The 60,948-nt window shown below is 39.0% G+C and overlaps 2 protein-coding genes across 5 annotated transcripts; one reads left to right on the forward strand and one right to left on the reverse strand.

Moving 5' to 3' along the window:
* Positions 1–3,864: 3,864 nt before the first annotated feature.
* LOC131330288 (MA3 DOMAIN-CONTAINING TRANSLATION REGULATORY FACTOR 2) lies at positions 3,865–8,659 on the reverse strand. 3 transcript variants are annotated; one of them, XM_058363824.1, is made up of 4 exons: positions 8,419–8,659; positions 7,524–7,930; positions 6,955–7,049; positions 3,865–6,008 (listed from the first exon to the last, which is right to left on the reverse strand). In XM_058363824.1, the coding sequence occupies exons 2-4, from the start codon at positions 7,813–7,815 to the stop codon at positions 4,173–4,175; spliced, it is 2,223 nt and encodes a 740-aa protein (XP_058219807.1). In that variant the 5' UTR covers positions 7,816–7,930; positions 8,419–8,659; the 3' UTR covers positions 3,865–4,172. The 3 variants fall into 3 exon arrangements, with proteins under 3 accessions (XP_058219807.1, XP_058219806.1, XP_058219808.1); XM_058363823.1 differs by having other exon boundaries at positions 7,524–7,933; XM_058363825.1 differs by having other exon boundaries at positions 7,524–8,012.
* An 11,887-nt stretch (positions 8,660–20,546) lies between these two features.
* Positions 20,547–36,160, forward strand: LOC131329365 (uncharacterized). 2 transcript variants are annotated; one of them, XM_058362462.1, is made up of 15 exons: positions 20,547–20,755; positions 20,917–20,976; positions 21,124–21,241; positions 21,327–21,399; positions 22,634–22,679; positions 29,342–29,452; positions 30,100–30,187; positions 30,539–30,635; positions 31,596–31,656; positions 31,738–31,868; positions 33,488–33,605; positions 33,969–34,092; positions 35,175–35,282; positions 35,374–35,448; positions 35,804–36,160. In XM_058362462.1, exons 1-15 carry the CDS (start codon positions 20,666–20,668, stop codon positions 35,851–35,853), a joined length of 1,350 nt encoding a protein of 449 aa, XP_058218445.1. In that variant the 5' UTR covers positions 20,547–20,665; the 3' UTR covers positions 35,854–36,160. The 2 variants fall into 2 exon arrangements, with proteins under 2 accessions (XP_058218445.1, XP_058218446.1); XM_058362463.1 differs by lacking the exon at positions 29,342–29,452 and having other exon boundaries at positions 20,553–20,755.
* The last annotated feature ends 24,788 nt before the right edge of the window (positions 36,161–60,948 follow it).

A 60,948-nucleotide genomic window follows, 5' to 3' on the forward strand; every position in this document is an offset into this window, starting at 1 on the left:
GTCGGGGAGGGAAATCGTACCGGCGGCAGCGCCGGGCCGTCTCCGGCCACCGGACGGCCGATCCGAGCCGTCTAAAAATTAAAAAAAAAAAAAACAAGGGGGCTTGCGAGGGAATCAATGGCATCCGAGGTGTGTAGGGTGGTTGATCCGAGCACTCCTTTTCCGTGTAGGGTGCTTGATCATATATACACAGAAAAGGGGTGCTCGAATCAAGCACCCTACACACCTCGGATGCCATTGATTCCCGCGCAAGCCCCCTCCGTTTTTTTTTTAAAATTTTTGGACGGCTTGGATCGGCCGTTCGGTGGCCGGAGCCGGCTCGGTGCGGCCGCCGTACGATTTCCCTCCGCCGGCGCCCATTATCATATCAACAGTCTTATTTTTTGTATAAGGTAATTTCAAGCTTAAAAATCATGTGTTTACGCAAATAATTTTTCTATCACTATGGATCTTGTTTGATAGATCTCATTGAGATCTTTAATACGGTGCAAAAAAAAATTGAATTTTTTTTTTCATTTACATTATTTTTGAGTTTGAAAATGTGAAAGGAACTTTTTATTTGGGTTTTGTGGAATGACCCTTCTTATTTTTTAATGAGAAGTGGCAAAATAAGTACTTATTTTTTAAGAAAATTTCCGGAACGGAGCCTTACTCCAACAAAAAAGGAAAATAAACCCACTTACTCCTGGTGGCGGACTTACTAAGGGGCGTGGAGCCGTGCTATCTACGCACAAGGATGGGATTCGGGGGTCTAGTAACGGCGACCGCCACGACAAAAATTTTAAAAAATGCAATTATTATATGTAAAAAAAAAAATTATGCCCAACTTTTATAGTTTCGTCACCACTAAATTTTTTTAGTATACATTTCACCACTGCTAGGATAAAATCCTGGTTCCGTCTACACAGATTTCTGTGCACATCTCAGATTTCAATATGGGGCCCACTGCAAGTCTCACACAAATAATCTGAGTCATTCATTAAATGTAAAATATTTTTTCAAGGGTCCATGCTAAAAATTGGCTCGATACTTTTAAAGGCTCGATCCAATCATCTAACTTTTCATTCGGATTTTAGGATAATGAAAAGTCAAATGATTGGATTAAGCATCTATATGTATTAGATTGAACTGATTTTTTGCCATTGAAAAAATGTTTTACATTTAATAAACGATTCGGATCGTTTGTGTGGGATCCTTAGTGGCCCCACTTAATGATCTGTGCATAATATGTGTGTGAAATGTCTGTATAAACAGACTTTCTGAGGGGCATGTGGGGTCACGTGCCCGCACACCCTCCCATACTATTTTTTTTCAATTAAGGTTTTCTCTTTTTTGATTTAGGAGTGCAAAGTATAGTTTGCACAATTATGGATCTTTTTCCTATGATCCAAGACATGTATAACGTAGAGATTGTCAAAATAATTTGTCCACACAAAAAATCAAATTGATTGGACACTGATAACAACTTGATAAGAATATTTTATTTATGCAAAAAATGGTTAGACTGTGTATTTTTTGAGTAAAAGTATTTCAATGGAGTTGTTTCAATTTACAGTCTAATAAACATAGATTTTTTAATAGACAATTTATATGACGAGTCCTATCACAAGAACGGTTTGGATTGACGAGGAAAAATTTACTTGTGGATAAATTGCACTTGCAGAAAATCTGGGTCCTTTTATTTAGGAAATAAGAAAAACAGAACATGAAAACAAAATTTTGGAAAACGTATTTCACCGCTTCACCACTCGAATGAAATTTTTTAGCAAATAATACATATGTGTGGATATGTTTAAATTTTTTTGGAATGGTGTATAATTGTTGTTGATGGTGAAATTCTAAGATTATGAATGATTATGTGCCCTTACTATAAATAATTCCTGAGTCCGCCGGCCATTGCTTACTCCTACTTTCTCTCAGAAATACTTTCCATATTTGTCTTTGATATACTCCCGGGTACGGAAGATAAATCCACAAGAAGAATGTAAATAAAAAGCATTAACTAATGGAGACTGAGTCATTGACAATTTAAAACGGATGAATAAGATGTATCTCATTAAGGACAAATATCTCATGGAGATTGCAAGAGTAATTGATATTTGATACAATGAGAGAGAACTTTTATTGCAATTAACGAAATTCCATAAAAAAGTTGATTCTATAAGGAGAGGAGGATCAATTTTAAAAGTGTAACAAGGGCTCTTGTAATTTTGAGTTCAAAGAGAGAGTCTTGAGAGAGAGACAAGGGAATTTGCCAAAATGTCTCTCATCACTCTGCTCATGTTTTTCCTTGTTGCCGGTAGTTATGGTGCACGAGAGTATGAGAGTAAGAGAGAAGTTCCTCAAGTCCCAAATAATCAAACCTCTCCCCCATCTCCTCCTTTGGTGAAAGACTCTCCCTCAGTTGCCTCAGAAGAGAGCATTGAGATCAAGAGGCTTGTTCCCTCCGGCCCAAATAGTCAAACATCTTATTCTCCTCCTCCTCCTCCTCCTCCTCCTTCGGTGAAAGGCAGTCTCTCAATTGGATCGGAGACTATTGGACTAAAGAGGCTTGTTCCCTCCGGCCCAAATAGTCAAACATCTTATTCTCGTCCTCCTCCTCCGGAGAAAGTCAGTCTCTCAATTGGATTGGAGACGATTGGGCTAAAGAGGCTTGTTCCCTCCGGCCCAAATAATCAAACATCTCCTCCATCTCCCCCTCCCCGTAAAGGCGCTCTCTCAAATGAATCAGAGAAGATTGGGTTAAAGAGACTTGTTCCCTCTGACCCAAATAATCAAACATCTCCTCCTTCTCGTAAAGATGTTCTCTCAAATGGATTAGAGACGATTGGGTTAAAGAAGCTTGTTCCTACCGGCCCAAATAACCAAACATCTCCTCCGTCTCCCCCTCTGCATAAAGGTGCTCTCTCAAATGGATCAAAGAAGATTGGGTTAAAGAGACTTGTGGCCTCCGGCCCAAATAATGAAGCATCTCATCCTTCTCCTCCTCCACATAAAGACATTCTCTCAAATGGATTAGAGACGATTGGATTAGAGAGGCTTGTTCGCCCAAATGATGAAACATCTCCTCCTTCTCCGGGTAAAGACTCTCTTGCCCGGAATTAAGAGGCTTGTTTCAAGCAGCCCAAATCACAAAGAGCCTTAAAATGTACAAGCCCAAACCAAACAGAGCTTCTTGTATTTGCTGCAACTGTCATTTGGCATCGTGTTTTAATCTGCTTATTTATAATTAATCCAATGTTTCCTTAAAACTATAAATCAATGTGAGTTACTCTTTTACAATTAAAAACTCACAGTTATTCTAATTTCTGATGAAATTACGATAGATGGCAAGTCATATGAGTAGAATCTATAGCAGCTTCGAAGCCATTCCAACAAATGGAAATAAATATAACAAATAAGGAATAAAGCTTCAACCAGGTCGATTGTGATTTGAATTAAAGGCGTTAATGCGATAAGGGTTTCTAACGTATGCTAGAAATTATTCTATTGTTATTTTTTAATTTAGATGTTCGTTGCAATTTAAGCTTAGGCCCCACACGAAACCAGGACTTGGGGTGCGCTACAAAAGTATAGTACGTGATCTGAGCTATCTGTCTCAACAATTAATGGTCTGAATTTCATCTCGGCTCCTTTAGAGTTGAGTCGTCCATTGCCAAGATGAAATCTAGATCATCATTTATCAAGGCGGACTGCTCGGATCGCGCACTACACCCCTGCACTAGAATCCGGCCCGACACAAAAACATCATTACTGATGATGCTGTTGGTGGCCGAGAAATTCTAATTGTTACTATTAGATGTTGTACATCTCAAACAACATTTCCCAGCCACAACACACAATCCAATCCAATCCAATCCAATCCAATCCAATACAAAACTGAAACAAATTGGTTTCAAATTCTATTGACTAAATTCAGTAAAATAATAGGAAAACGTAAACAGAAAAACTAGACACAAGGTCAAACTATTTATGCCATCGGCGTGTCAGATTTTTTCAGCATGGCAAAATAAGGTCCACGGTTATTTCATCTCCCTTTAAAACACATGAATCTCATCTCATCTAATCTCGCTTCGCCGGGAATTAGAATCTCATCTTATTTCCTCCCGAATTTTATCCCCCACCTCACGGTAGTAGATCAAAACTCCAGCGGATAATGCTTACTATATGCATCATAAACAGAAGCCATTCTCCAGTATATGTCCTGATCTATTGAAGCTAAATGACGGATCCAACCACCCTTCGATTCGAGCCCGTTCAACATAATGTGTGAATTGTTTCTCGGCATCGGGAACATCCAAAGACAAGTCGTCCAGAGATTCTGCTACTCTCCCAAAGCCCTTCATCATCTGATTCGTAGTTATGAGTCCTATGCTAAAACACTCTCCAAGCAAACGCCACAACCTGTCATTCTTCTTCTCCATAAGTGTCACCAACGATTTCTTAACAACCTCGTGGTGGAAAAATGGCATGCCTAGCTCTTTTATGCATCGGCATGCTTCCCTTTTATCCCCTCCTGACTCAAACTCCTCCAAGATTTTGCCAATCTTGTCCTTGACATCCTCAATTGCCCATCCATTCGTACTACTTCCTCCACCACCCCAACACCTAAGTATCCTTTCACCCGAAAGGCGAGCCTTTAGCAATGACTTGGCCATTTGGAGCACTTTGTTCCCGATTGAATCCGGCATCAAAAACAGTGTCCCAATTTCTTCCAAGTGCAGTGGGGCTATGACTTCATCCACCACAGCTCTAGCTAAAAACATCGCCAGATCATCAACAACTATCGGAATATCAAGGGCAGTATCATCTGCAGATTCTACCAACATAACAAAACCATTTACCACATCATCACCAGGGAAGCACAAGGAGGACAACAAAACGGAAGCCATTTCTTTCTCTCTGTTTTTACGATCCATTGCCAATGTTATTAACTTCTTGACAAATATAGCGTTAAGCTCGGATGAAGAAGAGTTGTTCTCTGTTTCTAGACAGCGGCTCACCTCTGAAATATCACCGGACAAAAAGTACTCTTGAATCATGGATTGAGCTTTCACCTTGAAGGCTTTGGCAGCAGTATCTTTTAAAGATTTCTTTTTCAGATCTAATGACAGCGGCCTCAAAGATGAGGCGCAAAGCCATCCCTCTGATGAAGCCTTGGAGATCAAAGACTGCAAAATCTGCCTTGCTTTTGGTATGTCAAGCGACAAGTCATCAATGGTGTCGATAATCCGACCAAATCCCTTTGAAATTTGACTAGAATTGATCAAACCTTCTTCAGCTGCCATTTTCAACAAATCAAGAAGCCGGTCTTCAGCTTGACGGTTTTCCATTGCCATTATAATGGCCCGCTTAACTATCTCATGGTGGAAAAATGGAACTTTCAAATCCTTAATGCATATGCAAGCCTCTTTCCTATCCCCACTGACTACATACTCTACCAGCAGATTGCTTATCTGTCCCTTGACATCTTCAACTGTTTTATTTCTGCTGCCACCCCAACGCCGCAAAATAAAATCTGCATGGAGAGGGGCTGATAGGTAGCTTTTGTCAGCTCTTTTAATGACAACAAACCCTTTTGAGTCCTTTGATAAAGAGGCCATTTCTTTCATCAAAAATGCAGGAGGAAGTATGTCATCAACCACGGCTCTAGCTACGAACAATGCAAGAACATCAACTGTGTCTGGAATATCTACAATCAAATCATCTGCGGATTCTATCAATTTGCAGAAGCCTTTATAAACTTGTGGTGGATCAATAACGTCGGCATACAGGGAGGATAATAAAGTAGCAGCCATTTCTTTCTCTTTGTCGTGCCTATCCATGGACATGGAAACCAGTTTTTTCACGAAATAATAGTTATAGCTTGGCATTCCGAGTTCTCTTAATTCGTTTGCAGTCGAGATAACATCATCTGTGGCAAAATATTCCTCCATAATAACTGCAACCTTTTTTTTGTACTCCTCAAAAGGAGAGCTCGGGAATCTTGCACTTAACTGTTCATTTTCCTGCAACCAAATATTTTCATGTTGGTGACTGTCAACAATAAGAAAATCAAACTATCAACCTACTTTAATAAATTATTTGAATAAGCTGTTCAAATACATTTTTCCACCCCTTGGTGAGATGAATTGTTATGACCATTCACATCAAACTTCCAAAAACATAAGCCAAGGTACCAAATCCGCTTCATTTTCAAAGGCATACGTGAATAGAATCAAGTGCGTTAGCTTATTTTAAGGTCTAACTTGTGGATAAAAAAAAAAGAAAAGGTCCAACTTTCTTTGCAGAGAGGGGTGGGGTCTAAGGACGGCATCCGAAAAGGGTATGAGTAATTCAGATCCTTTGGTCTCGGTCTCCTAATAAACCAACCAACTCTGTTGAGAGACCAACCAACTCTATTGAGCTCTTCCATGGTTCACAAGAAGGAGAAAGGAGTCATCCTTTGTTGCAATTCTTATCCGATACTTACAAACACATTCTAAGAACCAAAAGAGGAATTTTATGAGAGCATCTCCAATGGTTTCAGCCTTTTTCCAAAGCTCATATTTTTTTTTTCATTTTGGGTTGAATTACGTTTGGCCATTTTGTTTCGGTGGAGCACTTGGACCATCTTGTAGAGATTTTAACCACAAATATAGCTACCCACGTGGCTGAGGTAGCAAGAAATTGATCTTTCTAGTTTTGTGCTAGAGATTTGACAAGAAATTGGATTGTTAGTTTTGAGCTCTTGTCCCAAAAATGGCTATAGGAAGAAAAGTGGCAAGCCATTAAAAATGCTCAAAACCCAATCCCTAGAGTTTGGTTTAAATAATGATGTGATAACTAGGAACCAATACCTAATCTTGTTCGATACTAGCAATGGAAGGAACCAATGCCAGGCTTGTTCATTAATATCTTGCTCATTTCTAATTCACTTAAAATGGAAGAACTAAACAAGAAAAAGTACATTACCTCATTGCTTGTGTAGTTTGGGTCATTAAGGTCAATAACATGACTGCCATCAGTATCAAGTAAACCTCCCCAAGTTCCTTTGCCTCCTGCACCACCTGGATCATGGTATTTCCAAAATAGGATGAACTGAAAATCAAATCTGATTCTACAAGGATTTCAGAAAGGGTCTAGTCCACAAAGAATAAGCATGTTATACCAGTAACGCTATTCACCGGGAAAAGTAAAACCATAGAAAACCAGAATTAACCTGCTTCACTAAATTCAACTTTAACTTTAATGACCACAAAACTTGTCTTTTCCCAATGATTTGCAATGTCCTACATTTAGGAGATAAGAAGCCCGGAAATGTCTACCAGCCTGATGTATCATGTGTCATACCTTCTGACAAGTGTGGAACAAAGCCAATCATTTGTTCGATTTCTAATAGTACGTTATTTTTAGTATGACACATTAGCGACATACTATTTGGAGTGGTTTCGTTGTTTTTGTATGTCTGTTTTCTAGTGACCTACGCAGAATATTCTCATGTCATATAGTACATAAGATAAAATACAGATCACCAAATTTACCTTTTTTAGGACGGCCATCGAATGGAGAACGTGACTGCTTGTCCTTCTTGAGTGGACTCCCCTTGCCTGCGCCATGTTTACCAGAATGTGCCTTTGGAGATCCTTTTGGGGAACCCTTTGGGGACCTGGGAGACTTAGGAGATCTCGGTGTCTTTGGGGACATTGAGAGCTCTAATGGAGAAACAGATAATGGATCTGCACTTTCTGAAGCAGATCGAAGTAGCTCCCGATGCTCCGTTGAAATGTACCCATCAGACAAATCCATCGTACTGATTTTGAACAACACTACCATACAACCAATCTATCCAAAACTAGACACAATGGAGCTGCAATCCAATTCTTCCATCGCGAATCTGTCATAAGGCGAGTATGTGCCTTCTGAAGATGTTGTCGATTGCGCTCTGGCGCTTCTAGCCCCGAGAGAGAGAGAGAGAGAGAATCAGAGAATACTGATGTGAAGCATTTTTATGATTAAATTATGAATCTGATCTGTGACACAATTGTGTTCGTGTCTATTTTTAGTCTTGAATGCACATCAGTCAAATCACTATGTTCAAAAATTTATTAAGACAGACAAAATTCCAACTAAAAAGTTTAGCCATACAGCTACAATTTCATGAACACTAGCATAATAAAAACAATAAAACTTAATGTAACCTGTCAGGAGTAATAAAAATCTAACACAGCATCTATGTGATATGAATGCCGAAAATAATGAGTCACCAAAAGCGCAAAATAAACTACGGCAACAGATTTACGCGGTTCGCCAAATGTGGGCCTATGCCGACTGTCAGCAGCTGTTATTGAAACAGAATACAAGAGGTACACGAGGCTCACACACTCCACAACATATACTGCACTTGGAATCATACATACTAAGAAAAAAAAATCTTACCGAAAATCGTTATATTGAAGGCAGGAATGGGTGGAGTGAAGACGAGTTGAACTCGACTCAACTCCAGAAGAAGTCTCTTTTTTCTTTTTCCTTTTTTTTTAATCCCAATTCGATTTTCAGTCAGTTTTGAATTTTGGTTTTGGGATGTTGGGATCGAGTTTCGAATATAGTGTTGGAGAGAGATGAAGGAATTAACTAAGTTTAGCAGCGTTGGTTACGAAATGGTGGTTTTGTTCTGTTGGATGAGAGCGCACATTGGCTACGCCTTTAGAAACGGAAAGCCCGGGAAAGTCGTTGGTTCTCGTAACTGACACCTTTTGTGGTTGCCTATGATTTTGTACGTGGCTTTTGTTCTTGGATTAAGGTCATGTGTCAAGTATGGCTACTATCCGTCCCGTCAAATTTGAATTTTATGGGCACACCCCATGCCGATAACAATAATCGGAATCGTTTATTTTTTAGAATTTGTCAAATACTTCATTGGTCCCAAAAAAAAAAACCCATTGATCGCATACATACAGATGAATATGTTTTTTTCCTCACAATAGAAGTACTTGATGAGCTCTACAAATAGTTTCAATAATTGGTTTGGGGCCTGAGGTGGCCTTACAAAATTCAAACTGGACGGAACTGGACTGTACCATGGTAGACAGGACCTTAATCCTTTGTTCTTCGGTCAATCCCCATGTGCTTCAAATTAAAGAGATCTTGTAGTTTGTAGCTGTTGTTGTTGTGCAGGTTATTTTTGGAAATTGATTTTCACAATTTTTTACTGTTCACATTTTTATTCGTTTTTATACATGTAAATTTACTACATTATTTTTTGGTGTGTAAATAAGTGAACAAATGAAACAGTAAAATAGTAATTTCAAAAGCTACGGATGATAAAAAGGGAGTGCAAAAATCACTAATTTTTTATTTTTTATTGCTAAGTTTGTGCTGATTTTGTTGCAGGGCAATTACAAAATCAAATATTCTATACTGGTTTTTTTCAGTACATTTGTTCCCATGCATGTATTTTTAATTGTCAGATTCCATTATAGTTTCTAAAATTTTAAGACGTGATCTAACGGCTCAGGACACTTGGGTACAGGAACATGGCAAAATTGGTACAGAAGAGAACTGGTGTGAGAAATTACTCCCTTTTCCTTGAAGTTTCAGTATTTTTAGATGGATGGATACGGTGTTTAGATCTTTTTTTTTTTTTTAAAAGTATTGGCATGCGAACTCATCATCCCCCACATTCTGCATGTACAGCGGCTTTAAAGTTTAATCTCTAGAACTGGGCTCATTCCATTGGAAGGATGCATGGTAGATAAAATAATTAAATTGAGATTATCAAACATGGTTTTATGTTGTTTTTCCTTTCTACTGTTTACAGAAATTATATTGCGAGGATGATGCTAGCTCTATTTAGTGACGTTGTACACGAGTTTGAGAGAACTATTTTTGATGATGATGTTGGAATGGTAGATAGTGACAGTTCTAATGAGGGACTAAAAATCTCTGAAAACTCTGATGAGAAAGGTGATTGTAACCAAGAATATCCAGAGATTAGGGCTGGGCTGAATAGTTAATACAGCAAACCTTGAATATATGGTTGGTGGATACCCTATGTTAGGGGTGTGCACGGGTCGGGCGGGTCAGTTTTGACCCGAACCCCGAACCCTGATCCGACCATGTCAGGTAGTCTATTTTTTAAACCGTAACCGATCCGCAGAACTACCAAAACCTTCCGTGAAACCGAATGTTTTTGTCGGGTCGGATCCGCCGGGTTGAGCTAAACGAATCTCAAAAGTTCGAACAAATCAAATCTCAGCCAAACACAACTGCAAAAAATGGAAAAACTCAGAAAAAAATTGAGAGAGAGAGAGAGAGAGAGAGCAAGCCGTTTGTGGGTTGTGGGTTCAAACTTCAGAGCTTCACTGATTCCGTCGTTCCGAGGTCGAACGGTGGACGCCGGACGCAAGGGACGTGAGAGAGAGAGGCTGTGGAGGCGGAGACAACGCCGTGATGGTGTGTGCCTTTCGTCTGGAATGGGACGAAGGCTCGCGGAGGCGGAGATCTGGAAGTGGAAGGGTATGGCCATGGCTTTGGTCCCTGGATAAAAATTGTAGAGGAGAAGAAAGAGTGATGAGAGAGAATGAGTTGTTTGTAGGAGAGAGAGAGAGAGAGAGAGAGAGAGAGAGAGAGAGAGAGAGAGAAAATTTTCCCTTTGATGGCTTCAATCTGAAAATATTGAAGAGAGGAGAGATAGACTTGTCTTTTTTGTATGGGATATCGTGATAAGAAGAGAGAAGAGTAGAGATTCAAAGAAAAAAAGAGAGTGGGTGGGTATTAAATGTATTGATGTGTACAGAAGTTCAGAACTTCTTTTTAGGCACAACAGACGTGTTTTTTCAAACTTACACTAGCAGGAGTTCAGGACATCATATATATGTATACATATATAATCTATATAATAAAACAGAGCTGTGTTTGAATTCAAAAGACAACCAACGTTCTAGATTTATCCTCATTTATATAATAAAACAGAGCTGTGTTTGAATCCAAAAGACAACCAACGTTCTAGATTTATCCTCATCTATATAATAAAACAGAGCTGTGTTTGAATCCAAAAGACAACCAACGCTCTAGATTTATCCTCATGCCTACATAAATCTCTACCTTTCATTCTATAAAATGGTGTTTTGGTAAATACTTTGCTTTTTATCCCGCCTTTATGAAACGAAATCTGCCATAATTACATTCCATATTCTAATCCCATGACTTGCGAGAATTCCAAACTGAAAAGGAAACATAAATCATTAACATGGCAAAGTCATCCCTTAATTATTATCCTTACGGCGGCATTTTTCCAAAGAAAACGGTAGGAGTACTCCCCATTACCATTTAAAGTAGTTTCTAAAGCAATTCTTTGTAAAATTTGGTAATTAAGATTCCGTGATTTTCCTTCCTCGTGATTTTGTGGGTTCAAATTTTAAAAGAATAACCTTCTTTTTTTTTAAGTTTCTCATTCGGTAATCACGGAATTGGTTACCCCCTTTTTTAAAAGTGACTAATTTTTAATAGGATTGGTTACCACATCCCATGATTTTCGAAAGAAAACAAATAATTGGAAGAGCTTATGAAGAAAAAACTCTTTACTAACAAATCTCTTCTTTATTTGAAACATATGTTTGATCTACAAAAATCAAAAGGTCTCTTTTATGCATTAAGTCATTTAGACTTTCTATGTTTTTTCCTTTGTTATTGAAATCTATATCGTCTTTTTTCTACATTAGTCTTTATTTTCACAGAGTTACTAATAATTTTCTTTTTATTTGCTATTTGCAGATTCATAGGAGTGACGACATAAAATGGAAGCTTTGGAGGCATCATAATTTCAAGTGAATTTTCCTGCAAAACTGGAACTTCAAATTGCTGTCAAAGTAATTTCAAGGGATTTTTTTTGGCAAAACTGAAACTTTATATGAAGAACTAGCGTTGTAAGTATTAACAATATTCCTATTCTTATATGATTTTTTTTTATTTCTCCTTCCGTTTGATCTTATTTAGAACTGATTATCCAAACTTCTTATTCTGATTTCTGCCTTTGAAATTTGCAAATGGTTTCTTTGAAAATCTGGACATATGTTTTGTTAACTAATTTAATTTGATAGGCTTCCGAGAAAATGTGTTCATTAATTTTTTGTTTACTAATCTTTGAAAATCCGATAGGCTTCCTAAGGACAACGGATAGCAACAGATAAAAAAATTTCTACCATCTTTTTTTTTTTCATCCATTGTTTTCCATTTCAAATATTTCAATATGCTTCTTAGCATGCATTTCTCCCTTTAAACATTGGTAAAAAGGTGTAGTTGCTTTGATTTAGTTGTTTTGTACTACTATTAGCTCTAATGATCTCATTTTTTTTATTGGGATTCTACTTCGCGTTCAATGATTGGCAATGAGATCAAGACAATAATGCCAATTTTTTCCCTGAAAGTGTGCTTCATGGCTCATGATCAGTCCTTATGCTTCTCCTCTGCTATTTGCAAACACTCCGAACAATTGGTTTACATTAATTACATTATAATTATGGAAGAATTTTGATTAGGTTATTATAATCAGTCTATTTTCTGGCGTGATGATATCGTTAGTATGTATTATGTCTCTAAGTTTTTGGTTGGTGGTGATTGGTGCAGGTATTCCTAGAAAGGGGCTTTGGCGTGGTGTTCTTGCACGTCCTTTGTCCAGGAAAGGAAGGTTAGATGCGTGCCTAAAGGAGCTCCTCGGCCATCTTAATCTTAAGAATATTGAGGGACAAAGGAGCATTGGAGTCTTCATGATGACCGACCGTCTTTGTTAGGTTAAATTCTGATTTATTTTGTTAACTTGAATTTTGTTTTATTTTTTTGTTGTTGAATGATGTATGGTGAATGATGTTGACAATTTAGAATAAGAATTTTTTTGTTTGATATGAATTTAAATTAACTATGTGTACTTTGATTCATCCCGTGCATGGCACATTTCTGGAAAGAGTGTAACTCTTTTTCAACATTTCTGAATGGTTTAGTCATCCTTTTCAAGATGCAAAGGATTCGATCCAATTCTTTCAAGATGCTAGGGAACAAACTATTTGTGCTTCGCTTAGTGGATTCTTTCTCGCCCGATCTACGCTTTGCCACAAGTTTGTAACTATTGTAAGCCTATTTTTTTTTTTTATGTTGCTTCGTTCTTTGTTGTTTCGTGGTTAAAATAGCTTTTGGGGGAAGCTATAGACAACATAAATTAATTTTGTAAAGTCTTCAGTTAACATGTGTTGGTTTGGCTATCTAGGTTTCATTTTGTTTGAATCCACTTAGTTGTAGTACTAGGCATGTATTGTGCAATTGGGAGAGTGGGATTGAAGTTATATTTTCGATCTACAATCTTGGTGATGGATTAAATCCAATTGCACTGCCCTTCGTCTATAACATTGGTTCCTAATTTTTTATGTAAATCCTTTTTCATTTTTTATGCTGGCAAGAGATGGTGGTTATGTGATTGACTAGGTCCTCACAGTTGCTTGAGAAGTATTGCGATGTGATCGTTTGGACTTGGGACTATTGCTTCAAGTAATATTTTCTTATGGCTTTCAATGGAATTTTTTTTGGAGGCAAAATCGAATGATCCTGTATGAAGGTGGTGTTGATGTTGGTATGTACTAAATTTGATAGTCTTTGTGAATGATTATTGGTTCGGGATGTCTTTCATTGAAAGTAACTCATAAAATTTATATTGATATTCATACGCTTTGTGATACTGATTTACAACTGGGGGAAGGATAAGTGGAGATAATCAATCGGGGGAAGAATAGGTTATTTACAATGTGTTTTTAAACATGGATATTTAAGCACAGTCATTGATGAGTGAAGAAAATGATGCTCTATTGATTTTTTTCTGCCATTGTGTTAAAGAGGTTGGAGGGATAAAACTTAATAATTTTTTGGCTATCAATTCGGAGCCGTGCCTTTAGGCACGGGCATGCACTAGTCTATATAATAAAACAGAACTGTGTTTGAATCCAAAAGACAACCAACGCTCCAGATTTATCCCCTCCTTCCACATAAATCTACGCCCTCCATTCTACAAAATGGCATGCCCGCAAATATTTAACATTTTTTGAGCATTCCCAAACACACATTCCTGTGCCTAATTTGGAAATCTAATTTCGAAACCTCCGTTCTTATTAATACTCCGTATTATGGAAACGATTATTCGGTCATCAAATGAAAGCATGGGAATGAAACAATTATAGGACTCAATTGATTGATTGATTGATTTCGGCCATCAGCTAAGGAAACAATTATCGTAAAGGAAACAGATTGATTTCAAAATGAATAATTATATCATTTAAACCCTTAAAATCAAAATTCTTAATTTCAAACTAATTTTGTTTCCTTATTTCCCTAATCGTATAGGACTTTATTTTGAAACCCCACCAGATCCCAATTCCTTCAATCACTATCACTAATTAGTTTCATTCCCTAATCTTAATATGACTCTTAATCTAAATCCAGTGATTTCCAATTTAATAGCATGATTTACGCTTCCCAAAAATATCTTCCCAAATATATGAGTTCCTTCTTCGATCTCTCTCTCTCTCTCTCTCTCTCTCTCTCTCTCTCTCTCTCTCTTTTGAAAAATGAAGAGTTGGCCTTCGGAAAAGCATCCACAAATCCTCCGTAGGGTTTTATCCCCTTCAAACCACGTTTAGGAACTGCCCATTGCAACTCCAAGAGATCTCCAACTGTAACTCCAAATTTTTCATTAGCATTTGTCTTCAACAACCATTACCAGTGAAACCCAATCCAGATGTATATACCGAAAACTTATCTTTGAACAAGGTATGTGATATATGTTTAGGTTTATGTTATGTAATCACTATTATATTGCACTGCATTTTATTGATATAGTTTCTCTTTGTCGCCAACTAATTAAACATTATGTTTTTCATAGCAAGGCCCTGTATAATGGATGCTATATGTAAGGCCATGAATTAATTAGGTACTGCATTAGGAGGATTATTTTGTTGATCATGACTTTGGTGAAATAAACAGATTTGGCAATCTAGCTTTGGAGGATTTGCCAAAGAAACGCTTCCTAATGTAGGTATTGAGACGACTCAATTTGAAGTCATAGTTGGTATTAATTCGAAATTTAATTTTGTTTTGTGCCCACATCTTGCTAAGGATTTTGGAACTCTTTTAAATACAAAGTAATTGGAGTGTACATTAAGACTGAATTGTTTTGGTCTTGCGATTCTATATTTTCTTACATGGCTTTCAGCATTTTGTAGTTTGACCGAAGACTCCATTGTGTTACGGTAAGTTAATTAGGTAGAGATGTTCCTTATTATATTACATTCAGTCATGACTTCGAAGTTTTAATATCACACATGAATTTATTTTACAAATGGTTTATTGGTGTCAGAGAAATCATATGGCTGCGGTTTTGGTGGTCTAATAAGGATTAGCTTTTGGTGGTATGATACCGTTTAGAACCTTTTTTGTTTTGAATTTGCTTGGCCTTCGTATTTTATACATTTAGTTGGAATATAATGGCCAAAATGCTTTGCTAGCTATGTTTTCCATTGCCACACCATAGTACGCCAAAAGTGCCAAAACACCTTTTCATAGGCATCTATGTACATACTGGCTCAAATTCACTTGGCTTGGCTTGGCTTGGCTTAGCTTAATCAATTGTATGTGAGACAAATATATGAAGTGACGAGTTGTGCATGGAGTGAAACTCATTACTTGAAACTAATACTATGGTAAACATAATTTTTTGTCTCATTAGATTCATTACCAACATGATCTCTATTCCAGTTTCTTATGGAAATTCCAATTCTAATTGAAGATTGTGTCTTTTTTGCTTTTTTTATGTTGCGTCGAATTAATATGCGGTAGGACAAATAAAATATTTATTTTGATGATATTCTTAGTTTTGTTAATTTCTTTTTATCAAGTTATGAAGCAGGGGTTCATGTTGCAAATGGGAGAAACTGCATGAGAGAGCTATGGAGGTGGGTGGGTGCATAAGGATCACATGCAATGAGTTTCAGTTTTCATGCAGAAATATTGCAAGACGTGAGGTCTTCCTGCTATTACTAGAGGGAGATGAGAATATAGGATTTGCTTATGGTAAGAAGTGGAAAGAGTTACGAAGGGGTTGAAGTGGGTTAGAATGGGTGAGAATCTAAAGGAGGATTCGGATGTAAGTCATGATAATTGGGGTTTGAAATTTATTACGGTTGAATTTGTTTTCATAGGTTAGAGGACGGAGATGGGTCTCTCAGTGGTGTTGTGTATGGTTTTGTAATTGCTATTGTATGCGATTTGTTGAATATGCAATCACATTACGTTTAGGCCAAGATGACATTGTTTGTAGTTAATTTCATTTCAAGTGTGAGTGTGACTGACTTTCGATGGAGTTGTTGAATTTTAGATTAGTCGAAGTGGTACCCACTAATTAAAAATTGATTTGTGTTGGGGTCAAATTTATGTGGGTGTGTGTCCATAGGCATGACCTTGCTGAAGAGTAACGACACTAAAAGCCAATTCCAATGCCGCATTCTTAGAGCCGTGCCTTAAACACAATTATTATTAGCTTTGGAGGTTCAAATTCGTTATTAGCTTTCCATGGATGATTTTGTTCAAACACAGTTATTTTTTGTTCATTTTGTGTTCTGATTGTTTAACTATAGGATTCAACTAATTGGGTTTGAAATCAATCCTAATCATTTGGCTGGATCGCTTATAGCAATTTATGAAGCTTCCGTTCTCTATCAATTGCTTATCAATCTAGCATTTCTTCCGCTCATTCCATGAAGCTCAGTGTTTGGGTTTTTGTTGGGCATATGGTGTATTTGGAAATTAAGCTTCTATAGTTCTATCCAACCCATTGAAGCTCTACCAGGCCAAGAACATGCAAGGGTGTTGGGAACCCAATTATATTGGCGCCCCCAACCTTTGATTGCCATGCATGAAAAGCTTTGGTTTTCCTCATTCTATGTTCTTCTATTCCTGCCATTTTCTCTTGAAGCTCAATGTGTGGGTGTTCTCTTTTGCAAATGGTATATTTGGGGATTAAGCTTCTACGGGCCGGAAGCTCTAACGAGCCAACTACACCCAATGATGTTGGAACCCAGTAACATTGGGAGCCTCCAACCTCACCCAGTCTCCACTCCCAGGTATCAGTCAAATAAACCAAAGACGAATGAATCCTAGGTTTGATTTGGAAGTTAAGAATAAGGGGATGATGAATCTTAGGTTTGATTTGGAAGTTGATAATAAGATACGGGACAACTTGGCCTAAAATAGCATGATACTTCTTAATCCAGTGCATTTGTTTGGAACAAAGGAGCACAAACGATGTCTGTGGAACTAAGCCTCTTTTTTATTTGTCATTAAGTAAACCAGCTTAGGCGATCACTGATTAGTATACAAATCATAAATTCTTGCCAAAAGACAACTGAGTAGTTCAAAGAACAACTTATGTGTATTAGCTTTTACGGTGCTATTACCATGTTCACGGTGTCTATCATGATCCTAGGAACAAAATTGTTGAAATAGTAAAACTTTATAACGAAAGAGGAAATGGAAAAACTTGCGATGAATCACTAGCCTCAGTAAAGTGGTTTCTCAACATGCTTTCTCAAAGACGTATTGCCCAAATGTTGGATCAGATATTTGTTGTTTTCTATATTTACATGTCTGGATATTTGTCAGCTTTGAATATTAGATTCGCTCTACTCCAGCTATTGCATTGCTACTTATTTGGCTGCGATTCAAGTTGTGTTTTTTTTTATGAGAAGTCAGGTTAAATGAAGAACGTGGTTATTAGTAGAGAAGAGTAATCCTTTTTTTTGGAAAGTCAAGAGTAGTCCTTTATGTACATAATTGAAATAAATGGACCCTGTTTGAAGTTAATTTGAGACACACCCTGAAGGCGGGACAAAACATGTCTAATGGGAGATTGTGTTCATTGGTAAAAAGGGCAATTCAATTTTTGTTTCAAAACATGTTTCGTCGCGCCTTCAGGCACGGGCAATATCAAAACCCTCCAAATCTCATTTGAATTTTCAATACTGTATTGAGAAACTACATTACAGAAATTGTGATGATTCATTGAAAGTTTTCACTCCATGATTTGTGCGACGATCTGAATTTGCGGAAAAAATAAAATCGTGAGTCCAAAATTTATTTACGTGTGTTGATTGTTCGAGCCGTGCCTTTAGGCACGGGCATGCACTAGTATACGTAATATGGTCGGGTGGGTCGGACACGGCGGGTCCGTTTGACAAGAACCCGAACCCCAAACCGAGACCCATTTTTTTACCAAAACCCAACCCGTAACCGTCCAATATACCTATTCGAAACCGACCGAGACCCTTCGGATTGGGTCGGACCTGCGGGTTCACGGGTATTTTGCACAGGCCTACCCTATGTAGTAATGCTGCATAGCCGGGGGGGGGGGGGGGGGGTGTTTGTGGGGTTATGCATTGCATTGAAGGGTGTTTATGATGGCAAGTTCTATGAGAGCAAGACATGGAACTTAGAAGCTAGCTAGATCTAACACGGGTACAGTGGGTTAAGGCCATATGCATCTAGGAGAAATGGGAAGGATACCCTTCAATTGAATGGAATTCATCTTGAACACAATTGTGTTACATCATAAACGATCGAGTAGGCAACTGACTGCAGCATTGTTCGCAAAGAAGTATCTAAAAAAGTTCTAAGACGGCACCAAATTGGAAGACTAGGAACTTAGGAAGACGAGATTATGAATCAAGGCTGCAAACAAGTAGAGCTAGTTTTGAAGGTTCAAGCTCGGCTCGTTCAAAACTAGCCTAGCTCGGGTTTGGCCTAAGTCAAGCCCAAATAATCGAGTTCGAGCTTGGCTCGTTTAGTATTGATTGTGTCATTTCCGTATAAAAAATAATTAATAAAACAGAATAATTATTACTACCTAAAAGACAGCGGTAAGTACTCCGAGTATCGTTAGGAATTACGAAGGCTAAGTTGCGGTTACTTCAACTAATTTCTAAATTAATTCAGAAACAGATTTGATTGTGCGATTCCTAAAACATTAAAAGCTAAACTAAATTATAGCAATTAAAAAGTAGAAAGAGTTTATGAGAGAAAAATTTAGAGTTTCGAATCCACTCAACCCATTGTAACAATTTTCTATGCGATGATAAAGGTTAATTATTCGAATTAATCCGGATATCGTTAGGGTTCACGGGCCCTCACGGTATCGCCAAATGATTTTCATGAATCATCAAATATCATGGGGTATCGCCACCTAGCATGGATCATCTTACTAGTACGATCCGTCTCTGTGGCACAGATCGTCTAATAGCACGATATATATAACCCATCCTACTCAGTTAGTACAAAACAATTAGAAACCGTTATATGAACGTGCATAAGAATCTAGAAAATCATACACAAGACTTAATAGAAAAAATTAATATCGCAAATAAATCCTAAATCAAAACATATACATTGTTACTCAGAGCGTGAGTTTCATATACAACCTAGAAGAGGATTTTAGACGGCCATGGAAGACGGGTGTTCCTTGTCCGAGAGCTGCTGCCCGAAGGTCTCTGGCCGAAACTTTTCTCACGTTCCAAACTGACTGCCGAAGTCAATGGCTAATACTCTTTTTATATGTAGGGTTGCAAGAATTACATAAGAGGTCTATGGGACTTTATGTAATTACTAATCAACAATTCTTCTTCAAAGCTCTTTACACTTTAGCCCCAGCCTTCCATTAAATCATATTTTTATACAATATTTTGAACAACGAGCTCGATCACCCTGTAAATACAAAAAAGGACAAAATAATATAAAGTAACATAGATAAATGATTAACAAATGTAGTCTGGATGGCCATAATATCAATATTTCGGCACTTATCAAGTATTGAGAAGTTCAAGCTCGGTTTTTTTACTACACAAGCCTCTAAAAATGAACCAAGCTGCTTATATACGAGTTGAGTTCGAGCTCGACCTATGTTACCTGGAACGCGGATCATTCCGGTACAAGGAACGGCAATGCGGTACACCGCATGCTTAAATTATGGTATGTTATGGGTAGGTTTTCTATAGATAACAAAACTAAAACTTACTCTTCCAAGCGATAAACATCCAGTGTAACACTCTTATTATGCGATAATCACATGCTAATAACACTCTTATTATGGTTTAAGAGAACCACATACTGTATAACAAATCGGGAAACAAATTTAAGAAGAAATAATACAAATACAACAAGTCGAATATAGACGGCCAAAGAACCTCCTAGCTATACACGGTTCCAATGGCATAATCTTGGAGATATAGATCTTGGTTCTTAATTCGCGCGCATACACAAATGCTTCAATCGCCATAGCTTTGTTTGTTTGTTTGTTTGAATTTTTTCACTTCAAACGTCCGCTGCAGTTGGGGTAGAGAGAGACAATGCTATTGCTGGTGGTCTAAATGCTTATCACGTCACATGTGTGTGAGGATGGGGTTTTTTGTAACGGAGGTGGAAAGATGATTCCAATTGGAAGACGCTTAGAACTCGTACATGGTTTAAGCTGTTCAAATTAAAAACTCTAGGATCTAATTTGGGCAATCAGTGAAACTCTGATGTACTACTCTGCTTTTCCCTTCAGCCAACTACTAGAGTCCCTCCACTTGAAAAACTAGCAGAAGCGGCCATAAGCACCATGGATCAACCAACCGGAGAGATCGCCGAGTCCCTTCACCTAATCACGTCCCTACAATCTCAGCTCGAGTCTCTCCAAATCAGAGTCAAGGTCTCTCTCTCTCTCTCTCTCTCTCTCTCTCTCTCTCTCTCCAGCGTGGTATGTGGTGGGGAAGGGCCCTGTAGCACCACGTGGTGGTAGCACTGAATAATCACACTAACTAGGGTTTCACTTCCATTTCTCACTTCATTTCTGAACTGATAAAACTTCAGGAGTTAGAGTCCGACAATGCCAGACTATCGTCTCTCGTATCCAATTGCTGCTGTCACAAGGTAACTCACATCTCCTAATAAATCATCAAGCATAGTTTGATGTGAAATTGACGTCTTGATTTTTGCCCTTCGGGTAAATTTAGTTATGTAATTTGATGAATATTCAACGGCGCGAGCACTGTAGATTTTTGTTTTCTTTTATTGCAGGCTGAGGAAAATATTCTTGCTCGTGTTTCGGGTAGTTTTGGTTTAGTTGATGAAAGAGGAAGTTCAAATTCCAATGGTGGTAAGAGCAGAAAAAAGAAGGAAAATCAGACAGTGCCAGGTTTCTTCCCACTTAAGCATTTTCTGCTTGAGTTATCTAGCACTAGCATAGAAAGCACTAATGGCTTACCTATGCATTATTGCAGATGATAAGGTGAGGACTGGACATCAGTACTCCAAAAGATATGTTGCTCTTAAAGTAATGTATTTTGGTCAGAGGTATGTCATGAGGCTACTGAAGCTATTAGTTTAAACCATTTACTGTTGCATTCTGTTGTTACTTGTTGCGAGTTCTTGTTGCTCTTCTTGATATTTTTCCTGGGCCATTTAGTTGGAAACTACGTTACTGTTCACATCATAAGTCATTGTAAGCAAAGTTTTCAAAGGCGAAAGCGCAAGGTGCAGTTGTTGACCTCTCATGAGGCGAGGCGTAAGCCTTTGAAGTTAAAATTAATTCAAATTATCATAAAAAGAGGGGATAGTGGTGGCGCCATACAAAGGTGCCTCACAAAAAACGAAAGAAAATGGTGGATTGAATTCACAAAAAATCATGTTAAGGCATACAAACATAGTCAGTTTAAAAGCACACTAACCCTTTGTCTTAGCCCAAACAACTAATAATGAAGTGACTCTACACTTAGAAAAAAAGAGAAAGAAAGAATCGACTCTTTTGATGCATTCACTTTAGTATTCTGGGCAAAAAAGGAGTGAAAAACGTATGCCTCTGCATGCCTCCGACTGATAGCCAAATGCATTTGTGGTTCTCTACCTAAAAATCAATGCCTAGAAGCATTTTTGTTCTGCCTCGCATCCAGTCAAGCCCAGAATCGCCTTTGATAACATTCATTGTAAGTACTGGACCAGCTAGTATCTCATATGACTATTGGGTCGGAAAAATAATTAGCAAATGTGTTTATTGTCCTGATAGATAGAGTTAGCAAATATGAAGGTCAACACAAGGAGACTATTTGTTCATCCAAGCCGTTCATATTTCTCCTCAGAAACCCATGTTTCCTCACACTAGGGCTACTGTAAATTTTTGTCATCTCCTGCAATATGGAGTTGAAGAAGGATGTTTCAGCTTTATGGAATTGAAGACTCTACTGTTCTGGTTTGGGTCTACATGATTTCACCCTACCAGTGACGAGTCCAGAGGAAATTGAAGTTGTCTTTCAAAACTCAAAAAAATGGACTTACTTTTTTCTCTTTCTTTCTTTTGTTTTTGTTTCCCTATAGCCTTTACGATATGGTTTCATTACTTGAAAGAACCTGTGTAGTTAGCCAAAGGTTGCATCTTAAGTCATAATCTGCAAGAAATAACTTTAATCTGGTTTATGTGTTATCACTTTCTTTTACAGTTGATTTTGTCGTTCCCACTTGAAGTTTTTATCTTTGTTGCTCGCTGTAGAGTTCCTGTTTCTTGTTCTGTAAGTCATTATGTTCTGCATTACAGGTTTTTTGGTTTTGCTTCAGAGGCTCAAATGGATCCAACTGTCGAGGTTTGCTTCTTCTTTTTACAGCATTTTGAACATTTATGATGGAAGAACTATATCAGAATGTAACTGTGAATAAAATGTCGGAGGATTTAATTCGAAATATGTTGTTCTTATTAAATTATGTGTTTATCCTACTCAAAAAGAAAAACTGGTCATGTAAGACTGTAAGTCAACAGACTCAAATAAATTTCTAGTCTACACTTGAATCCAGCGTAGAATATGGCATTGTTATTATATGATGGCATGAGATGTCCATCATTTGGCCAATAAGTTAATATTTACTTGCTTCTATTTGCTCTGTTACTAATCCTTCTCTCTGAAGTACGCAGACTGCAATGCCCTACTCCTTGGTTTCGAAAGTTTACTTGTTTCAAAAGTTTTCTTTTCGACGATGTACATTTCTTTTTTCTTTCCAGGTGAACCAAAATTGCTTTATTTTATGAATGGTATCCATTTTTTAGTGGAAAAATACTCAAAAAAAATTAGTTTCTACTCCAAAAATTCTCTAAAAATTTCTGGCATCACATATACCCTTTTCAAACTCAAACCCCTACCGTTTTCACTCAAACCAGCCTTCAAATCACTCAATCAAAGCTTTGAAGGCCTTAATCAAGTCTAAAAAAGGTGTAAGAATGCTACATTTCCTATTTCTGGCATTCTGAGGAAGCCTAGGGGCATAAGGAAGTACTATGTACTAGCTAGTGTACCCATAGGCCTTGGTTGCAAAGATGTAACCTGTGCAAGCCCAGCGCTGGACATTTCTTCCCCAGTGCTGGGGTTCTTCTCCTAGACTTACTGATTATCTCAATATCAGTAGAGTTCAGGGGCTCTACTGTTTACTTTTGGCTTTCAGTTGTTCATTTCCAGCATTGTTTCTTTCTGTTTTACTTTAAAAATGCATTAAAAAGTAATAAAAATCCTGAAAACCTTTTTCATGCATGTGTACTGATTGGTCGACTGTTTGGATAGTCAAGAACATGTTTTCACAACTGCTCTCTGAACGGAAGCCCAGCTCTGGGCACCTGAAGCGCTGGTCTTCTGTCTGTATTTTCAGTATGTGCTGTTTATTGCACAGTCCTTTCATATTAAACTGTACACTCCACACAAGCCTACACCGTACATGTTATGTGTTTAAAAGTTAAGCATATGAGCATTTCTAAAATCCCACAAGCATTTAGTAGAGACCGATCCTTGCATCGGGCGAGAGGGGTGCCGAATAAAACCCTTCCTCTCCCGTAACCTGGCTCCCAAATCCAAAATCTCTGGTTCAAACTCAAAATCAAGCTCAATTATCATTTTCAAGTTCAAGGTTTCTCGGGTGACAAACCTTTTTACAAAAACCCGGGTGGCGACTCTCTCTTTCAAAACCTTCCAAAAACCAACCTCGGGCGTAGTAGCCCACACTCCTTTATTGTACTCTGCCTTTTATTTTTGTATTTATGTTTTTCCGATTAAATGAATAATATGTAAGGTTCTGTAGTGCTTTTTTGGATATGGGTGGCATCAAGTTCAAGATTATCCACAAATAAGAGATACTGTTGAGCATGAGGGTATAGCTTTCCCGAATAGAAGCAGACAAAAGTATGATGTTATATAGTGCTTGACTTGACATGGGTGGCATCAAGTTCAAGAGTCACAGCAACTAAAAGAGATTGTTCTAGGGTGGACCCACCTTAATCGCACGAATTAGGGGTAGAGGCGGGAGCAGGTCGGGGAAGGGAAGACGAGGATCATAGAAGCTCCTCATTTAAGAGCATCGGTGGGAGCGTTTTCGGCTAAATTAGTAATATATAAGTTATGTAATTTAGTCTCAAATAGGGGCAGATTTGTGTATGGGATGGGGTGGCCATGACCCCCCCAACTTTGCATTTTTTTTTTTTTTATAGTTTTGCATGTGAATTTTTTTTTCCGACAAAACAAATCCTATTCTACTACTACTAATCTAGGGGAAAGGAGATGGCACTCGGGGGGGTTTGAAACATCACCTGGAGCAAGGAATATAGGATGCCCACCACTTGATTGTCACTCCACATGCAAAGTGAAATTTTACTCTCTATTATAAAAAAAAATGGAATAGCACTCTCATAGTCACTTTAAAATTATTCTTCTTAAAACAAAAAAATAAAAATAAAATCATATTTTGTGATTTTTATAGTCTGGACTTTTTTTTTAGTATACTTAATTAAATTCTCAGGTTTTCTTTTAATATACTTGCCTCGTTCTTTTGAACTTAACTTAAATCTGAAAATTTTGTCCTTATTTGAATTTTTTCCGCATTTGTTAGTTTTGTGCCATACTTTTGTGGGTTATTGATTCGTCTCGACGAGAGGAATCGGCAAAGTAAAAATTTGGCACTTTTACCCAAGTATTTTGAGAAATAACTACTTTTTTTAGGAAAAAAATGACATTTTTGCGGTAAAAAGTGGTTATTTGTCAAAAAACTTGGGTAAAAGTAAAAAAAAAAAAAAATTACTTTTCCGATTCCTCTCGTCAAGACGAATCAACAACCCACAAAAGTTCGGCACAAAACTAACAAATGCGAAAAAAATTCAAATAAGGACAAAACTCCCAAATTTAAGTTAAGTTCAAGAGAATGCAGTATTCAGAAGTTTATTTTTGTCGCATTTTTTCTCCTCTTAGTTCGGCCCCTCCTAGGTACGGATCCTGGCTCCTCCACTGGTCTTACATAGAGCCCAAGCTCGGCAAGATCCACCCAATCGATCCATTATGAAGCTCGTTTAGGCGATCCCTACCACTAAGAATTGGAGTCAAATTGCAAGTTTTTGTTCTCTATATGTAATTCAATCTTTTGTTTATGCTAAGTACTCAAGTAAATTTGACTAAACATAATTATAGTATTTTGTCGATATGAGGTAAATAATTTTCCAGTATCTTATCATTTCTTCATATTTTCTCTTGCTTGGTAGCTCCTCTGATTTCTTAGGGTTTCTTATGCTTGAGGATTTCTATCTTGATTGGGAAAGCGTTCCTTTCTTGATGGGAGCGAGGTTCCTTTCTGACTCGGGAGCACTGTAGCAAGTTATGGAGTGGATTCGCCTACCCCACAGAAGGATCTTGCAACTAAGGGACCCATCCTCAGACATGAGTGCTATGGATAACCTAGGTTTTACTAGGTGGATGGTAGGTTGGTTGCGGCTAGGGACCATGAATCAAAGGTTGAAGGGATATCAATAAGGGTGAAGACCACTGAAGCTATTGCTTGTGGTTGAAAGAAGGGGTGATTGTAGGTATTAATTCAGCACATAAGATAAGTAGAACTTAAATTTTCCGCAGTCAATCTTGAAGACAAACATGAAAGAAGTTATCGTAGCCTTACCATGACAGAAGGTAAAAAGCTGCCCAAATATTTTTTGCTCAAAATGTTTACTTATGTTGGTAAAAAGACTTACTGAAGCTAATAGAAACTACCCCAATAAGAGACTCAAATTCAAGGGATTTTCTTGGACATATAAATAATACAGATTTTCTTGGACTTAATGCACAAATTTCCTAAATATTACAAAAGAAACAATTTCATTCTCTAGGTTGCGTTCTTGTCAACTTATAAGTCTGAAACTTATTTCGGTATTTTTACTTTTCGTAACTTTTTGTTTAGCTTTTCGTCATAAATTTTGGGATTAATCGTTCGTCTCATCGAGACGAATCGAAAAAGTATAAAAATATGGACCGATGTTGAAAAAATTCAAATAAGACTGGCACTTTAGATAAATAAGACAGCTGTTTGATACTTTTTCAGTCTTTAGTGAACTTTTTTTTTTTTGCTTTCGGTCATAATTTTATACTTTTTAGACTCCTCTCGTCGAGACAAATGATTAATCCAAAATATATCACGCGAATCTAATAAAAATTCAGAAAAGATGAACAAAACTATGGGCTACCTGTCCGACGGAGGGCGCCGTCTGATTTTCTTTTTCCGAAAATACTAGCAAACGGCGTGTTCAATTTAGAGTCTTCACGTGAGTTTTAGTGGTTTGCCACCCAAGAAACCAAACTTAAATGACATCCGTTGCTTTTATTTGGAAAAAGGCTTTATTTCTTTTACCGGTCCGTCATAACCAGAGAGAACATTGGTTCGGGAGCCAGGTTATGAGCGGGGACGGGTTTACGGCACGCCTCTCGCCCGATGCGAAGGTCGGTCTATACTTAGTGCTTGTGGGATTTCAAAATCATTTTGTCTCTTAACTTTTAAAACAAGTAGGGAGGGGAAACAATAATAGGGGATTAAAACTGTAAACACGTTACGGGTGAGTGTATGCCTGTGAGGAGTGTACAATTATGATAATAAACATGAGATGACAGACAAAACAAAACAGAATACTGCTACTGCTAACATTGTTGAGCGCTCAACTATGGACCTGAGCGCTCAAGAATTGGTCTTGAGCGCCCAGGTCCTGCTTCCTTGCAGGCTTTGAGACAACTAATCTGAACTCTGAAAGGACTAGTGCACACCCAAAAACAATAACAAGCTTGAAACAAGTATTTACAGTAAACAAAACAGAAGATGGTATTAAAACTATTTTGAGCACTTACACCTCTCCTGAGTGCTAAAGAACTTGTCTTGAGTGCTCAAATGTGAGGCTCACAACAGTGAAACTAGTGAATATATAACCAAATAGAACATTTGAACTAAAAAAATGAACTTTGAAGCTTTAAAAAAAGTTTTTGAACGTTTTAAGAACTGAACTGAATGTTAAAAATCATGAAACTAAGCAGAATACAACTTGGACCCATCTTGTATTGATCTAACCAGAAAGCTCAAGAATATGGACTTGAATACTCATAAGTGCTTTTGAGCGCTCAAAAATGGTTCTTGAGCGCTCAGGAGTGTTCCTGAGTGCAGAGGTCTTGTCCTCTTGACTTACATGATAGGCCTACTGAGCTCAAAGGCAGTACAAGGAACTAACTTGAGCCCAATGGCTCCCCTCAGGGTGTTGAAACGGTAGCTTCGAAAGGCTTTCTACCTTTGTTTGGCTTGAAACAATGCTCGTTGGTGGATGGATGCTTGAAAAACAGTGTTTGATGACTGTTTTATTTGAGAAACTTGGGAGTGTTTGAGTGGATGAAAAGTTTTTGTAGTTTGGATGAGCTTTTTGGTGTTGTTTTTGACTTGAAAACTGATTTTTGACTCCTCTCTCTAAAACAGTGTTTTTCCAAAGAAAAATGGCTTTCTCTTGCAGAAAAATGGTTCCCTCATGGCCTCCTCTCTCTCTCTCTCTCTCTCTCTCTCAATACATTGCATGTAGTATAGAGGTGTTTGAAGGTGGAAATCATCATTAGTCAACACTTGGAGACTTAAAACGTGGTCTGAAAGCAACAGAACGTGCCTGCCAAGCTGTCTGCACAGGGGAGCATTCTGCAGAAAAATGTCTGACCCGCATGCCTAACAACTGCACAGAATCTTTGACCTGAGCGCTCAAGAATGTTGAGTTGGCTTTCAGACCCAATTGGTTTCATTGCATTATCATTTGTACTTTAAAAGATGTGACCATTCTACCCTCAGCGCGTCGGGAAATAAGCTATTTTGATAAAACGGACACATCTCCCTCTTCTAAAATTGGACCGAGGCCCGCCTTATATTGATAAAAAGGGGTTTTAAAGTGCTAAAAGATAATGTATGTCAAGGTTGTTTTGAAGAGTCTCATTCCTTTGTTTTGAAAAACAAAAAGGAGCAGTGTTCTAGCCTTCAAGGTTGTTTTCCCTTATTTTTTTATCATCGGGGAGGCTTAAAGGTTTTCTAGAGGGTCCAAATTGGGGTGTCAACAAAAACATACAAAACAAAGAAGAAAATTAAGTTACAAGAATGGAAAAAAAGAGGAAAACTTGAAAATTACCTCTAAACTATTTCCCAAATGTTTCATGGGTACCTTATCTTCACAGTATTTAAGCCGCCTAACATTTTAAATTGGGCCCCCATTGTCAACAATGATCCAATTGCTTATGGAAATTGATGAGATGGCAAACTTGCATGCTAAGGTGTCTAGTTTTAATGACAAAAAATAACCCAAGGCGCCTCCTAACACCATACTTTTCCACATGTAGGTGTGGTCATTGCAATAGTACGTAGTTCATTTCTGAAGTTAGTTACGCAATTCATCAAGTGAATGACAAGTTTCCTTGGTGCTACTAGATATTTCACTAAATAGCCTTGGGTTGGTGTCTGAGGATTATCTTAGAGTGTGTGCAAAGATAGCATATTAAAGTTTTTCCCTTTTCGTTCACTGCATTAAAGAGTAAATGGGAAGTCATATTGACCGTTCCATCTGTATTGACTTTTGTGGTCTCCGAAGAGTAACTGTTGCTAGGGAAGAGCTTATCGTATTGAGTTTTGTGGTCTCCGAAGAGTAACTGTTGCTAGGGAAGAGCTTATCTGGTCTCAGTCTTCCGTTGATCTCGGAAGAGTAACTGTTTCTGTGGAAGGCTTTGGTTTTGTTATGAAATTGCAGTTCTATATGTTGAGTAGGAAACAGCAGTGACCACTGGATTAAGACATCCCTGAGTCATGTAGATCAAAACTGAAAGTAGTACTCTGGATGCTGTAGTTTTATCGTCATCAGATTTTCTTATATAGTTGTATTGAGCTTAAAGACTTGGTTTGCTTGAATTGAATTAACTATGGGAAGATTGAATGTCTAAATTTTCTGCAGTCTGAAATTTTCAAAGCTCTGTACAAAACCAGGCTCATTAATGGCGACAAGAAGAACTTACAATACTCAAGATGTGGCAGAACAGACAAGGGAGTATCCTCTGTCGGGCAAGTAAGAATACTAGAAAAGCATAACTATATTTCTGTTCTACTTTTTATTGCTAGCATGCACATATTGAAAAAGTTATTATAAGTTGTCATTCAAAGTTTATTTTTTGGTGTGTGTGTAATTAGCAAACTTGTTTTTTAATACGAATTACTAAGAAAAATATGATGTCATTTAATCTAAGAACGGCAAAGAAAAATGAGGATTGTCGCTTTGAGTAAGGATATGATTGCCTGGTTTCACCAAGGATTTGTCACTACATAGAGGTGACAGCCAAGCAGATGTGTGTATGTTAGACCAAGTTTTGGGATCAGAGGGCTTTATTTGATTGGCTATAGACTTTAGTATTAAGGTCATCTGACTTAAATAGTCATCTGACTTAAATATATATATCTTGTTGCCAGTATGAAATACAAGTTGTAAACAAATCAAGGATTGCAATTGTGATAACGTCAAAATTTGATATTCTTATAGCAGTTAGTCTTTCTTTTCTCACCGCCGTTCAAAAAAAGTCTTTCTTTTCTCACTATTATTTCATTTCTTCCTTGGTAACCTTTGAATCTTTTCCACCTCCATCTAGAATCAGCTTGTGGATGATGTTTTTTTAAAATCTTATTATGAATCCTTTTAAACCATTGGAATAATTCGTGCAGGTGATTTCTTTGTTTTTGCGATCAAACCATAAGAAACCAGAGCAGAGCAATGGATGTTCGGGGGAATTTGTGCCCGAGGAACCATATGGTTATCTAACATCTCCTTGTTGGAATTTTTATTTAGCTCCAGTTCATCGCATCTGTCCATTTGGAACCTGACAAATCCAGACACAAATAGTCAAATGGTCTCAGTATTCAATGGAGGGTTGTGGCTATAGGATGGGCTATAAAGCATGATTTTGTTCTTTTGTCCAAGCAGTTAGGCCTAATGAAGATGTCAAGATAACTCTTGGTTGGAAATTAATTTGTGAGCTGGAATGCAACTAGTGTTTCACTCTTTTGGATCATACTGCGCAAGTTTTTCAAATAAATTGCTTCTCATTGCATACATTCTGCAATTTTTACTCCTCTCTATTTTACTTTTCTTCTTCTTTTCCAGGAGGAGAAATAGACTACGTGAAAATACTGAATAAAGTTCTTCCTAAAGATATTCGAGTTATGGGCTGGTGTCCTGCTCCAACTGAGTTCAGTGCAAGGTCTGTCTAGCTTTGCAAGCCATTTCATTATTTCAACCTTGTTCCTATGTGGTGTTTTTATTGGTAGTGTTCAACAGCTGGTTTATCATTTTAAATTTGAGATCCCTGTTTGAATTTTCTTGCCAAAGGTTAGTGTACCATAATTTCTATGGGTATGAAAAATACTTACAGGAAAACCGACAGCTTATTTCCATGCGCCCTCAGGGTTTACCTTTCTGACTAAATTGCAGGTTTGCATAGATGGAATACTGCTTTTGTGAGCATTTCTGACTGACAGACACCTTAAAATGTTGGTTTCTTGCTTTTGAAGAATATTTTGTGATTAAGATGTTTTTGTCTCCTTCGAAGCAATTGCCCATCTTATCTTCTGCATGATTGATGTGGTTCATTTTGTTTGCGAACACAAGTTTAGTGATTGACGTGGTTCATTTTGTTTGCGAACACAAGTTTAGTGTAAAGAAGGATTAGATGTTTTAGATTTGGTAGTCTTAAATTGTAACTGTTATGTCTGAGTTCCGTTATGTGTGGGCTCTGCAAGATGATGTATTTATCTGCCATTCTACCTTATCATTCATGGAACCTAGGATCCAGAAAGTCGAGAGTCTGCCAAATCATGGCACTCTTTTGAGTTGTTCCATTGAATACATCCAAATGGTTTCTGGGCATCACGATGTTCAACAACTTGCTTCATCATTTCCATTTCGTAAGGAAAATGCATTTTGTCTATGGTCGATTGTGGTCAATACCAATGAGCTTTGATTAGAGGATATCATTGCTCCTGAAATTTGTTGTCTCTATGAGTCGTTAGTCCTATTCCAAGCATGCTTTATTGCTTTTAAGTTTAGCAGAAGAATTTATCGTGCTGTCTTTGGTTTATCTTTTTTGGTTTACATGGTCATTCAACCACTTATTTGTTTTTGTTTTTTTTGGTATTTGTTTCTTATTTGTCCCCGAATGCAGGTTTAGCTGTTTGAGCAGGGAGTATAAATATTTTTTCTGGAACAGAGATCTGAATGTAGTGGTATGTATATCTTGAGTTTTATGCTTCCAGGTGCTTCTACTTTAGAGCAAGCCATTATTGTTTTGCTAAATGTTTCACCAGGCAATGGAGAATGCAGGTAAGAAATTTGTAGGGGAACATGACTTCAGAAACTTCTGCAAGATGGATGCAGCGAATGTGCACAACTATAGGAGGCATATCACAGAGTTCGAAATATTTCCTTGCAATGAAAGGTTGAGATAGTTATATTTTTAACCTATTATTTGTGACCCAACTTTCCTTTTACGTGCAACAACAGATGACATTGATATGTACCTGTATTCTGTGGAAAAAGGTAATGTTTTCCTTTTACTTCACTAACTCTCTGGGACTCATGGTTCACTTTCCGAAGGACTTGCCATCATGAAGCTAAAGTGGACAAGAATACTGCGATGGAAAGTTTGGTTGTTTTCACTTAATTTCCTTTGTTTCTTTCCCCAAGGTAGTCTAGTCTCGTCCAAGGGAGACTGTTGTTTTCTCCCCTCTTGAGTAGGAATTACTATAAGTTTTAGGGTATACTGTAAATAGGGAGACTTGTAAATATGATTGTAAGTTTTAATCTGGTATACCATAGTGTCTTGCGCAAATTTCTTGTGTATGACAGAAAGATATAGCTCAAGTGCTAAACTTCAAATCTTTATGTGATCGTCCGTTTTTTGGAGTTTGGGAGGTTGGAGAACTACTAGCTGGGGAAAGGGGAAGGCAGATAGAGAGAGTATTGAGAGTCAAAAAGTTAAAACAATGGAAATGCCTGAATGGTGTAAAGTATAGAGCATTTGCCTTGCCTTGTCTCATGTGTTTTAGTTGACGTCAAAAGAGTAACTAATTTTAACTGCTCATTTTATGTCCTTCCTGAATTACTGGAAATTAAATGAGCTTTTTCGGGGTTTGTGTGTGGGTGGGTTTACTTCTATTTTTTATTTTATTTTTAACAAGGGATGGGTTTACTTCATCTCACGCATTTTTAATGATATTTTTCATGGCTGGAGTTGGGACCCAAAATATAACCAAACAGAGCCTTATGCCTCAATTGTCTGGGTTGGCTACATAAATCCGTGATATCCTACAAACCTAAATCCTTTCGAACTACCGCCTCTAAAATCAATTTTGGTCTTCCACTCCCCTTTGTCCTACCCTTTTCCATAACTTTATCACTCCTAACTACCGCTTCTACAAATCTATGATAGACATGTCCAAACCATCTTAATCTATTTCTCCCATATCAGCGTTGCCCCTATCATTCCACAAAGGTTTTCATTTCTAATTCTATCTCGTAAAGTCATACCACCCATCCATCTCAATATAAATCTACTTCTATTTCTTGTGCTCATAAAACTAATGGGTGATGATACGTCTATTCTGACAGCTGCGAAAGGACACATGCCTGTAGGTATGATCTGGATAGCTAGTATCATTTCTTATCATTTTACTAGCAGGCAGAAAAGGCAAGGAAAAAATAGTTTTTTGCGGAAAAGGTGAGGATTTCATCACATAATTACAAATTGAGACAATTGAGTTTCTAGAGTATCATGTTGACTAGAAAAGAACATGTTGCCTATGATACAATTAACAAGTACCAGCATATGGGAGATTAAAACACCACCTTTTTATACAAGTATCATTTATATGGGTCGTAACTGTCAACGTGAGTAAGATTTAAAACACGCACTATTTGAGACTCGTTATATGCTGCATACTCAAATTTGGCTCACTGTTTGGTAATTTGCTTAATGTGCATACTGCGATGACTTTTTGTCATGCACAATCAGATTGGTTGGAGATTTGGTGGTTAATTCTTTCTCGTCATATGCAGGTTTGAAGGTGATCAGCTTTGGGCAGTGAAAATCAAAGGTACTGCTTTTCTGTGGCACCAGGTCCGGTGCATGGTTGCTGTACTCTTTTTGATTGGCCAAGGTCTTGAATCTCCTAATGTGCGTGTTGAATTTCCGTTAATTGAATGGTTTAAGTCTCGTAAAATAATGTAGTTCAACATATTGTCTCTTTAATGAGTGCTATGGAATGCTCATAGGGAAAGACCAAAGGGGTTCATATCAGAGCACGTAACCAATGTAAATGGGTGTGTGTTACAATTATGCATGTTTAATAGTTTAGTGGTGTTGATCGTGGTTGAATAACATGCACAACTTAAAACACATGCAAAAGGATATATCTATGAAATCATTAACAAATGGACCTTTTTAAAAGGAGACTTGGGTAGAAAGTTCTTCAGACTCATGTATGTTTGTAATTCATATGCTTTGCCTGAAACTCAGATCAAGTGTCTCAATCTTTAGGTGGTTGATGCCTTGCTGGATGTTGATAGGACACCAAGGAAACCTCAGTACAGGATTGCTCCAGAGATTCCCTTGGTGCTTCAGTCATGCAAATTTGAAGGTCTCAGATTTATGTGCTCGTCAGGTAATTGAGGCACGAATTATATGGCCCCACACTTCTCCAAAATCTTTTTTCCCTTTCGCAATACTGAATTGGAACTATTTGTGGAATCTGAGCCATGTCTATTTTATGCTTAGCTATGTAGCACGGATACGGATATGGGCACGGACACATGACACAGCAATTCTAAAAAAATGGGAATACGAACACTGCGTGTCCCACGCCACGTGTATGAAAAATATATATAAATTCTTTTATGGACCATTGTATATGAAAATTTTCACAAATTGTATTTCTTTTTTCAAAGGCATAATTACAGTTTAACCCAAATATTTTGAATAATTTCATATTAACCCCCCAAAAAAAATTACATTTTGACCCCCAGCAGTGTCCCCCCGCCTGTCACCTATCAAAAAATAATAAAAATTATTGGACACGCCACGTGGCGTGTCCAATATGTGTCCCCGCCGTGTCCCCGTGTCCAATACGTGAATACGGCGCCCTTTTGGAGTGTCGGTGCTTCATAGCTTCTTAGTTTGGATGTATAGGACCGATGATATTTTGTTATTGGTCCAATATGATCATTAGCAAGTGATACTCCATATATTATCTCATTTTAATGTGTTTGGATAGAGTTGTATACCGCTATCAGTGTCTTGTCTTCAATCAGAACCGATGAATGTTGTCAACCCACTTTCTCTTGTTGATTACATCAAATCCCATTGTTGTTTTTATTTGGAGGGTGCCCGAGTTGATTTACATTGTTGAGAGTACATTCTTCGTAGCTTAATTTATGTAACACCTCTACGATGCCAACATTGTATGCATTTTGGTGCGTGGTTTCTTAATATTATCCTTGGATTCCCATGTTCACTTCGTTGTGCAAGTATTTAAACCACTGCTTCTTCCACATCTTGTTAAGCCACTTAAGAATACAAATGCAGTGAATTGAAGTTTCTGCCACCAGCATAGGCTGCTATTCCTACTTTTGTTTATGAATCTGAAAATAATGGCCTAATTGGTGTTTTCCATCCACAGTCAACTGGTATGATCACATTCACTGGGTGATTTAGCTCTTTATGTTTTGAGAAGTTTTTTGTCTGTAGATGCCAGGCAAGCTCTGCATGCACACTTGGAGATGGAGTGCCGAAGTTACAAACTTCAATCTGCAATCTTTCACGAGGCTCTGCTAAGCTGTTCATTGGTGGAAAATGGTGCGGAAAGCATGACCTTACTATTATATTGGCTGAACCTTCTTTTTCTTGCCTTGTTCTCTATTGCTTAGAGCACTTTGACATTTCTCAGATGACAGTGTGTTGACTGGTAAAACAAGAAAGAAAGCAGCTTCCCATGTTCCCCTCATGTCCCGGCCAACTGAGCGTGAGTCCTACTGTTTGCACAATTTACAACTCCTATCAATAATTAGACGCATGCAAAGTGTGGTTTGCTTTCCCTCTTGATGTTGGAGAATAGCTTTCAGGGCCAATTGTTTACAACATTTCTTTTAGCAAAAAAATTGTTTAAAACATGAAATATAAATGGAGTTTGTGTTTATGAAAACTCCCATATACGTTGCTTTATCTTTGTTCTTCAATTGTTTTTTTGCTGCTTATGTATTTGCCTGTGTTCTAGTTTTTCCAATTTCTGTTGATTGTCATCTGGACAAATGATAGTACACGCGTACTTCTCTTTGACTGTATTTTTTCCGGCAATTTGATGTTTTGACTGTTGCCAGCATCTTACGAGGAACGGTGTATAAAGTTGAATTCAAGAGCAGAAGAGTAAAGGCTTATCAACTGGCCAAGAGCAGGACTTGTTCAAACAAAGCACGTTCCTAGATGTGATGTTTTCTGTGCATCGCTAATTTATTGTAATAGTTCTGCTAATTGTAATGTTTCTGTGTGGATTCCTAACATCAGTGATGTATTTTTTAAGGTTTTAGGTTTTTTGTTAAATGAAGTTTTATTTTTTCCCATTATGTGATGTTCACTTGAGTCATCTTTCAGGTAGATTTTGGGCAGCTCTGTTTCATATGTAAGCTGATCTCAACCTGCAGTTTGATCATTTTAATCTTTTATAATTTCTCGTGGTAGAATTATTTCCGTTCAAATAGATGTTGGTTCCATTGGTAGAATACTCAAAATTGGGGATTTGGGGACCCTGTAGTGCAGGGGTAAACTACAAAGGCGTAATGCAGCACCCCAACCATCCAAAAGTGTTTTCAATGGTTTGGATTTAAAAAAGAGTTCAGTGTCATATAGGGATTGTCCTACAATGCCTCATAGTGGTTTTGGGACATACATGTACCACAATGTAGACCCTCAAATTGTAAAATAGCTAATCACAATTGCTAGATCAAAACAACATACGAAAAGTAAGTTGGATTTGCTAAAAAAGAAATGGTTCTGCATTTTGTGGTATTTTGTGGTTTTGGAACGTACGTGTGCCACAAAATGTAGACTCTCAAATTGTTAACTAACCACTGTTATGGGACTCACCTCGGGTCTCACAAACATAATTCGAATCGTCTATTATTTTTAAAATATTTTTTTATGGAGAGCCTTGTAAAAAATTAGTAAGGGATTTTCCTGAATTTTTTTTATGCTAAACAAAGATTTTTTTTTGAATTTGTTTAGGGCGAAACTACTTGACATCTCTGTGAGACCTGAGATGGGCTTTACAAAATTGATATGTGCACGATATGTACATGCTCATATGTACCCATAGCTTTTTCCTAACTTTAATCTTCGTAGTGAATTGATGTTACAATTTAGGGTAAATTACCAAAATGAATCACGAGATTTCTATAAATTATATAGATTGCCCCTCACATTTGAGAAATTTAAAACTACCCCTATTGTGTAACAAATTACCCCGTTGCCATCTAGCCGCTAGGACTTTGATGGAATGTGTCTGACATCATCATTCAATTACAATTGGGCACTCTGTCCAATAGTTGAATAATTTACATTCATGGTGGTTCCGGATAAAAATAAAAATAATAATTGATGGTAATGATTAGTGAGATACAATCGATTGGCTAGTCTAGGAGCAAGCACTAAAAAATAAAGGCAAAAACTATGGTGTCTACCCACAAAAAAGTGGACATCGTAATTCTAATTCAACAGTTTGAAAATGTGTCATGTCACGCCTTCGATTTTCAACATAATTAAATAATCCATTTAAATAAAAGATCATCGCATAACATAGGTAATACCCAAAAGAGTTCCCAATAGTTTAACTTACAAACCAAGTTCCCAAGTTTAAAGTTATACAACATTGACACTCTTGCCCAAAATAAGCTTAAGTACAAGTACGAACAAGTTCTTAATTTACAAATGATTTAGTCAAAAGGAAATCTTGAGAGATTAGTTACAAACGCATCTTTATCAAAAGAGAGTCGTTACAAATATGATTAAGTAACTAAACGAAGTTAGCTTCTAAAAGTCTTTCACATCCAAGTACACGATGCATGCAAGCTATTATTGTTTAGCATTTGAACATGAAAATAATGATAAGTTGAGCTACACTAGCCCAATAGGAAAATCTTTTACCAATTCAATGTGCATATATGATGATAAGTGTAACGAAAGGAAATCAAGAACACGTAGCTCTAGAAATGGACTAACAATCAACTCAAGAGTACGCCAACATTCATTCAATTCAATCTAAGTATACCTTTATCATCACTAACCATGTAGTTCACAACTTACAAGTAATTCTATAGATTGGACATGACCCTCTATCACAAAACCCCACCGTCTGTATTTCCACCCCTTGCATTATAGTATAACAACTCAAGGGTTATCGTATTGCCATCCCTTGCGTTACAGTGAACCCTAACAACTTGGATCACCGCATTACGACCCCTTGCGTTGCGAGACCCACTTGTGTCGCCGTATACCATCTCTTGCGTTACGAGACTCCCTATCCAAACTTCCAACTCACACACATATTTTCTTATTCAAAACTCAAGTTAAAACTTCCCCATGATCACAATTTACATGATACATCCTACGATATGCCAACAACGCAACAAATATGCCACAAACATTCTCAAGTAATCAACCAATCAATAAGAGGCATTTCAACAAGGGTTCAATCAAGTATACTCTTATTCGTTCTTTACTAATAGAAGGCCAACGGAACAAGGATAACATCAATTAATCATAGGAAGTCAATTGAACATGCTTGAGATAGGTTAAGAAGTGTCCAAAAGAATTTAGAAGTGATCGGGGTTCAATACGATCAAGGGAATACAAAACAGCAAAAATGTTGTTTAGAGGAGAGGGGGATTGATCCCTCCATGACCAGGGATCGATCCCTAAAGCTACTGCACCAGAGAGAAAATGGGGGATCGAAGATCCCTAGGCGATTTGGGCGATTTTCTGTAGATTTTTAAAGCTTTCAAAAGAGCAAAGGGGGGACGATCAAGGCTCGATATCTATACCTAATCAACATATAAACACATAAAAGAGGCAAAGAAGTCCCTATCTCGAAACAATGACCAAGACCCAAGCGATTAGAACGAGCCCTAGCTTCAAAGACTTCGAAATCAACCAAAAGCTTTCCTTCAAGCTTGACCCAATGAATTCCGAGCTCAAGAATGCGATTGGAAGGTAGAATGGAGGTTGATCTTTGAGGTTTTGGTTAGATGCGGTGAGGTTTTGTGTAAGAGAGCGAGAGAGAGAGAGAGAGAGAGAGAGAGAGAGAGAGAGAGAGATGTAGGGAGATGATATAATCTCCTACACACACACCCACACTATATATACTCCTATATCTTTAAATCACACACACACTCCCTCAAGTTCTCATCTTGTCACTTCAAACCACAATTCAAATAACCACCACATAAACCATATTTTTTCCCAATTAGGCATTTAATAAACATTTTAATAATTAAAATTATACGGATCTCTGCATGCCACATCAAGTTTGACCAAAAATGACCGGTCAAGCCAGTCATTCTAACAAGTCATCAATTTATGTACAACAAAACCACTAAATGACATAACAAGCTATACCAAAATGACGCAACATGAATTTAATGGGCATAACATTGGGTATAACCTTTCCTAAAAAGGCATAAAACTTATCCAAAATAGGCATAACAAGACCAATAAATGGCTTAACAACTGAGCCATAACGTTGGTGGAAAAAATGGCCATAATGGAAACTATTGAGGAGCATAACACAACACCATTAATAGGCATAACAAAAAACAACAAAAAACATAACATTTGAAACCTCGATAAAAGTGAGTGAAAGGCAAAACAGGCATAACATTACCACATAAAAGCATAACAATGACCTCTAAAAGGAATAACGGCTGGCAGGGTCAAGGCTGGTAATGAATACCAAGTCCTGGCCCTAAAGCTGGCAAAGTTTCAAAAATCGTAGTGGTAAGAACCAGCGCACGTCGATCTCGTGCTCGCGCACGCCACTCCGTGGTTGCCCGCGCCGATCTACGTGGGGATTGGTGTTTTGTTTTATGCTCTTCTTTCTATTCACATCATTGCAAGTATGCTAAAAATCAGTCTACTGCTTTCCTTAGTTAAAACTATTAGTTTTTAGTTAATTTTCATACCTGCTGCTATGGAATACCCCTGGGGTCATTCTGTACATGTCATAGAACCCAGAAACATGTAGAACCAAACACTGGTTTGTAGGCTCATACCCGCGTGCGTCTGTGGATGACCCGCGCGCGCAGGTTCACCTTGACCAGTGAGTGGCCTTTGCATGGGTAACTAGGCCTTGGTCTCTGTTTTTATCCCCACACTATTTATGGGGTGTTTTAGTCATTTTGTGGCTTTGTATCCCTTTCAAACTGCCATATAAACTGTTTGGTTTGTCCTAGGTGTGCATTAGTCCTTCCAGAGCTCCGAGGGTGTGAAAATAAGAACTGTGGGTTTAAACCTACTGGCGCGCGCAGGTTTGATCAGCATGTAGTGACTTGATCAGTGCATACTGGTTTCTTCCTGCACACTTCACTCCAAAGCTGTGGCCTTCCAGTCTGTTTAAACTCCCACAGGAGTCTATTTTCATCCTATACTAAATGTTTCAATAAGCGAGCATGCCATCTATCACATCCTGCCAAATTTGTTACAGTTTTAATCCCCTTAAACTGTTCTCCTGCCCTAACTGGCTAAAAATTGATTAATGAGAGAGAATCGCAAATGTTTTACAAATGCCCGAGTAGAGACCGATCTTCAAATTGGGCGAGAGGGGTGCCTTAAAACCCTTCCCCTCTCGTAACCTGACTTTCAAACCTCAAATATCAAGGTGACGACGGACCAGTCTAGAAGCCTTTTCAAATCAAACAAACGTGGCAATCATTTTCAAGTTCGGTTCCTTGGGTGGCAGACCTTCAAACCCAAGTGGCGACTCTGAATTAAGCATTTCGCCGTGCTTTAAAAAGGGGCGCACCCACATTATCGAGATGATTTTTTGGGGCGTGTGCCCACAGTGGCGACTCTGCTGGGGAACTTCCTTCACTAGTCTAAACTTCGAATTTAATACGCTTGAGAACAATCCCATAAAAGTCTGTCAAAACAGTAAGCCTCGCACTGCTGAAGAACGGAATGATGATTTAACAGGATCCTTGTATCCGACCAATCCAGACTGTGACTTTTCCAATTGTTCGCTTGAGTAGTTTTCTCCAAGTACCGATTAATAAAAGTGAGCCACATTTTAAAGGGCATTTGCACACATTACGATTCTCTCTCATTAATCAATCTTTTTAGCATTCTCATGTGCATCGATGTTGGATAGCTGCGTTGGAGGGTTTTGGCAAGCCGGCACGGTTTACAGGAGCCCGGGGACCCCGAATGCCCAACAACCTTCGACGATGATAGGTTATTCTACCGTTCGACCGTTGCTCTGCGGTTACTTGGCTTTAGTCTGAGGAACCTGTTACAAACCAAAACCGGCCTTTGCATATACAAAGTACTAGAACTCTCCAAACTAAGACAGGTACCCACAGGGTAAGATTGCTTGCATCTAACCCTCATATACTGTTTATGTGTTACCGCTTTTCCTATCGCATGCACTGCACATATATACCATTCTGCGTAGGAGCATGTTTAGGCCAGCTTCTAGGTTGTCTCTCTTTCAAGTCTGTCTTATGCTTATTAGGACGCTGCCATGACCCGATGAAGAGTCTTGCATCTTGATGGTGCACGTTGTCAATTTTCAAAGTCCTTAGATCAATGAGACTTTGGGAAATCAAGAGTTTTTAAGTCCTTGTCTAATGCCCGATCGAGGTTTCTAATAGAAAACAAGGAACAACAGAGAGAATGTCGTGATACTTACACCACCCAGGTTAAATGCTAATCACTTACACCGCTCAGGCTCCAGCACTGTCACTTACGCCGCCTCGGTTACGGTATCACATCATCTACACCGAGTTGTTCCGACTCCAAAGTTGAAACTTCGAGAATGGAGTAGTCAAAGGCTTAGACTATTTTGACATCTCTTAGTGTTAGTTGATTCTCACAAAGGATACACCCTCGAAAATGAATTCCGAGGATTCTGGCAGCATTCGAACGTCATGAGACAGACTCGTCTTTTAGTTATAGGGTCTAGGTGGACACCGACGACGATGATGTGTACATTGCATTTCTTCTTGCAAATAACTGCTGCAGGAATGCCACTAAGCTTTCAATTACTTTACTGTCTAGTTTGGAGCCATTGAACCGAATAAGAAAGTACCAAAAAGTAGAGCCAAACCTACTTGGAACGTCTTCAGAATCTGATTCAAAGACTTGTCAGGCTAGAATCCCAATCAGTTGGAATGGAGACTTCTACAGGTTCACTGTTGGCCGCCCTATAGTCAGGTTTACTGTCAATTTTGCAAGAAGCAACGCTGCCAACTTCCCCATCTTCAACTTTTACATCAAGCTCCTCTAGAAAAACTGTGATGGCAGACCAACCGCTTAGTCTTGAAACCTTGCTCACAAATCTTCAAAACAGCCTCACTACTATGCAGCAAAGGGCTAACTAGCTTCCATCGCCCGCTTGAATGATCTGATCACTACTCAACTTCCGCCAGCACCCGAAGAGGAAGGCATAGACTGGAAGGATGAGGAAATCCATGTGGAGCCTGTTTTGGTTCCAGATCCAAATCATGAAGGGCACCTCATTGTTCAAACGCTTACCTAGAGAGGCTCGTGTGCCTGGTCCAAATCCGAATCTTGTGGGTGGTGGACCTGTTCAAAACCCCAAAATGGCTGCTCTCATAGCCAAGATGGCCAAGCTGGAGGAGACTGTCTCGAAGTTCGAGAAGATCAGTATAGGAGGAATAGACTTGGATAGACTCTGCTTGTATCCTAATGCAAGATTGCTCGAAATGTTTAAAATGCCGAACTTCTCCAAGTTCGATGGGACTGGTGACCCGAAGACTCATCTGTTGGGTTATCATGCTGCTATGAAGTTGCTTGGGGTCGAGGATGACACGATGGCCTAGATGTTCCCTTAAACACTCTCTGGCCCGACTTTTATATGGTGTCTATCTCTCGACGTTTCCAAAAGAAGAACTTGGGAGGATATTGGGGTAGCCTTCGTCGTGTAGTACAATTACAACTCTCAACTCAAGATGACTACTTGAGAGTTGGAATCTACAAAGATGGAAGCAAAAGAGACCTTTGCTGATTTTATCAAGATGTGGAGGGGCAAGACCACCTAAATGACTGATCGCCCGAGTGAGAGGGATCAAATTCGCATCATCTCTCGAACCCTGCAACCTGACTATGCCAAGAACCTCGTGCTGGTTCAAGCATCCGCCAACTTTGAGACTTTCTTCAAGTCTGGTTTGGCCATTGAGGAGGCGCTGCAAAGTGGAGTTCTACCAAGAGGAGAATCATCTTCTTCCTCTACTCAGAAAGCAAAGCCGAGGGCTTACTATGGAAATTGTAACGCAATGTTTGGCGGTAGCAACTACACCAATTGTGGGCACACGCCCCGAAAATTGATCGCGATATATCGGGTGCACCACTTTTTGGAAGCGCGGCGAAACGCTCAATTCAGAGTCGCCACTTGGATTTGAAGGTCCACCACCCAAGGAACTGAACTTGAAACGTTTGCTACATTGTTTGATTTGAAAAAAAGGCTTTGTAAACTGGTCCATCATCACCTAGATATCTGAGGTTCGGGAGCCAAGTTACGAGAGGGGAAGGGTTTTAAGGCACCCCTCTCACCCAATCTGAAGATCGGTCTCTACTCGGACATTTGTAAAACATTTGCGATTCTCTCACATTAATCAATTTTTAGCCAGTTAGGGCAGGAAAACAATTTTATGGGATTAAAACTGTAACAAATTTGCAAGCTGTGATAGATGGCGTGCTCGCTTATTGAAACAATTAGTATATGATGAAAATGGACTGTTGTGTGAATTTATACAGACTGGGAGACCACCGTTATGGACTGACACGCGCGGGAAGAAACCAGCATGCACTGATCAAGTCACTGCATGCTGACCCAACAAGCCCGTGCCAGACCCAAACATGCGCGCGGCAGTAAGCTTAAGCTCACAGCTCTTATTTTCAACCCTCTGGGCTCTGGAATGACCAGTGCACACCTAGGACAAACCAAGCAGTTCATATGGCAATTACTATACTGTTACATGTAGTTTAAATGGGCTTAGAGGCCACAAAATGGACAAAACACCCCATAAATAGTGTGGGGACCAAAATAGAGGCCAAGGGTTAGTTACCCATGCAAAGGCCAGCCACTGGCTGGAGCCGAACCGACGCGCGTGGGTAGACCATTGCTGCGTGCAAGTTTGAGTCGTCCAACCAATGCTTGGTTCTACATGTTTCTGGGTTCTAAGACATATCCAAAATGACCCCAGGGATATTCGATAGTAGCAGGTAAGAATATTAACCAAAAGCTAGCAATTTTAACTAAGGAAAGCAGTAAACCGATTTTTATCATGATTGCAGTGGTGTATATTGATAAGTGCAAAAATATACATATTTTGGCCCTCCAATATACATTTATTAGTCTTTTATATTTGTTAACTGATTTTTATTATGTGTTTTTATGTTTATAGGTTGCTCGAGTCCGTTGTCTGAGACTTTGGATAAAAAGAAGATTTTTAAGAAAGTTTTGGGTTGAAGTGTGAAATGCTTTGAAAGTTTGGGTGGTTAATTTAATATTAGACAAAACCCAAGGGCCTTTATGTGATTAAAGGTTTCAATCCCTATATAAAGAATTTACCCTAGTTGCTACAGAGGTTCCCTGCGTGGAAAAGAAGAAAAAAGGCTGCTGCTGCCGTGGAACTTCTTTTCAGACGGAAGAAAGAAAGAGCAGACGCAGGGAGAGGAAAAGAACAGGGGCTGCGACTCTCGGGTTCCATTATTGTTTTTTTTAGTTTCTTCAGTTGTTTTTCCTTTCAAGTTTTTAAAGTTTTGTTTAATTATTTGCACTCCGATAATTCGTATTAATTTTTGTTCTTCATTAAAGTTGTTCATTGATTCTTGTTTAACTTAGATCTTGTGTTTATTTTCTTTCTCCAGTACTAGAAGCATGAATCAAGTTAGGGTTTCTTGTGTTTCTTGTTCAATGCATAGTGAGTAGTCGTATAGGTAGGGTCGCGGGGTGATTAGCACATCGTGGCTAGTCCGGGCACTGCTCTTATTTTCAAACAATGAATCAGACAATTTTAGATTGGTAAAATACTTCCCGCAGACGAACCCAGACATTGTCGGAGCCCATGTGAACGGAAGAATGGGGGTCCAAAACTCATTCTTCGCTGCGCATGGGTAAACGGCGGCCATAGGATCTCGCATCTTGCGGGGTATCTTTTCCAAATTAAAGTTGAATGTTTTTAAGAACACCGAATGGAGCAGGTTAATCCGGACTGGTTACGAGTGCTACGAACCCTACGACCAGACCTTCTTTTAATTATCTGAAAAGTTCAATTATTTCGTAAGTTTAGTTAATCTCAATCAAAACGACAAAGGATGGCTACCTAAGAGCCCATTTAAATTATAACAACCCGAGTTTTTAGTCAGCACACATCACCGTCCTTGTGGATTCGACTCCGGTCTTACCGGATATTATGCTACATCGGTCTCAGCCCTACGCTTGGGGCAACCCATTATTTTAGGTCTAGGAATCGGTCAAGCATATATGAAAAGAAGAGCATAAAATAACAAGACACCAGTCCCCACGCCAGACCTGCGCTCACAGTCATAAAGTGGCACGCACGTCCTGACGGCTAGCGCGCACTGATTCTTGTCACTACGGTTGTTGAAACCTTGCTAACTTTAGGGCCAGGACATGGTATTGATTACCAGCCTTGACCCTACCAGCTCCCTTCAAGGATCAAAACAATAAGCAGTACAAAGGTGTTATATCTTTGGTTTTTGGGTTTGAAAGATGTTTGAGCTTTGAGTTGAGATTTGTTGGATGGATGATGGAAGCTTGTTTAGTGGTTGTGTGTTTGAGAATGAAGAACAATGTGGCTAGGATTTTGTAACTAGGTAACCTTAGAATTTGATGAACTTTTTTAAGCTTTTTTTTTTTTTGTAACCCTTTGGAAGAGCAATGGAGGGGGGTATTTATGGGAGGAGATGGATTGAGAGAGAGGTGTAACCAGCCAAGTAATGGCCGGTTGGCTTAGCAACCAAGCCTTCTCCTTTAAGCTAGGTTGATGGGAGGTGTGTGAGAAAGGGCAAGGGGACATCCTCTACCCTGAGATCACCTCTCAGAAGAATAAACAGGGTGAAAGGGTGCCTTAAAAGTCTTGTGATCATGGCTGGGAAAAGGTGATGGGACAACCTTTGACCAGCGCGCGCGGGTTGTTTACCTGCACGCGCGGGTCAAAACGTCACCATGCTGGTTAACAGTTAAAGCTGACCGATGTCCAACACGTGGCACTCGGACCAGCGCGCACTAGTTTCGGACCAACGCGTGCAGGTAGGCTTCCTCTGGCTAGGTTAGGCTCAAAAGGGTGTCAAACACTCAAAACTCAATCATACTAACATTCCCGGGGTGTTCTTGATTCGTTTTATCATCGGGGAATCAAAAATCGAAAGTAAACTAATCTGGAAAGTCCAGATTGGGTGTCTACACCAATGCAGGTACAAGTGGGGACAACACTACTGCTTCCCCCAACCATGCTGCCAACGTCAATCAGGTTCAAAATACTCAAAGCTTTCGGGCCCGAAGCCAACCTCGAAGTTTCTCTGTCTTCGAGGCACTTATGTCTGCGGTGATGGAGAAACTCGTCAAATCCGAGCATCTCAAACCTTTAACCCCAACTCCTCCACCCAAAGTCTTACCTACTGGTTACAACCCTAACCTCTTTTGTACCTTCCACCAAATGCCTGGCCATCACATTGATGCATGCTATCGTCTTCGACATGATATTCAATATCTCATTAATGATGGTACTCTTCAAACTCCACCCCCATCAAAGCCCAATGTTATCTCCAACTCCATGCCTCAACATAATTCCAACCCTCACATTAACAAAATATCTCTTACCTCTGCTCAAATCAACCCTAGCTCCACCATATTCAACCCCAACCACTATATCATCCCAGAAAGCCAACCCAAACCAATCGTATCAATCCCGTCCGATCCCGAGGTTAACATGATGGCCATCGGTTGGGAATCAAGGTCTTCACTGCCGACACCTGGACTGACAGTAATGAGGAGCTTACAAAGGAGAAGACTAACTGGCTGAGGTCCTTTCAATCATGAAAGCTTAGGGCTGCTGTTCAAGGAATTCTCTCAAGTGGGTTTGGTCAAAGATGCTGAGGAGGCTGAAGTGCTGATTCTTGGGTCTAACACCCTCGAGGACCTTACCCCTCTCATTGTGGAAGCTAAGGGTAGCTTTTAAAAATTGCATTTTCAACATCGCGTTTAGTTTGCATTAGCGTTTTGTTTGAGCCTAACACGGAGTATTTTGAGTATATTTAAGTCTAGGTCTGAGTCGGAGGTTGTGCCTCTTAGCCCTCCACGTCTTAGCTTTCGTTCCAAGTTTTGAGTTTGATGTACTTGGCAACCCCGAGGTTTTTTATGATATGCATTATCTTGTATCTAAGTACTTCATTGGCTTTTGAATAGACTATGTCAACTCTGACGACGAAAGGATAGATTTCGATGGGAATATCCCCAAGGGAATGTGTTCCCTCGCCGAAAGGGAAAACGAAAGGCATGCATAGCCTATTAAAAGAAGAAGTAGTTTCAATAAACTCGAAAGATGAGGTAGACCCCCGAATGGCTCAAATTGGTTCAACATTGTCCCCAGAGGAGCATTGCGCCTGGTCAGACAGTCTCAAAGAATTCATCGACGTCTTGGCATGGTCTCACAAAGACACACCTAGCTTTGACCCTGAGATAAAGAAGCATCGAATTCCCCTGCTATCGGATGCCAAGCCAGAAAACAGAAGCTCAGAAGGCTCCGGGCCTCATACCATGTTCAAGTTAGCAGCAGCAGTATTTCGCCGAGCACAAAGTAGAAAATGTAAAGAATGGCCCGGAGCAAAGAGTTTCAACCGAAGCACTCTAGACCTAACGTTATCAAAGCCATTTTATTTGGAGGCTGAGGCCAAAGATCATCTACCTTGATGGCAACAAATTCAATACCTTGGTCAACCTGAATCAATTCAAAAGCTACTTTTCCCTGAGAGAAGCTCGTTGGGCTGAAAACCCCAAGGGTGGGCGGTTCTAAGCAAAAGTTAGAGCAGCCTGCTAGACCGAGAACCTTTGAAAGCGATCTAGGAAAAAATGATTACGCAATTATCGAAAGCTCGTTATACCGAAGACCCGAATGGGCAGTACTAAAAGGTGAGGTAAAACACAGGAGTGAACCTTGGCCTGAACTATGTTTGACCTGATTCCCCAGAACAAGATACGTAGGCAATATCTCTTTGAGACTCAGTCACAATCTATCAATTTGATCCAAGGGTTTGGTGCATCGCCGTGGTCGAGACAAAGACAAGCTTCATCTGTGCAGAGGGGGAGAAACCTTTTGTCTTTCAAGCTTAATGCAAACTACTACTTCTATTACACAAGCTAAGCATAAAAGCCTTAAAACATTTGAGGCATGAAAAACAAAAAAAAAAAAAAATGCTTGCGAGGCCTAACGGCTCATAGCTTATTCTATGCACAAGGAAGTCTACTTGGAAGTCTATCGATGTTTTGTCTTGCTCTAACTCCTATTTGCAGTCATGAGGCCTTTTTCCCTTCAATAAAGGAGAGAATTGCAGCTGCGCACATTGGCACCGGAAACGCGAGCGCTTGTCTCAAATGCCACGCTCTGGACCCAGACCGGAGTGTGCTGTTGCAATTCCAACAGCAGATAGTAGTAGTCAGCTTCTACCTTCGAATTCCATTCAAGGGGCTTTTACCAAGTTTTGTCATGCCGTGCAGGTCATATGAACCTAATGTGATTGTACGGGGGTGTCGATTTCGGTCCGGGCCTTATATGAGCCATCTTTTGCGTCTTATATCTACTTTTTGTGACAAATTTTCAGTCTGTTTCCCATTCTGGGGCTTCCTTCTCGATTTTGTTAGTTCGTACAAGTCATTGTACATCTGTTTGACCTTTCGCAAGTGTCAGTTTCACCTGTCTATGGGATATTTAAGTTTTGGCTCATTAATGCCCAAAATTTCATTATTTTCCATGTGTCTAAAAGAGCCCGTGTTGCATCTAAGGGCTCTTCTTCCTTTCTCATTCGAGCTAGGAAAGTTTGCACATGTGCGCATATCTATTTGTCGATTCAATTCGCTTGTCAATGCAAATTAGATACTAGCGGATAGTTTATGCATTCTTTTAGACATTGTCAAAAAAGAGTCAATAAACTGGAAAATGCGATTTTTACATTGCTACCCTAGCATCTGTAATTCACAAGCAATGGAATCTCGTGAACGGCAAGGGCACGTCGGCCCAAAGCCAAGCAAAGCATATCTATGAGGCACATCTGCCCAGGCATCAAAGAAAGGGCACACAGGCCCAATGCCACTACTAAATGTCAACTGGGGCAAGCCAGCCAGCTCAACATCTATCAATCTGCATGCACATCTTAGAAGCAAAAGACAGTGAAGTAATGGGGCTCAGTGGTAGTCCTTAGGCGTCGTTGTCCTCCCAGGAGCCGCCCTTAGCTTGTGTCTGCATTGTCAGTTTGTGCATTCATATTGTATACATCATTGCATATTGTGTATATCAAATGTTGAAAGCAGAAATATGGCCAATTTGTGGGAGTTTATGCCCGAATGGTTGCCATCATATCTTTGTTTGCCAAAGGATGCGATGAAATCTCCTACGGTCTATTGTTCTCATTTGTTAGCGGATGTGATGAAATCTCCCTACCTCTCGATTTGTTTGCCAAAGGATGGGATGAAATCTCCTGCGGTCTATTGTTATCGTTAGCGGAGGTGATGGAAATCTCCCTAATCCTCGATTTGTTTCCCGAAGGATGCGATGAAATCTCTTGCGGTGTTGTTTTGTTTCTTTAGCAGATGAGATGAAATCTCCTACGGTCTATTGTTCTCATTTGTTAGCGGATGCGATGAAATCTCCATACCTCTTGATTTGTTTCCCAAAGGATGCGATGCAATCTCCTATGGTATTGTTCTCTTTCCCGAGCAGGATGAGATGAAATCTCTTGCCAAACCGATGCAATGACGGTCCACCCATCCCATTCTATTCAATCTACAACGACGATCAGAATATCGTCCGATGGTCCGTCCGTTCGTAACTAATTATTCCCCAGGAGAGTCTGCCTTAGCCTGCCCTGAACGCCTACCTCTACTTCAGTCTAACCTCAAGCGCATCTTCCAGCAACCTTATTGCTCTGTCTCGGATGGTCTTTGATAAGGAGATTGGCTCTTATTCCCAACAGATGAAATTTCACCTACCTGATGCGAATTACCCGTGATTGTTGGAATTGTTTGTGCCGCGGATAGTTTGATCTCCAACAACGACGGCCTGTCCCGTCCAATTCACCGACGGCATGCCCCGTCCAAATCTGCAATGACAGCCTGTTCTGTCCAAATTCGACCATTAAGTGGCGATTCACTCGTCTAATTCTACTTTCATCCCCAACAATGGACTGCCCGTCCATTCCTCCAAACAGGTTCCTTAAGTTTACTTGTCTACTTTACTAGCATGCTCTGTTCTGGATAGCCTTGAGGGGTGTCTAAATATCTTTAACATTGCTTGTACCAAGTCGATGGTGCTCCAAGTTCTGTCAAAGAGGGGCTACTATAGACACCCCAATCTGGATTTTTCAGATTAGTTTACTTTCGATTTTTGATTCCCCGATGATGAAACGGATCAAAAACACCCCGGAAATGACAGCATGTTTGAGCTTTAAGTGTTTGACACCCTTTTGAACCTAACCTATCCTAAGCCAATTCAAAAACCAGAAAACCATCTACACGCGTTGGTCGGGAACCCGCGCGCGACAAGTGTTGGTTAACAGTCAAAGCTTGAACGTTGACCCATGCGCGTGTTGGTTTGACTTGTGCGTGTTGGTTTGAGACCCGCGCGCGCTGGTCAAAGGTTATCCCATCACCTTTATTTAGCCATGATCAAAAGGACTTTTGGGGCCGGAGGAAGGCTCTGTTTGGCCCAAGGAGCAATCTTCGCCAAGGGACAGCCCTTACACCCCTTTATTTCACCTTTTCTCTCTCATCCAATGAGAGGGAAGCCTTTGGAGGGAAGCAAGCCAGCTCTTGGACAGGCTGAACTCCTCTCTCTCATCCCATCCTCTATATATACTCCCCTCTTTCACTCAAGCAAAGGGTTACCAAGTTGAAAAGTTTCAAGCACAAAGTTTTAAGGGCAAATTTTCATAGTCTTCCCTCTAGTTTTACGGTTGTCTCAATTTCGTCCCTCTAGTTTCAATTGTCTCAATTTCGTCCCTGTAGTTTGTTTTACGTTCCAAATTGGTAAAATCGTTAACATCGTTTATGAAACTAACAGAAAAATATGATTAAAAAATTAAATGCTCCAATTTCCAATCCGGTTGAACCGGTGCGAAGATCTTATTTTTTTATCATTTTATCGTCGATGGTCATAATGAATTTTTGGCTCTAGGGCCTTTCAACGAGAACTCGAAGACTCCTTATTTAGTTTCAGGGCTCTCTTAGGGTGCTCGTTGAAAGGCCTTAGAGCCAAAAATCCATTATGACCATTTAAGATAAAATGATCAGAAAAATAAGATTTTTGCACCGGTTCAAAACAGATTAAAAATTGGAACACTTAATTTTTTAACTATATTTTTTAATATATAAACGGTGTAAAAAAATAAGTGTTCCAATTTTCAATCCGTTTGAACCGGTGCGAATATCTTATCTTTCTGATCATTTTATCTTAAATGGTCATAATGGATTTTTCGCTCTAAGGTCTTTCAATGAGCACCCTAAGAGAGCCTTGAAACTAAATAAGGAGTCTTCAAGTGCTCGTTGAAAGGTTTTAGAGCCAAAAATTCATTACGACCATCTAGGATAAAATGATCAAAAAAAAAAGATCTTTGTACCGGTTCAACCGGGATTGAAAATTGGAGAACTTAATTTTTTTAATCATATTTTTCCGTTAGTTTCATTAACGGTGTTAATGATTTTACCAATTTGGAACGTAAAATAAGCTATAGGGACGAAATTGAGACAATTGAAACTAGAGGGACGAAATTTAGACAGTCGTAAAACTAGAGGGACAACAACAAAAATTTGCCCAAGTTTTAACCCTAGCCTCTTGTTCATCACTTCTTTGCCAAAGCAAGACTTTAACAAGCAACACAATTAGCATATCCTACCTAGCAACACACATCCATCCATCATTCAAACCTCAATTCAAAGCTCAAACACCATTCAAACCCAAAAACCAAAGGGATAACACCTATGTGCTGCGTTCTGTTCTAATCCCTGAGGGTGCTGGCAGGGTCAAGGCTGGTAATCAATACCAAGTCCTGGCCCTAAAGCTGGCAATGTTTCCAAAACCGTAGTGGTAAGAACCAGCGCACGTCGATTTCGTGCTCGCGCGCGCCACTCCGTGGCTACGCGCGCCGATCTACGTGGGGATTAGTGTCTTGCTGTTTTATGCTCTTCTTTCTATTCACATCATTGCAAGTATGCTAAAAACCAGTTTACTGCTTTCCTTAGTAAACAAACGTGGCAAATGTTTCAAGTTCGGTTCCTTGGATGGCAGACCTTCAAACCCAAGTGGCGACTCTGAATTGAGCGTTTTGTCGCGCTTTAAAAAGGGGCGCACCCGCATTATCGCGATCGATTTTTCAGGGCGTGTGCCCACAAGCAGGTATATTTAATTTCACCAACAGGATCTATATTTCAACAAACCAACAAATTGAAAACACAAAGTTAACCGTAAATCATGGGCCTGTAGGCTGTGCTTTAAATTTTAAAATTCCAATAGAGGTCTATTTGTATTTAGTACCTTTTCGAAGAAGCTCTCTCTTTACTACCCAAAGAAGATAGAACTGAGTAGAAAGAACACCATGAGAACATTAAACAATGAACTTGTAGGTTAGTAAAGAGAGGCAATTTACCAGCTTTTATACTCATTTGAGAAGGAAAGTCTTTGAAATAGAGAGAATTCGCAAACTTATGTAGCAACCCCTCCTTCAAAGCAATAAGCCTTTTCTAAAACACCTATGGACTTATTTCTTATGTATGAAAGATATTGGAAAAAATCCATGACTGTAAGATTAATTGAAATTTGCCTAGATCAAACCAAACTTTTTGGATTATAAGAGACTATCATACCAGTTATACAAAAAAATACTCACAATCATACCCAAACTTTTTAAACTTTGAGTGGAGAACTCTAACTATGCCTCTGGCTCAAAGATAAGGAAGTCATATTGTAATGAATCATATACCTTTCTAGTCATCACACACTGATTTTCACCTCTACAGGTATGCTATCATTCAAAGCAATGTCATCATGATCTTTAGCTACCTGCATCCAAGATGAACCAAGGCCCAAATCATTACTTCAAAAAATAATGTTTATAGAAGGTGAGAGTCCAAGTTAATCATTTGGTTTTGGAAATCAATGAGCAAGTAGATTTATGCGAGTCAAAAGGACTTACGAAACAGTAAGTTTCAATATCCTTTATCTGCTTCTCCAAATTGTTGAATGCACCCTCCTCTTTATTTGGGTCACCCTGATTCCTCAGTTCATCTTTCTCAAAATGTATCATCAAACATAGAATGTTCGGATTCATTATAGTTAGATTCAATGGTGTCCGACTCCAATTGCAGATGTATCAATTCATGTTCTTCCTTTGAGCCCCTTCATCTCACCAAAATACTTTATGTCTGAGACACAGCCACCCAACACCCTAGAATCATAGAACTATATCGTTTAATATATGGACAGAAAAGATAAACATTTTGCACACACAAGCAACTAAATATAAATCAAGCACCAACTTCATAATTTCCACTAAATAGTAAACACAAGTCCAAAATCGTAACACTCAATAACTACCTAAGCAACCGTGTAAGAGTTCAAGGTGTCCATGCCAACATCGTTACGCTCATCACTGACCTTGAACTCAGCAATATACCTATGATATCCCCTTCATGTTCAAGTACAAAATGATTGAAGCTGAGCTTGTGGTCTGGTTTTTTAGGGAAGCATATGCTTTATTCTCCCAACAGGTAGCTACAATTCTTTCCTAGAGCACAACTTCTATAGCCAAGGAGAAGATAATGCACGGCAAGCAAGGGTTTAGAGCTGACCCATTAGAGCATTCCCACCCCTTACTCAAATTTGAGTAAAAATATGAGTAAAAGCTTTATTTTGGTATTGTGTGCTCCAATGGGCTAACTTGTAGACACCCCAATTTTGCTCAATGAGTATTTCGAGTCCCACCTTGGGGACCGTCCCGATGATGAATAGGATATGTGGTTGTTGTGGTTGACTTCATGAAAGCCTTAGAAACTTTGTGGAACTCTTAAGGGATTAAGGAAACACTTTGGAATAAGTGATAGGAGTGCCAATGAAACTTAGAGTGGATAGAAATGTGTTGACACGTGTTTTACCCTTGGTAGCATCGTCGATCTTCAATTAAGCCTACTTTTAGCCCATTTTACACAAATTAAACTTCCTTATTTTTTGTGGTTGGATTCTACCATCTTGTAGTACTTTCAAAACCCTCTTTATTGATATATAATAAGCCTTAAACCGATTAGAAACGAGGGAGATACAAGGATTTTACCAAAGCGATCCATTTTCTGACCCACTAAGAGTAAAATTACCATATCTTTTGATGTACAAAATACTTTTGATCCAAACCACTTGGGTTAGAAAGTAGACTCAACAAGCTTTCCAACGGTCCAAAGAACACGCAAAATCGAGTTCGGGAGTGTTCGGAGCGAGCCCACGAAGTTTGGCCGTTTGTTGAAAAATCCTTTTCACGGCCATTGAGCGGCCGAGACATCCATTTGGCGGCGAGCAGATCATTGTTTTCCAGATTCTAGAATGTTCAATAGCTTTTTGATTCATTCACCCAAACCCTAGCAGCCACAAGCCATTACTTCGAGGCTACGAATACACTTACCATAGAGGTCTTGAAGCCCTAAACTTCCATATCAATTGGGTTAATCTCATCCGTTTGATCGGTCCTTCAAAACTTTATGAATAGGGGTCCTCTAGAGCTTCGAAATACACATCTCTCCACTCCATGATCCACCCCCAAACTCTACAGAAAACATCTCCTATCAATCCTCTACAAAAGCCCTACCCTCCCATGAGTAGCCGCATCTGAAAGTGAAAACCCCCAAAGAACTCACTTTGTTCTAGGGTTTTGTGAAGTCGACCATCACAATCAGCCACTATTATCTGCAATCAATTGCAATCCAAGTGATCAATCTCTGAGGGATCAAGGTGGTGAGGCTCAAGGGCCTATGGCTTGATTTAATTTTCGTCCATTGCTTTTAATCAGTTCTTTCTATTAACTGTTTGTATTCTGGTGTGAGAAAGAATATTGGCTGGGACATCGTTTCCATAGCCGGTATATCGATCCAGTGGGATTCCACGGCCATGACATCCATTCATCGATTGTGACATCCATTTCCTGGGATAGTTCGTCTTTCTGTTTAATGCATATTTTGTGTCACGCCCTCAATTTTTAACATAAATAAATAATCATTTTCAACAAAAGATCCTCGCATATCATATACAATACCCAAAAGAGTTCCCACCTATTTAACTTTACAAATAAGTCCCCAGGTTAAAGGAATTACAACATTGGCACACTAGCCCCAAAATAAACTTAAATACAAATATGAGCAAGTTGTTAAGTTACAAACGGTTTAGTTAAAAGGAAATTCTTGAATGAATAGTTACAAACCCATCTTTATCAAAAGAAAGTCAATTACAAAGATGATTAAGTAACTAATGAAGTTAGCTTTCAAAAAGTCTTCCATTTCCAATCACACAATAAATGCAAGCTATAGTCCAGCATTTAAACCTGAAAAGAAAGATTGGGTTGAGCTATACTAGCCCAGTAGGAAAATCTTTACCTATACTATGTGCAAAAATGATGATAAGTGCAAAGAAGATAAAGACAAGAAAGAAAGCTCAGTCGATGGATAGTAATCGCTCAAGAGGATGCCAACATTTCAATACGATCATTCTAAGATATACCATTATCACAATATGCCACCTATTCCATAAGACACAAACAACTCTAACCCGACACGACTCACTATCACAAACCTCCGCTGGCTGTATTTCCACCCCTTGCGTTATAGTACAACACCATAAGGGTTACCGTATTACCACCCTTGCGTTACGAAGAACCCCAACCACTTGGATCACCGTATTACCACCCATTGCGTTACGAGACTCCCTATACCAACTTCCGACCCAAACAACTACATTCTTACTCTCATGATCACAATCATACATGAAACACCATACGTTAAGCCAACAATGTCACATTTATGCTACAAACATTTCCAAGTAATCAATCAATCGATAAAATGCATTTCAATACGGTTTTAATCAAGTAATCTGTTATTCGATCCTTACTAACGAGAGACCAACGGGACAAGAATATCAGCGATTAATCATAGGAATCAATTGAGCACACTTGAGCCAGGTTAGGAGGTGTCAAAAAGGTGTTAGAAGTATTTGGGGTTCAAAACAATCGACGCAGAAGCAACATGAGCAAAATTGGACTTAATGGTCCTGGTATCAATACACTTTAAAGTTGTATCGATACAACATAAGTTGTCTAGAAAGATAACCTTGTGGTATCGATACAACTCATAATGTGTATCGATACCACAGTGTTTCGAGCAGCGATTCTGCAGATTTTCATGGACAACCACAATACAAGGATGATCCGAGGCATGATTCCTACACCAAATCAACATATAAACACATAAAGAAGGCAAAGAAATCCCTACCTCACAACAATGGCCAAGATTCAAGCGATTTTGAATGAGCCCTAGCCTCTTTGAACTCCGAAACTTCGATTCAAGCTCGACCCAAGGATCTCCAATGTCGCACCCGTCTCGGATATTTGGTATTTTAATTCACGTATTTAATTAAATTATGCGTCACGGGGTTAAATTGCATACATTAGAAAAGTGAGGGCTTGTGTGTGATTTGTGAATTGGAGCATGATAGCATGTGGTCTTGTTGGCACACAATAATTTTCCCTAGAGTTTATCAAACTGGAGTACGTGTTCTATTTTCTTTTCTTCGTTGATACACGTAGAGAGAGAGAGAGAGAGAGAGAGAGAGAGGAACAGCAGGAGGAAGAAGAGAAGAATAGGGGAAAACTTAGAGAAGATTTAGCTAGCCTTGAATTGAAGTTTAATTAGGTGAGTTTCATCTTCTTAAGTGCTGAAATTCATGTTTCCATCCTAGATTTCATGTTCTGCATCTAATATGCTCTGAATTGAAGCCATGGGAGAGGGTTTTTGAGGTTGGAATTGAGTTTTTATTTTAGAGAATTCGTGTATATGATGAACATGCATAACTGTGTTTGAACAAGTTCATAATCTGTCCTGTTTTGACGAATTTATTCAAGGTACCTAGAAATCTTATAAATTCTTGAAAAAAGTCCTGAAGGTTCATCTGTAAGTCTATTGCATTGTGTTAAATTTTCAGAAAATAACTCGAAGTGTTCTGGCCTACAAAATTCGTGGACTGAACAGGTGTCTGATTCGCGTCTGTGCAGACTGCACAGACACGTGTTGGAAAAATGGGCATAACTTCTTGCTCGGGTGTCAGTTTTACGCACCGTTTCTTGATTCTGAAACTAGACTTACATACCTTTCTGAACATGTAAGGTTTGTGCCTTAGTTACTTCTAGGAAAACTCAGTTTCGGTTCTGAAGTTAATGGTTTGTTAACTCTGGAAATCTGGGCAGGTTTTGGAGCTATGTTATTCATCAATGTTGTCATAGTTAAATGTACTTACTGGATATGGGTCCTTATGAGTCTTAAAGATTGTTGAGTTGGTGATGTTTTGGCGTAAGAATCATCGAAAAATATTAAGTGTACGATTTTTTCTGATCTTTCGATCACAGACAGTTCTGCTGAATTTCGTATTTTCTGCATCGACACATCTTGGAAAAATAGGCAATATCTTTTAGCACGTGTATCGGATTTGCGAACCGGTTTTTGATTTGGAAACTAGACTCTTGTACCTTTCAGAACATGTAGGGTTTGTACCTTGAAATTTCGTAGGTAAATACAGCTTTTGGTTCGAACTTGGCTGATCTGCAGAAACTGCAGATTTGTGTTTCTAATCGTGCATCTTCAGACGGTCATAACTTTGTCATCCGAAATCTATTTGGGACAAACTTTATATCGATATTGGTGTACTGGAAGTCTACTTTCAAATGGTGATGGTTTCATAACCCAACTCTGATCCTATAAAATACTACAGTCATTTAAAGACAGGCTGGTTGTAGAATGTCTTGTCATTTTGGGAGTTTTGTTGTGTTTGAGCTTCATGTGTGTTTTGGTTTATTTCTAGGCCTATGAGATGGACAAACTTGCATTCTTTGGGCATTGTTTAGTTCCTTATTAGCTATATATTTTTGTGTTGATCGTTCGTTGAACTCATTACTAATACGATTAAGCGTGTGGCTAGGTAACGAGCTGAGTAATCGGGAGGTGCCAAAACCGTGATTTGGCGTACTTCGATCGACTCACAGGTGAGTGTGTTTGATTTCTTATATCTTCAATAAGATGTTAACATGTTGGTTGTGCATCATGCTATGGTTGGTTTAGTTACTGGCGTGCATGATTGGTGTATGTTGATTGTACCCGTATAAGGTTTGTGGAGTGAATCACACCTTGTCGTGAGCCGTGCCGTTCTATTTACGGTGAATGGGAGCTTGGTGTGCGGGACACAATACCTTGGGTACTTGGGATGTGGCAAACGTGTCACTGCATGTGTTGTGAACATAAATTGTAGTTGTTCAGTTAGTTGTTTGTGTTGAGTTTTATTGGATTTATTCTATATCTTACACACTCCTGGTTTTCTTTTGGATTGCCAGATAGCAGGGGTTTGTAGGATGGTCCACTACCGGTCGGCATTTTGGGGTTGGCTTAAAGGTTGTTGTTTGTGTCGGTGGTTGTGAATCGTCTTGTACATATTATCGACTCGTTTTGTAGCAAGGATGTATTACACTTTAGTATGCCAAGTATGTAATGGTATGGGTTTGATGTCAACTCTTTTGTTAATATTAATGTTAAGTCTTCCACTGGTTTATTCTGAGTTAATATCTGTTGTTAAGTGATTGTTCGGTTGGCGATTGGGAATGCCACGTGGCCGCGCCGACTCGGACCCACAATGGGTGTCGTTTTGCGGGGCGGGGCGTGACATCCAAGCTCAAGGACGCGAATGGAAGGCCGAAAAAAGGTTGATTTTTGAAGGTTTTGTGAGATGGAGTGAAGTCTTGAGAGAGAGCAAGAGAGAGGGAGAGAGTCGGCTAGAGAGAGAGGGGGGGACGGCAGAGAGAGATGAGAAATGGAGATGAAACATGATCTCCTACTCCTCACACACCCCTAGATATACTCATGTATCTTTTTATCACACCCACACTCCCTTAAGTCTCAATTCTTTCACTATAGTCCTCAATTCAAATAACCATCAAATAAACCATATTTTCTCAATTAGACAATCAATAAGGATTTCAATAATTAAAATTTTACAGGTCTCTACATTTTGCTTATTGTTCTGGCTCATCTTATCAACTGTTACAGGCTAAAAACAAATTATGTATTTAGAATTACATAAAGCAAGCATTAGTCATATGTCGAATGACTATGGGTCAGTCTCATGACTGGGTGAAGAGGGGTGCCTAACACCTTCCCCTTATCATACCTTTGGCTCCCGTACCCAGAATCTCTACCTATTTTTTTCTAGTTTTTATAAACTAGGTGGCAACTCTATTTTGATGATAACCATTATCGTGTGGAGATGTTCCTAGTCATAGGAATGTCCACGATTCTGGTTTATGAAATGGAATCCAATCAAAGATGATCATTTATATGGTGACTCCCTATTTGGGAGGTGTCTACAGTTTTGGCGACTCTGCTGGGGTCTTGAGAGTCATAACCAGAAAATTCGACATAGGATTAATGCTTGCTTTATTTAATTCTTGTATCATATGCATCGAGCGGGCAACCCCATTGAGTTCACCTAATATTCTGGCATGTCACAAGCTATGTTTGGGGTTCCAGCAAATTCCACAGTCACTTGTACCTAGTGGTATATCAAAAAGGGGATTACCTGATTGCCGCCTATGATGGGCTGGTAAGAAGACTGGTGCCCTTTAACAACGGAGCACCCTTGAGACTACCCAAACCTTACATGTGTTAGAAAGTCATAGAACCTATCAAACTAGGACAGGATCTTGCAGGTTAGGAATCTACTTGCATCTTTTCTAGAAGTTCTTCCTCACACCTTGTATGTGTTATTGTAACCACTTTTTCTGTGCAGAAGGGTTAGGGCTTGAACTAAAGGCCCTAACCCTAAGTCTTTATAGCTAAGCACTAATGGCGTTGCCTGCAAGGTATATTTCTGGTAAGTCGAAAGCATCACACTGCTTATTTCTCACTCCCACTTTGCTTAAAGTACCGTGAAGCATGAATTTCTAGAACAAAATCAAACACTAGAAAAAAAAATATAAGCTACCCCGTTGGCAATTGAGCTGGGGTTGCTCTAGCAATCTCTGCCTTGCAGGGCTAAAGGAAAGGGGAGTGTCAAGTAGTAGAGCAGGTTAGGGATGATGACTTAAGGATATTATGGATAGAACTGACAATACTTATTTCTCGATGGATGATTCAACATGATAAGTGTAGGACTTTGATTCCTATTTCAAAATCGGCCTAGTAACCCATCTTTCAAAATTCAAAATTTTGAGTATGCTTACTGCAACAAGCCGGTAAGATTTAGGAGTTTGTCAATGTGTTGGTAGGCAATCATGTGGATCCCAATTACCTCAATCATGTTTTGAGAAAGAGAAAGAAAAGGGAAAAACTTGTTGAATGAGTTTTTGATAGATCAACCCCGATGTGCTTTGGTAAAAATGAGTTTTGAAAAATATTTGCTGAAAGAATAATCTAAAGCTAGTAGAAGATCATGGTAGCATTATGTGGAGTAAAGGAATCTTCACAAACCAAGAGAGAGAAAAACTTTCAAAACTTTTTAGTAAGAATGCCTGATGATAATCCTCAAATGACAAGTTTTTCTTAAAACTAAATGTTGTGTAAGGTGGAACATACAAATAGCCGCTAGCACAATGGTGGTCTCTAACTCTACTCTCCGTTGTAGTCATCTACTCAATTTTTTCGGTCTATCTTATAGTGTGGATGACTTGAAAGTAGGGTCTTAAGTATCATCCAGTATTTGTAAGCAACGAGTTT

This window comes from Rhododendron vialii, chromosome 6a (assembly GCF_030253575.1).
Source record: "Rhododendron vialii isolate Sample 1 chromosome 6a, ASM3025357v1".
Classification (NCBI taxonomy): Eukaryota; Viridiplantae; Streptophyta; class Magnoliopsida; order Ericales; family Ericaceae; genus Rhododendron; species Rhododendron vialii.

Bases quoted from the DNA above. Each gene is read 5' to 3' on its own strand.
- LOC131330288 (XM_058363824.1), bottom strand. From the start codon at position 7,815: ATGGTAGTGTTGTTCAAAATCAGTACGATGGATTTGTCTGATGGGTAC. The intron at 7,050-7,523 runs GTAAATTTGGTG...ACCATGATCCAG, and splicing joins CGATGGCCGTCCTAAAAAAG to GTGGTGCAGGAGGCAAAGGA. The intron at 6,009-6,954 runs GTAATGTACTTT...ATTTGGTTGCAG, and splicing joins CAAACTACACAAGCAATGAG to GAAAATGAACAGTTAAGTGC.
- LOC131329365 (XM_058362462.1), top strand. From the start codon at position 20,666: ATGGATCAACCAACCGGAGAGATCGCCGAGTCCCTTCACCTAATCACG. The intron at 20,756-20,916 runs GTCTCTCTCTCT...ATAAAACTTCAG, and splicing joins CTCTCCAAATCAGAGTCAAG to GAGTTAGAGTCCGACAATGC. The intron at 30,188-30,538 runs GTTATCTAACAT...CTTCTTTTCCAG, and splicing joins TGTGCCCGAGGAACCATATG to GAGGAGAAATAGACTACGTG.